This window comes from Salvelinus namaycush, chromosome 27 (genome assembly GCF_016432855.1).
Source record: "Salvelinus namaycush isolate Seneca chromosome 27, SaNama_1.0, whole genome shotgun sequence".
NCBI classification, from domain to species: Eukaryota; Metazoa; Chordata; class Actinopteri; order Salmoniformes; family Salmonidae; genus Salvelinus; species Salvelinus namaycush.
Genome location: NC_052333.1, coordinates 1,262,963 through 1,326,275, shown reverse-complemented (window position 1 = coordinate 1,326,275; position 63,313 = coordinate 1,262,963). Strand labels below are relative to the sequence as shown.

Sequence of the window (63,313 nt, the reverse complement as noted above, 5' to 3'; positions counted from 1 at the left end):
CACAAACACTAATAAACCACAACACTAATAAACCACAACAACACTAATAAACCACCACAACACTAATAAACCACATCACTAATAAACCACAACACTAATAAACCACAACACTAATAAACCACCACAACACTAATAAACCACAACACAATAAACCACCACAACACTAATAAACCACATCACACTAAACCCACAACAATAAAAACCAAACAACACTAATAAACCACCACAACACTAATAAACCACAACACGTAATAAACCACAACACTAATAAACCACAACAACACAATAAAACCACAACACTAATAAACCACACACATAATAAACCACCACAACACTATAAACCACCCACACTAATAAACACAACATAAAAACAAACAACACTAATAAACACAACACAAAACCACAAACACTAATAAAACCACACACAATAAACAAGCAACACTAAACCAACCACAACCTAAAAACAACAACACTAATAAACCACCACAATACTAATAACCACAAACACTAATAAACCACCACCACTAATAAACCACCACAACACTAATAAACCACCACAACAATAAAAACACCACAACACGAATAAACCACAAACACTAATAAACCACAAACACTAATAAACCACAAAACTAATAAACCACATCACATAATAAACCACAACACTAAAAACCACAACACTAAAACCACAACATAACTAACCCAAAACACAACACTAATAAACCACAACACTAATAAACACAACACTAATAAACCCACACCACTAATAAACACACCACAACACTAATAAACCACAACACTAATAAAACCACAACACTAATAAACACAACACTAATAAACCACAACACTAATAAACCACAAACACTAATAAACCACCACAAACACTAATAAACCAAAACAACACTAACAAACACAACAACACTAATAAACCACAACACTAATAAACCACACACTAATAAACCACACACTAATAAACCACACACTAATCAAACACACACTACAAACCACAACACTAATAAACCACACACTAATAAACACACAACACTAACAAACCACAACACTAAAACCCACCACACTAAAAACACAACACTAATAAACCACCACACTAATAAACCACACACACTAAAAACCACCACAAACATAATAAACCAACACCACTATAAACACCACAACAAATAAACCAAACACTAATAAACCACACCACTAATAAACAAAACACTAATAACCCCAACACTAATAAACAACCACCAACACTAATAAACCAAAACAACACTAACAAACCACAACACTAATAAACCACAACACTAATAAACCACAAAACTAATAAACCACATCACTAATAAACCACAACACTAATAAACCACACACTAACAAACCACAACACATAATAAACCACCACACTAATAAACCACAACACTAAAAACCACAACACTAATAAACCACACACTAATAAACCACAACACTACTAAACCAACCACATAATAACACCACACTAATAAACACCACACTAATAAACCACCACAACACTAATAACACACACTAATAAACACACACAAAACCAACTAATAAACCACCACAACACTAATAAACCACCACAACACTAATAAACCACACACTAATAAACCACACACACTAATAAACCACAACACTAATAAACCACACACACTAATAACCACCACACTATAAACCACCACACTAATAAACACACAACTAATAAACCACCACAACACTAATAAACAACATCATAATAAACCACAACCACTAATAAACCACCACAACACTATAAACCACAACACTAATAAACCACACAACACTAATAAACCACCACACACTAATAAACCACAACACTAATAAACCACAACACTATAAACCACAACACTAATAAACCACCACAACACTAATAAAACACAACACTAAAAAACCACAAACACAATAAACACCACAACACTAATAAACCACAACACTAATAAAACACACAACACTAATAAACCACAACACTAATAAACCACAACACTAATAAACCACAACACTAATAAACCCACCCACAACACTAATAAACCACAACATAATAAACCACAACACTAATAAACCACCACAACACTAATAAACACACACTAATAAACCACACCCAATAATAAACACCACAACACTAATAAACCAACCACACTAATAAACCACAACACTAATAACAACAACACTAATAAACCACACACTAATAAACCAAAACACTAATACACACACACTAATAACCAACAACACTAACAAACCACAACACTAATAAACCACAACACTAATAAACCACCACAATACTAATAAACCACAACACTAATAAACCACCACACTAATAAACCACCACAACACTAATAAACCACCACAACACTAATAAACCACCACAACACTAATAAACCACAACACTAATAAACCACAACACTAATAAACCACAAAACTAATAAACCACATCACTAATAAACCACAACACTAACAAACCACAACACTAATAAACCACAACACTAATAAACCAAAACAACACTAATAAACCACAACACTAATAAACCACAACACTAATAAACCACACCACTAATAAACCACCACAACACTAATAAACCACAACACTAATAAACCACAACACTAATAAACCACACACTAATAAACCACAACACTAATAACCACAACACTAATAAACCACCACAACACTAATAAACCAAAACAACACTAACAAACCACAACACTAATAAACCACAACACTAATAAACCACAACACTAATAAACCACATCACTAATAAACCACAACACTAATAAACCACATCACTAACAAACCACAACACTAATAAACCACCACACTAATAAACCACAACACTAACAAACCACAACACTAATAAACCACCACACTAATAAACCACAACACTAATAAACCACCACACTAATAAACCACCACACTAATAAACCACCACACTAATAAACCACCACACTAATAAACCACCACAACACTAATAAACCACAACACTAATAAACCACACCACTAATAAACCACAACACTAATAAACCACAACACTAATAAACCACCACAACACTAATAAACCAAAACAACACTAACAAACCACAACACTAATAAACCACAACACTAATAAACCACAAAACTAATAAACCACATCACTAATAAACCACAACACTAATAAACCACATCACTAACAAACCACAACACTAATAAACCACCACACTAATAAACCACAACACTAACAAACCACAACACTAATAAACCACCACACTAATAAAACACAACACTAATAAACCACCACACTAATAAACCACCACACTAATAAACCACCACACTAATAAACCACCACAACACTAATAAACCACATCACTAATAAACCACCACAACACTAATAAACCACCACCACAACACTAATAAACCACCACAACACTAATAAACCACATCACTAATAAACCACCACACTAATAAACCACAACACTAATAAACCACCACACTAATAAACCAACAACACTAATAAACCACCACACTAATAAACCACCACACTAATAAACCACCACAAACACTAATAAACCACACACACTAATAAACCACAAACACTAATAAACCACCACAACACTAATAAACCACAACACTAATAAACACACAACACAATAAAAAACCACCACAACACTAATAAACCACAACACTAATAAACCACAACACTAATAAACACAACACTAATAAAAACACACAACACTAACACTAAAAACCACAACACTAATAAACCACAACATAATAAACCACCACAACACTAAAACCACAACACTAATAAACCACAACACTAATAAACCACAACACTAATAAAACCACAACACTAATAACCACAACACTAATAAACCACAACACTAATAAACCACCACAACACTAAAAACCACAACACTAAATAAACACAACACATAATAAACACACACTAATAAACAAAACACTAATAAAACCACAAACCACAACACTAATAAAAAACCCCCCCACCAAACCACAACACTAATAAACCACCACAACACTAATAAACCACAACACTAATAAACCACCACAACACTAATAAACCACAACACTAATAAACCACATCACTAATAAACCAAAACAACACTAATAAACCACAACACTAATAAACCACAACACTAATAAACCACCACAACACTAATAAACCACAACACTAATAAACCACCACACTAATAAACCAAAACACTAATAAACCACAACACTAATAAACCACAACACTAATAAACCAAAACACTAATAAACCAAAACATCACTAACAAACCACAGCACTAATAAACCATAACACTAATAAACCACATCACTAATAAACCACAACACTAATAAACCACAACACTAATAAACCACCACAACACTAATAAACCACAACACTAATAAACCACAACACTAATAAACCACCACAACACTAATAAACCACAACACTAATAAACCACCACACTAATAAACCACAACACTAATAAACCACAACACTAATAAACCACAGCACTAATAAACCATAACACTAATAAACCACATCACTAATAAACCACATCACTAATAAACCACAACACTAATAAACCACAACACTAATAAACCACCACAAAACTAATAAACCACACCACTAATAAACCACACCACTAATAAACCACAAGACTAATAAACCACAACACTAATAAACCACCACCACACTAATAAACCACCACACTAATAAACCACCACACTAATAAACCACCACAACACTAATAAACCACAACACTAATAAACCACATCACTAATAAACCACCACACTAATAAACCACCACACTAATAAGCCACCACAACACTAATAAACCACCACCACACTAATAAACCACAACACTAATAAACCACAACACTAATAAACCACCACAACACTAATAAACCACAACACTAATAAACCACAACACTAATAAACCACAACACTAATAAACCACCACAACACTAATAAACCACCACACTAATAAACCACCACACTAATAAACCACCACAACACTAATAAACCACCACATCACTAATAAACCACCACCACACTAATAAACCACCACACCACTAATAAACCACCACAACACTAATAAACCACACCACTAATAAACCACCACAACACTAATAAACCACACCACTAATAAACCACCACAACACTAATAAACCACAACACTAATAAACCACCACACTAATAAACCAAAACAACACTAATAAACCACCACACTAATAAACCACAACACTAATAAACCACAACACTAATAAACCACCACACTAATAAACCAAAACAACACTAATAAACCACCACACTAATAAACCACAACACTAATAAACCACAACACTAATAAACCACCACACTAATAAACCAAAACAACACTAATAAACCACCACACTAATAAACCACCACAACACTAATAAACCACCACAACACTTGCAAACCTCAGTGAATTCTTCCCTCATCAGTGTTCTAGACTGCCTTCTTTGCACAAGGGATTAAAGATGTAAAATGTAAAGATTTTTTAAAATGTTTCCAAATATTGGAGGCTTGTATCCCTTTCCTGCAGTCAATGAGCCAAAAGTGTCCTCTTTGGCTTCATGGGTGGAATGTTATTAATATTTTTCACAATTTCATCATTAATTAAGATCAATAAAAAAAACGTAAATCCAAGGTTTCTATGTCAAACAGTTTTGTTATATTTCAGTCTTCTGTGATGTAACCCATAACGATGTGTGTGAGGTGTAGACTTTTGTTTCAAAGTCGATTTGTTGAAGACTTAGAAAGAATCACTCTGTGTGACCCTGATTTATCCCTCTGCAGTAAAAGGTTATTCAAGGCTGATTTATCTATGTTGGTAGAGACAGGAGGGAGCTCAAGAGTTAACCAACCCTGATATGCAGATTTGGCGGCTCGCATTGAACTACTTCAACAGAGAAGTGAGATATGTCGGAAGCTTGAGCAGAAGAGTTTTGTAAACAAAAAGAAATGAAGTGATCTACGGGAATTAAGAGAGGTCCAACCAACCTTCTGATAAAGGATGCAGTGATATTAAACCTGTCACGCGTGACAAAGCACAGCATGCTATGGTACACCGCATCCAAGGGCTTTAGAGTTGTGTCTGCTGCATTCTGATAAATGGTGTCAACAGAATCAAGAGCTGGCAGGAAGGTTGCCTGTACAACCTGCTTCCTGCTATTTAGGGAGAGGCGTGATCTATTTTTATAAAAGAAGTCTACTTCAAATCTCAGCTTCTGAACTAGCTCGTATTTTTTTTAAATGTCACATTTTTTGTCAATCTAAACGGCCAGATATTTACAGGCGGGAACCTGCTCGATGAAAGAACCATCCAATGCATAAATGTATAAACCATCTGAAATATTTCTATGAGAATTTAGAAACACAACTAATTAACTCTCAATTTTAAATCAACAAGGGCTTTCTGCAAGGCCATACAATCAAATTGCAGCTCTAACGCAGCCTGGTCAGCAGTAGGGGAAAAAGACTACATTAGAGGGTCATCTGCATACAGATGAATATTACAGGTTTTTGAAGACAGACCAATATTATTTATATAAATTAGTAAATAGTGAGGACAGGTCTCGAAATTGACCCCTGCGGGACATCTTTAGTAATCCATCAGAAAGCACACATGATGTACTGTCTAACAGATTATGTACACATTATGTACTGTCTAAAAGATTATGTACACATTATGTACTGTCTAACAGATTATGTACACATTATGTACTGTCTAACTTAACCACTTCCAAGAGTCCTAATTGAGGCCCATTTCAGACAACCTTTTGAATGAGTAAGGGGATGGTGGAAAGTAGCAAAGGCCTCGGATACGTCTGTAAATATGGAAGCACAGTGATTCCTATGATCTAAGCAATTAAACACATCGTTTTAAGAAAATTGTAGTAGCTGCAACAGTGCTGTGTCCTGGTCTGAAAACCAGACGGGTTCACATTAAGAATAGAATCTGAAGTTAAAAAGGGATTCTAATACTCGCAAGACAAGATAGTTTAGACATTGGGGGGTTGTTATCTTGGTCAGAAGGGGGTGGGGGGGCGGGGGGGTATTGTTAAATACAAAATGTGGGTCAAAGGTTCTGCAATGAGGGGGGCAGAAAGCTGCAGTAGAAAGGGATCAAGCGAATCAGCTCCTGTGGATTTTTTTTTTTAACATACATTATTTACAAGGCACTTACTGCATCATTGACATGAAATGGTTCACATGAAAAAAATTGTCAATGACTAGAAGTGCATCATTCCCTGTTATTTGTTCAAATGTTCAAATGTACTTTTTAAACTTTTTTTTATTTAACCTTTATTTAACTAGGCAAGTCAGTTAAAGAACAAATTCTTATTTACAATGACGGCCTAAACCAATTGTGGGCCAATTGTGCGCCGCCCTATGGGACTCCCGATCACGGCCGGTTGTGATACAGCCTGGAATCGAACCAGGCTGTATGTATAGATGCCTCTAGCCCCTCGGGAGCCCAGAGGTGAATAAAGGACTCCATCAAGTTGAACTTTAGGTCATTTCAGAAACCATTCGTTCAAATAATTGGCCAGCTGAGGCAAAATGGTTACCAAAAACACAACAAATGCTGGGGCAACGTGAGTTTTGTTTCAAAGATTTGACCAATTTCCAGAATTTAGACAAAACAGGTATCGTAACGGATATGGTGAATACTATGAAGCCGAGTATTTTCGAATACGATTTTTTTTTGTAAATTATCCAGCGTGGATGTATCTTTCACTGAAACAGTGTGAAGCACTGTGTCCTGTAAACAGGCGAGGTATCGTTTGAGCCTGCTGCAGCGATTGGATTAAAACAAGTTGAACTTCCTCTGCTCTCATTTCCCCAGACAGATACACACACAGCTTTGCTTCACTCACTCACAGTCACTCATCTCAGGCCAAGTCTCCCTTTCTCCAAACATTGTGTATGAATCAGACTCCGTACCTATTCCTTGTTGTTCAGTATAGTGATTTCCTGTCTACTTGGCTGATGCCATATGGTTGTTTAGTCTCTCTACTTGGCTGATGCCATATGGTTGTTTAGTCTCTCTACTTGGCTGATGCCATATGGTTGTTTAGTCTCTCTACTTGGCTGAGGCCAAATTGTCAATAAAAATCCAACGCTTTTTCAGAGCAGTCCTGATTTAATCCTAAAGTCCTGTGCAAATAGCCAAGAGAAGCGTTTGATTTTCACGACCGTGTGTTGGGATAGGGACAGAAAAAAAACTATCCGCTTGCTCGTAGCCAATAGTCTGTCTCTCAGGTGTTGGAAGTCCCGTCTCTACTCACCCCATTGACACAGCTTGGAGTCATGTGTACCAACATGCACAACCGTCATTTGGAGCTCCATGTTTTGGTCTAGAATGACCATAAACCTCCGAGTGATGTCACGCACTCTGGCACCAGGAAAGCAGACAGAATGTCTTTGCACCAAAACTTAGGATATAATGGGATGGGAAGTCGTGAGTTTCCAGGTCGCATCCTCCCTGGGATGGCTGAGCTCTGAGAGTTCTACGGCGGCACATCAAGCTCCCCCCAACAAATCATTGAAGGGGGTGCACGGAGTAGCGAAGAGCGCTGTTGACTTGAAGGAGGGTGCGTGCCTCGGAGAGAGGGGGTATTGCGCCGGGGGGGGGGGGGGGCAACTAGTGCCTCCATTGGCTCAGTGGTCTGATCTCGCAAGACGTCCGGAAGGTGGAGCGGTCCCCACTTGCCTGGCATCAGGGTCTCCTGGATCAGAGAGGACTCCTGGGACCAGACAGTTCACCTCCAGCAAAGCTGTTTATCAGGCGGAGCGGATCCTCCAAGGCAGGAAAGGACCACCCAGGTTTGCCTTTCCCTTGGGTCCTTTAGCCTAACTACCGTGGCCCAGTCTCTGTGGTGAAGTGGAGTTGAACAAGACACCTGCTCCAAGGGACAGATCGACTACGCCCAACTCTCCAACAAGCTGGGCGAGAGAGATGTTACGCGTCAAAATATGTTAAGCCTGGGCTGCAGCTAAATTGGTGAGCTTCTGCTCTCCTTCAGCTCATTGGATAGCCATCGGGAACGTCCTTCTGCAGCCGCCCGCCATTATCCATCATCCGGTCACACCAAAGGCACTTTTTACAGACATACCCCTGTTCCGTATACGCTCGGGTCTTCCACGCTGTCCCTCCGGTTAGTGAACATTTCACAGAAGTAGCATTGGACAGTCAATGGTTGGCCATTTGATATCCATTGGATAGCCGTCAGTAGCCATAATGCTAAATATAAAGAAGGCTGTACAGGCCGTCGGTTGATACACTCAAGTAAGTCAAATATAAAATAGCCTAAAAATGTGGATAAAAAAGCTCACAGATGAGTTTAAACTACTCGCTCCAATATTGGCTCGAAACACAGCATGCAATACATGTCCCAGAATGCAATGAGAGAGAGATGGGGGGAGAGAGAGAGAGACCGAGAGACCGAGAGAGAGAGACCATCCTGTAATATTGGAGAGATGTCAATAATTTCCCCTAAGAGATCATTTCCATATACCTGCATGAATAGTGATGTTTATAGTTTTTCTTGACCACCAAACTTTAAAATTTGAAACTGTCACATGGCCATATGACAGACAGACAGACAATGGCACCATATGGATAAAATGAAGAGTACTGGGACAGAGGCAGAGAACAATAAGAGAAGGAAAACAGACTGACTGAGTGACAGACTGACTGACTGACTGACTGACTGACTGACAGACTGACAGACTGACTGACTGACTGACTGACTGACTGACAGACTGACTGACTGACTGACTAACTGACTGACTGACTGACTGACAGACTGACTGACTGACAGACTGACTGACTGACTGACTGACTGACTGACTGACTGACTGACTGACTGACTGACAGATAGACAAACAGACTGACTGACTGACTGACTGACTGACTGACAGATAGACAAACAGACTGACTGACTGACTGACTGACTGACTGACTGACTGACTGACTAACTGACTAACTGACTGACTGACTGACTGACTGACTGACTGACTGACAGATAGAACTCACCAGTAGGGGTTTTGTGGTGAGACCCAGGTGGTCTTGGTCAAACTCCTCTTTCTCTACCCAGACTCCTTTGCCATCTCCATTTGACGAGGCAGTTACAGGGGCAGCCGTGGGGTCCTTTGGGTTAGACTGCCCCTTCATCACCTGAACAGGGTCCAGATTCATCCTGAAAACACACAATCACCCCGTCGTCCCAGTGGTACAATCTACCTGTATAGTATTGTCTATTCCACCTCTGTGATCTTCCCAAAATGGTACAATCCCTATGGTATTGTCCAGGCAAAAGGTCCTGTCCTGTCTTCTCCAGCCGTGGGCTCTAACGCTGTCCGCTACAGTGGTGTGTCTGACACAAGAGCAGCTGCACAAGTATCCCTGCAGTGTCCGATCTTCAGGTTCTCCTCTCTTCAGAAGTAATGCCGCATTGCATTGCACAACTCATAGTCGAGTACAGTCTATAACACACACACACACACACACACAACAAACCCCTTCCTTACACACAGTCACTGGTTGTCTCTCACACGCATGTTCTTTCGGATTATCTCTCTCATACACACAATCTCTCTCTGTTTCTCACACATTCACACACACAGACACTCTCACACACTGTCACAACCAGGCTGGCTCACACACACACACACATAGGTTGTCCAGTGTGGATCCAATCCAGTGTAGCGTTGAATAGTGTTTTTATTGGTGTTTTTCTATGTGGCTCAGCCTGCTCTCCCTCCACTGTTGCTATGTTGCTGTCCTCTGTTCCTCTGTCTCTCTTTCTCTGTCTCTCTCTCTCTGTCTCTCTGTCTCTCTCTCTCTGCCTCACTCACTCGCTTTTTCTCACACCTCCCAATCTGTCCCATTCAATCACTCTCTCTGCTCTCCCTCTCTCGCTCTCTCTCTCGCTGTCTCTTTCTCTCTCTCTCTCTCGCTCTCTCTCTCTGTCTGTCTCTCTCTTTTCTCTCTCTCTCTCTCTCTCTCTCTCTCTCTCTCTCTCTCTCTCTCTCTCTCTCTCTCGCTCTCTCTCTCTCTCCCTGTCGCTCTCTCTCTCTCTGTCTCGCTCTCTCACTCTCTCCCTTCTCTCTCTGCATCTATCAGGGCACTCCCCATATGAAAACACACTCACCGCCCTTCGGGCCAATGGGAGGCTTGATTCCTTATTCAGAAGCCCCTCCCTGTGTTCCCCCACAGGCTGCTCAGTCCTCCCAAAGGATCATGGGAGATTCTGACGCACATGTGAAACCCTGTCTGTCCCAAAATGTCTTTCTCTACTGTCTGTCTCTGCATCACTGCAGTGGTTTATCTCTGGCATGGTGCCACACTACCACCTAACCACCATGTCTCTCTTGCTTTATATTCCTTTACACTACACATTATTCCTTATTTAGCACACTATCCGTAGGGGGCTATAGTCAAAAGTACTGCACTATATTGGGAATAGGGTGCCATTTGGGATAAAGCCAGTGTGATATTGCAGCTGACATAGAGCTTCCTTGCCTCGATGTTGAACCTTGCGGATTTAAACAAACAGCCCACCGCTCACAAGCGATTTGAAATAGTATTTATAAACACTTGGAAGTTAGTAAGACTGGTTACACGGACGTAACTCTCCAATTCTATCACATTGTGTGGACGTAGAAATGTATCTATATCTTGAAAGAGTTCAATGTTTAATGAATGAGTCATGTTGTATCTCAAACCTGAACGTTGAACTAAAAATGATTTCTGTATCAAACACAACTTGTTAGTTCCTTGTATTTACTCTGGAACATCAGAAGCAAACATAGGATTGTCTGGTTGAGTCCATGAAACTGGGTGTGTATTTACAAGGTGTCTCAGAATAGCAGTGTTGATCGAGAATCAGAGGGTCCCCTTGTCCGTACAACTCATTTATTAGGATTTAAAAGGCTAAACTGATCCGATATCACCAACCCTACTCTAATAGTCTTTGTAAATATGGTCCCTGGTAATTGTTGTGAGAATAGGTTAACAGGGAAACAAAACAAATATAGAAATCTGTCAAAGGTTGGAAAGTGTGTCAAATATAATCTTTGAGGCGGTGTAAAGTACTTAAGTAAAAATACTTTAAAGTACTACTTAAGTCGTTTTTGGGGGATATCTGTGCTTTATGTTACTATTCAAACGTTTGTCAACTTTAATTTTTACTTCACTACATTCCAAAAGAAAATAATGTTATTTTTACTCTATACATTTTCCCTGACATCCAAATGGAACCTTACATTTTGACAATGAATTGGTCCAATTCACACACTTATCAAGAGAACATTCTTGGTCATCCCTACTGTCTCTCATCTGCCGGACTCACAACACAAATGCTTTGTTTGTAAATTATGTCTGAGTGTTGGAGTGTGCCCCTGGCTATCCGTCAATAAAAAAAAGAAAGAAATGGTGGCGTCTGGAATTTGAAATTATTCATACTTTTACTTTTACTGTTGATGCCGAAGTACATTTTTTGAAATTCCGTTTACTTTTGTATATTTAAAACCAAAATACTTCTAGACTTTTACTCAAGTAGTATTTTACTGGGTGACTTTCACTTTTCCTTGAGTCATTTTATACTAAGGTATTTTTACTTTTACTCAAGTATGATAATTGAGTACTTTTTCCACCAGTGAATCTTTGTATGGTTTGACTAAACATAATTCAATGTTATGGATGACAACAGGGGGAACACGTGTCATGCATCATCTTCGGAATTGTTTGACTAAACAGATTTCAGACAGTCATTGGGAAATCAAGAATGTGTGTAAAAGGCACACAGTATTCGGAAGTTCGGATGACTGTTGTGCCCAAAGTAAACTTCCTTTTACTCAGGTCCTGTAACGCTTGTTCTCCTCCTCTTCGTCCGAAGAGGAGGAGTAGGGATCAGACCAACATGCAGCGGGTTTAGAAAACATAATGAATTTATTAAACGACGAAGACGAACACGAAACAACACTTGGAATAATTACAAAATAACAAAACGAACGAAGACAGACCTGAACAAGAGAACTTACAAATAACACGAAGAACGCACGAACAGGTATAGACTACAAACAAAAATGCTACAGTCCCGTGTGGTACGAACAGACATACAGACACGGAAGACAACCACCCACAAACAAACAGTGTGAACACCCTACCTTTATATGGTTCCCAATCAGAGGAAAACGTCAAACACCTGTCTCTGATTGAGAACCATATAAGGCTAATTACCAACGACCTAAACATAGAAACACAAAACATAGAATGCCCACCCCAACTCTCGCCCTGACCAACTAAACACATACAAAAATAACAGACAACAGGTCAGGAACGTGACAGGTCCAGAAGCTAGGATATGCATATAGTTGGTAGCATTGGATAGAAAACACTCTGAAGTTTCTCAAACTGTTACAAAAATGTCTGTGAGTATAACAGAACTGATATGGCAGGTGAAAATCCGAGGAGAATCCATCCAGAATGTTTTTTTTTAGGTCACAGGCTCTTATTATGGAAACCTATTGTTTCTATGTATCTCCGTCACCCAAATTGCAATTCTTATGGCTTCCACTAGATGTCAACAGTCTTTATTGAAGGTTTCAGGCTTGTTTTTTGAAAAACAAACAAGTATTTTGAGTTTTTATTATGGGACCACCTGAAGCAAATCAGTCTTTTCATCATGCCCGGGAGAAGGCACGTGCTTACGAATTTTCCTTTCCTATTGAACATACTTCTTCCCGTATGAAATAGTATAGTTTATTTACATTTTAGAGTACGTGAGGATTAAATAGAAATGTTGTTTGACTTGTTTGGACGAAGTTTAGCGGTAGCTTTTTGGACTCCTTTGTCTGCATGTTGAACGAGTGGATTACTGAAATCGATGGCGCCAACTAAACAGACTTTTTGGGAAATAAAGAAGGATGTTATCGAACAAAACGACCATTCATTTTGTAGCTGGGACCCTTGGAATTGCAAACAGAGGAAGATCTTCAAAGGTAAGTGATTTATTTAATCGCTACTTGCAATTTTGTGAAGCCTGTGCTGGTTGAAAAATGTGTTGATGTGGGGCGCCTTCCTCAGACAATCGCATGGTATTCTTTCGCCGTAAAGCCTTTTTGACATCTGACAACTCAGATAGATTAACAAGAAGTTACGCTTTTAAATGATATAAGACACTTGTCTGTTCATGAATGTTTAAAATTACGATTGTTTATTTGAATTCCGCGCCCTCCAATTTCACAAGATGTTGTCGGCAGGTGTCCCGCTAGCGGAACACCTAGCCTTAAGAAGTTTTTTAAAGAATCAATAAAACTGGCTTTCTTTAGAAGAGCTGAGTATCTGGAGCATCAGCATTTGTGGGTTCGAATACAGGCTCAAAATGGCCAGAAACAAAGCACTTTCTTCTGAAACTCGTCAGTCTATTCTTGTTCTGAGAAATTAAGGCGAATACATACGAGAAATTGCCAAGAAACTGAAGATCTCGTACAACACTGTGTACTACTCCCTTCACAGAACAGAGAAAACTGGCCATATGACCATATTATGACAGGTTATGACAAGTTATGTCAACTGTTATGACATAAGAGGACGTGGTTATGACCGTGTCATAACGTGGTATGCGCTCGGTGTTAAGTAAAGTGTTACCAATTGTTTTTACCATGTAGCGGTGTAGCTAACTACTGGAACGACACACCACTGTTTTACCATGTAGCGGTGTAGCTAACTACTGGAACTACACACTACTGTTTTACCATGTAGCAGTGTAGCTAACTACTGGAACTACACACTACTGTTTTACCATGTAGCAGGGTAGCTAACTACTGGAACTACACACTACTGTTTTACCATGTAGCGGTGTAGCTAACTACTGTAACTACACACTACTGTTTTACCATGTAGCGGTGTAGCTAACTACTGGAACGATACACCACTGTTTTACCATGTAGCGGTGTAGCTAACTACTGGAACTACACACTACTGTTTTTCCATGTAGCGGTGTAGCTAACTACTGGGACTACACACTAATGTTTTACCATGTAGCGGTGTAGCTAACTACTGGAACTACACACTACTGTTTTACCATGTAGCTGTGTAGCTAAGTACTGGAACTACACACTACTGTTTTACCATGTAGCGGTGTAGCTAACTACTGGAACTACACAATACTGTTTACCATGTAGCGGTGTAGCTAACTACTGGAACTACACACTACTGTTTTACCATGTAGCGTTGTAGCTAACTACTGGAACTACACACTACTGTTTTACCATGTAGCGGTGTAGCTAACTACAGGAACTACACACTACTGTTTTAACATGTAACAGTGTAGCTAACTACAGGAACTACACACTACTGTTGTAACATGTAGCGGTGTAGCTAACTACTGGAACTACACACTACTGTTTTACCATGTAGCGGTGTAGCTAACTACTGGAACTACACACTACTGTTTTACCATGTAGCGGTGTAGTTAACTACTGGAACGATACACCACTGTTTTACCATGTAGCGGTGTAGCTAACTACTGGAACTACACACTACTGTTTTTCCATGTAGCCGTGTAGCTAACTACTGGAACTACACACTAATGTTTTACCATGTAGCGGTGTAGCTAACTACTGGAACTACACACTACTGTTTTACCATGTAGCGGTGTAGCTAACTATTGGAACTAAACACTACTGTTTTACCATGTAGCGGTGTAGCTAACTACTGGAACTACACACTAATGTTTTACCATGTAGCGGTGTAGCTAACTACAGGAACTAAACACTACTGTTTTACCATGTAGCGGTGTAGCTAACTACTGGAACTACACACCACTGTTTTACCATGTAGCGGTGTAGCTAACTACTGGAAATACACACTACTGTTTTACCATGTAGCGGTGTAGCTAACTACTGGAACTAAACACTACTGTTGTACCATGTAGCGGTGTAGCTAACTACTGGAACTACAAACTACTGTTTTACCATGTAGCAGTGTAGCTAACTACTGGAAATACACACTACTGTTTTACCATGTAGCGGTGTAGCTAACTACTGGAACTACACACTACTGTTTTACCATGTAGCGGTGTAGCTAACTACTGGAACTACACACTTTTTTTAAAATTATTTTTATTTCACCTTTATTTAACCAGGTAGGCTAGTTGAGAACAAGTTATCATTTGCAACTGCGACCTGGGTAAGATAAAGCAAAGCAGTTCGACACATGTGGTGTAACAGATGTAAATCGTACTCTCCTTGCGTTGTGTTTTGTCCAAGTAAATCACATCAGCCAGTGGTCCCAGTTGAGCATCATTTATTTATGTTGCTGTTGTTAAATGGGAAACAGCACGTTAGTTGTGCAGGGCTTAACGATATTGATGGCTGTCGATGGCAAAATCCCTTGCATCACATTTTCAGACTGGGCATTAACAAAATACCAAAAATACAATACAAAATATAACATGTGTAAATACCTGTTGTTAAATAGGAAACAGCACGTTAGTTATGCAGGGCTTGATGATATTGATGGCTGTCGATGGTAAAATCTGTATCATGAAAACAACTATGTTAGCAGTGAGTTTATGTGACCATTACATCGGTGTACGCTAGCTAACACACTTATATACAGCAATCATATGCCAGAGCACATCCCAGAAAGCTCCTCAAACCGTAACATTTTTTTTACATTTTAGTCATTTAGCAGACGCTCTTATCCAGAGCGACTTACAGTAGAGTGCATACATTTTATTACATTTTTTACATACTGAGACAAGGATATCCCTACCGGCCAATCCCTCCCTAACCCCTAACCCAGACGACGCTATGCCAATTGTGCGTCGCCCCACGGACCTCCCGGTGGCGGCCGGCTGCGACAGAGCCTGGGCGTGAACCCAGAGACTCTGGTGGCGCAGCTAGCACTGCGATGCAGTGCCCTAGACCACTGCACCACCCGGGAGTAACAGGTACCATATACCCACACATGTATAAACCAGTAACGTACCGAGAACTTGTACACATTGTAAAATAGAAAACAGTATTCAGAACGTGACCTACCCCTTGCATCACATTTTCATACTGGGAAGACCTGACGTTCGCGATCTCCCGCCGATCTGCAAGCGGGGCCAATCACAACACTCCTTATTGTCATCAGAGTTGAACCAACCAATAAGAATGCTTGGACATTAAATACACCTTTCTTTAGAGGCATTGGAAACATAACCAACCCTGTTACAGTGGATACATTGAAGGTGGATACATTGAAGGTGGCTACATTGTAGGTGGATACATTGAAGGTGGCTACATTGAAGGTGGATACATTAAAGGTGGCTACATTGAAGGTGGATACATTGAAGGTGGCTACATTGAAGGTGGATACATTGAAGGTGGCTACATTGAAGGTGGATACATTGAAGGTGGCTACATTGAAGGTGGATACATTGAAGGTGGCAACATTGAAGGTGGCTACATTGAAGGTGGAAACTGTATATCATTATATATCATATGTGATAGGGTAAAGTATTGATTAGAAGATAGTGAAAATTCAACCATCAATTAGTGGAAATTAATACCTGAGTATGTCATCGAGTGCAGGAATGATATGCCATATGTGAACATGTATTGTGGCCAACATGGTGAATTAGGGGCTGGGCCAGTAATGTTCAGCGTGGTGCCAATAAGCTTTGTCCTCTAAAGTTATTATACATTGTGGGGCCTATTCCTCCACTCCTCTCACACAACCTGTTCTCTTCCCCTCTCTTTCTGTCTCTCTCTCTCTCTCTCTTTGTTTCTCTCTCTCTTCCTGTCTCTCTCTCTCTCTTTGTTTCTCTCTCTTCCCCGATCTCTTTCACTTTCCTTCTCTTCCTCTCTCTCTCTTTCTACTCCATCCTACTGTTTTTCAGATGGGATTACGTGTCAGTCGACATTCACAACATGCAAGTCGGTTGCCTAGCAGCCTCCTCTACCTGGCTGTTGATTGGCTGAACTGTCTGTGACTCAGGGGGAAACAGGAAGTGTTGTTTTTGACAGTGGGCACACCAGGGACACATTGAGTATATATCTCTCTCTAGTGGTCACAAGAGGAACTGACTGACAACACAGTGACCTCTGCTACGGCAGCAAAGTTCTTTATTTCCCGAGGATGGATTAAGAAGTGGGCATCCCTTTAACGTTGAAGCATCCCCTTTAATGTTAAATGATGTCATTAAGTGAAGGATTTCATTTGAGGTTGAAATCCGTTAATTAAGATGCTCTATGTTTACTCTACTGTAACCATAATATATATGTATATATACTGTGCTCTACTGTATCCAGAGAATACATACTGTACTGTACTGTATCCATAATATATATATATATATATATACTGTACTCCTGTATCCAGGATATATAAACTGTACTCTACTGTATCCAGACATTATATACTGTACTCTCCTGTATTTTTTATAATTTTTATTTATTTAACCTTTATTTAACCAGGTAGGCAAGTTGAGAACAAGTTCTCATTTACAATTGCGACCTGGCCAAGATAAAGCAAAGCAGTTCGACACATACAACAACACAGAGTTACACATGGAGTAAAACAAACATACAGTCAATAATACAGTAGAAAAATAAGTCTATATACAATGTGAGTAAATGAGGTGAGATAAGGGAGGTAAAGGCAAAAAAAAGGCCATGGTGGCGAAGTAAATACAATATAGCAAGTAAAACACTGGAATGGTTGATTTGCAGTGGACGAATGTGCAAAGTAGAGATAGAAATAATGGGGTGCAACGGAGCAAAATAAATACATCAATAAATACAGTAGGGAAAGAGGTAGTTGTTTGGGCTAAATTATAGATGGGCTATGTACGGGTGCAGTAATCTGTGAGCTGCTCTGACAGCTGGTGCTTAAAGCTAGTGAGGGAGAGAAGTGTTTCCAGTTTCAGAGATTTTTGTAGTTCGTTCCAGTCATTGGCAGCAGAGAACTGGAAGGAGATGCAGCCAAAGGAAGAATTGGTTTTGGGGGTGACCAGAGAGATATACCTGCTGGAGCGCGTGCTACAGGTGGGTGCTGCCATGGTGACCAGCGAGCTGAGATAAGGCGGGGACTTTACCTAGCAGGGTCTTGTAGATGACCTGGAGCCAGTGGGTTTATCCAGGATATATAAACTGTACTCTACTGTATCCAGAACATATATGTATGTATATATATATATATATATATATATATATATACTGTACTCTACTGTATCCAGAACATATATGTATGTATATATATATATATATATACTGTAATCTACTGTATCCAGAATATATATGTATGTATATATATATATATATATATATATATATATATATATATATATATATACTGTACTCTACTGTATCCAGGATATATAAACTGTACTCTACTGTATCCAGAATATACATATACTGTACTCTACTGTATCCAGGATATATAAACTGTACTCTACTGTATCCAGAATATACATATACTGTACTCTACTGTATCCAGGATATATAAACTGTACTCTACTGTATCCAGAAAATATATGTATGTATATATATATATATATATATATATATATATATATATATATATATATATATATATATATATATATATACTGTACTCTACTGTATCCAGGATATATAAACTGTACTCTACTGTATCCAGAATATACATATACTGTACTCTACTGTATCCAGGATATATAAACTGTACTCTACTGTGTCCAGAATATACATATACTGTACTCTACTGTATCCAGGATATATAAACTGTACTCTACTGTATCCAGAATATACATATACTGTACTCTACTGTATCCAGGATATATAAACTGTACTCTACTGTATCCAGAATATATAAACTGTACTCTACTGTATCCAGAATATACATATACTGTATGTAGATGTGGTAATTCTGCTGAGATCCTGATCCTAGTTCAGCTGTTGTGTGAATGTTAATAGTTACTTGGCTTTGTTTTCTTAGAGATCACATAGACAGTGCATTCGGATAGTGTTCCAACCCCTTGACTTCTTCCACATTTTGTTACGTTTTGTTACGTTGCAACCTTATTTCTTATTCCAAAATGGATTCAATCGTTTTTATTCCCTCATCAATTTACACAGAATACCCTACAATGACAAAGCAAAAAACAGGTTTGAATTTTTTTTTTTTACAAATGTATTGAAAATTTTAAAAACAGAATTATCACATTTACGTAAGTAATCAGACCCTTTACTCAGTACTTTGTTGAAGCAGGTTTGGCAGCGATTACAGCCTCGAGTCTTCTTAGGTATGACGCTACAAGCTTGGCACATCTGTATTTGAGGAGTTTCTCCCATTCTTCTCTGCAGATCCTCTCAAGCTCTGTCAGGTTGGATGGGGAGCGTCGCTGCACAGCTATTTTCAGGTCTCTCCAGAGATGTTAGATGGGGATCAAGTTTGGGCTCTGGCTTGGAGCTTGTAGCGATGTGTGAGTATGTGTTTGTGTCCATAAGTCTACCCGCCAAGGTATGGTTACCATGAGAACGGCATGGAGGATGACATCACCATTACTGTGAGATCATCACCAGACAGTGACTCATATTCTTTGGGGTCGTGACTGTGTGTGTGTGTGTGTGTGTGTGTGTGTGTGTGTGTGTGTGTGTGTGTGTGTGTGCGTGCGTGCGTGCGTGCGTGCGTGCGTGCGTGCGTGCGTGCGTGCGTGCACACTAGTGTCCTTTCGATTCACTGCGATGCAACAAAAAAAAATCCACCAACCCCAAATCATTTCAACATCAACGTGTTTTTATTCTATGTAATAAAAATAATGACATTGTTCTTTGTTCTAATAAAAGCCATTCTGAAAATATAAACTGAGCCAAAAAAATCATAAACAAGACACACATTCACATAATGTCAACACCAGAATAATCTGACAACTGAGCACAAGTGGTTCCCCTGACACAGATTACAAGTCATTTAAATTCATAAATATAATTATATACAGATTCTTAGTAATATTAAGGGTTGGTTTCATTTGATCTTTTATGTTTCCGTTTCAGCATGTGTAATTAATTTCTGAATAGGTTGGTCCTCTATCTAATCAACATGCCATCGTGGTATATTTTAACGGTCCACCGTATTAAACCTGATTCAAACAAACATATCAATACCGTGTGTTGTATTGATTTCAAGTGAATAACCTATTCATAACATTGAAATAAGACTTATTTTCCAGGGACCAACTAAGCCAACTAACTATGTCAAAGGAAGCATAACAATTCCTAAACCCGCATTTAGATACCCCTTGGGGTAGCAATACAATTAATATAAAAAATACATGAAACCACAGTAACATTCAACAGATAGCTGCAATGAGAATACAGATAATAACCAGATCAAACCTCAGAAACATTCAACAGATAGCTGCAGACAAGAAGCAAAATGAACGGAGATATTATACCCTCTATGGGTCTGTCTATGGGTCTGTCTATGGGTCTCTCTATGAGTCTGTCTATGGGTCTGTCTATGGGTCTCTCTATGGGTCTGTCTATGGGTCTCTCTATGAGTCTGTCTATGGGTCTGTCTATGGGTCTCTCTATGAGTCTGTCTATGGGTCTGTCTATGGGTCTGTCTATGGGTCTCTCTATGAGTCTGTCTATGGGTCTGTCTATGGGTCTCTCTATGGGTCTCTCTATGGGTCTCTCTATGAGTCTGTCTATGGGTCTGTCTATGGGTCTCTCTATGGGTCTCTCTATGAGTCTGTCTATGGGTCTGTCTATGGGGCTCTCTATGAGTCTGTCTATGGGTCTGTCTATGGGGCTCTCTATGGGTCTCTCTATGAGTCTGTCTATGGGTCTGTCTATGAGTCTGTCTATGGGTCTGTCTATGGGTCTGTCTATGGGTCTCTCTATGAGTCTGTCTATGGGTCTGTCTATGGGTCTCTCTATGGGTCTCTCTATGGGTCTCTCTATGAGTCTGTCTATGGGTCTGTCTATGGGTCTCTCTATGGGTCTCTCTATGAGTCTGTCTATGGGTCTGTCTATGGGGCTCTCTATGAGTCTGTCTATGGGTCTGTCTATGGGGCTCTCTATGGGTCTCTCTATGAGTCTGTCTATGGGTCTGTCTATGAGTCTGTCTATGGGTCTGTCTATGGGTCTGTCTATGGGTCTGTCTATGGGTCTGTCTATGGGTCTGTCTATGGGGCTCTCTATGGGTCTCTCTATGAGTCTGTCTATGGGTCTGTCTATGAGTCTGTCTATGGGTCTGTCTATGGGTCTGTCTATGGGTCTGTCTATGAGTCTGTCTATGGGTCTGTCTATGGATCTGTCTATGGGTCTGTCTATGGGTCTGTCTATGGGTCTGTCTATGGGTCTGTCTATGGGTCTCTCTATGGATCTGTCTATGAGTCTCTCTATGAGTCTCTCTATGGGTCTGTCTATGGGTCTCTCTATGGGTCTGTCTATGAGTCTGTCTATGGGTCTGTCTATGGGTCTCTCTATGAGTCTGTCTATGGGTCTGTCTATGGGTCTCTCTATGGATCTGTCTATGAGTCTGTCTATGGGTCTGTCTATGGGTCTCTCTATGAGTCTGTCTATGGGTCTGTCTATGGGTCTCTCTATGGATCTGTCTATGAGTCTCTCTATGAGTCTCTCTATGGGTCTGTCTATGGGTCTCTCTATGGGTCTGTCTATGGGTCTCTCTATGGGTCTCTCTATGAGTCTCTCTATGGGTCTCTCTATGGGTCTATCTATGGGTCTCTCTATGGGTCTCTCTATGGGTCTGTCTATGGGTCTCTCTATGGGTCTGTCTATGGGTCTGTCTATGGGTCTATCTATGGGTCTATCTATGGGTCTCTCTATGGGTCTCTCTATGGGTCTCTCTATGGGTCTGTCTATGGGTCTCTCTATGGGTCTGTCTATGGGTCTCTCTATGGGTCTCTCTATGGGTCTCTCTATGGGTCTGTCTATGGGTCTCCCTATGGGTCTTTCTATGGGTTTCTCTATTGGTCTGTCTATGGGTCTCCCAATGGGTCTGTCTATGGGTCTGTCTATGGGTCTCTCTATGGGTCTCTCTATGGGTCTGTCTATGGGTCTATCTATGGGTCTCTGTATGGGTCTCTCTATGGGTCTGTCTATGGGTCTATTTATGGGTCTCTCTATGGGTCTCTCTATGGGTCTGTCTATGGGTCTGTCTATGGGTCTCTCTATGGGTCTGTCTATGGGTCTCTCTATGGGTCTCTCTATGGGTCTGTCTATGGGTCTCTCTATGGGTCTGTCTATGGGTCTGTCTATGGGTCTGTCTATGGGTCTATCTATGGGTCTCTCTATGGGTCTGTCTATAGGTCTGTCTATGGGTCTCTCTGTGGGTCTGTCTATGGGTCTCTCTATGGGTCTCTCTATGGGTCTGTCTATGGGTCTATCTATGGGTCTGTCTATGGGTCTATCTATGGGTCTATCTATGGGTCTCTCTATGGGTCTGTCTATAGGTCTGTCTATGGGTCTGTCTATGGGTCTGTCTATGGGTATGTTTATGGGTCTGTCTATGGGTCTGTCTATGGGTCTATCTATGGGTCTATCTATGGGTCTGTCTATGGGTCTCTCTATGGGTCTGTCTATGGGTCTCTCTATGGGTCTGTCTATGGGTCTCTCTATGGGTCTCTCTATGGGTCTGTCTATGGGTCTCTCTATGGGTCTCTATGGGTCTCCCTATGGGTCTCTCTATGGGTCTCTCTATGGGTCTCTCTATGGATCTCCCTATGGGTCTGTCTATGGGTCTCTATGGGTCTCTCTATGGGTCTCCCTATGGGTCTCTCTATGGGTCTCTCTATGGGTCTCTCTATGGGTCTCCCTATGGGTCTCTCTATGGGTCTCTCTATGGGTCTCTCTATGGGTCTCCCTATGGGTCTCTCTATGGGTCTCTATGGGTCTCTCTATGGGTCTCCCTATGGGTCTCTCTAGGGGTCTCTCTAGGGGTCTCCCTTGGGGCCCTGGTCAAAAGTTGTACACTGTAAAGGGGAAAGTGTTCCATTTGAGACATATGATTGTATGTGTAACTAATACTCAGTGCATTGGTGAGAGAGTCTACACAGGGAACGTAGAAATTCCATCTGGACTGCTGAGGCTTCTCTGTTACACACACACACACACACACACGCAGGCACGACGGAACACACACACACACAAAATGCAGGTGAATGCTCTCACAAAAGCCAAAAGCTCATAAATATAAATGTGCACACCCATACATTCACACGCACGCACACAAATACACACACACACACACACACACACACACACGCACACACGCACGCACGCACGCACGCACGCACGCACGCACGCACGCACGCACGCACGCACGCACGCACACACGCACACACATTCACACACAAACATTCACACACACACACACACATTTACAAACACACGCACATTCACACGCACACGCACCAACACACACACACACATTCATATACACACACACATTCACACATTCACACACACATTCACAAACACACACATTTACAAACACACATTAATGTAAACCCCCATTCTCTGGTTATACCCAAACCACTGTAGCTGTGATGTGATGTGAAATAAGCTGTAGGTTGATGTTACATTGTCATTTACATTATTACATACGTTTACATTCATACATACGCTTATTGTCAACAACATTTCATCTTAGTTTTACAATTAACAAAAAAAGGCCAGAGCTTGTCTCTCTTTGAGGGAGGGACCATTCTGATTGGTTTAAGGATGAGGGAGAAAAGCCATTGGAAGTTCCATCGCTTCGCCTCCTCTATCTACAGGACGCTAAGATTTCTGGTGTCTAGCCATTGGACTAGAAACATAGCGCCCGCCCACACACACACACACACACACACACACACACACACACACACACACACACACACACACACACACACACACACACACACACACACACACACACACACACACACACACACACACACACACACGCACATACACACAACTTGCTCTTTTCTCGATTGAGTTCAACAATCTCCCTCTCCTGAACCACCTGTCGCATCCCTCTGCCTGCCTGACATTTGTAGAGCAGGAGGAAGAGAGGGATGAAGAGGAGGAGAGGAAACGAGGAGAGGAAGATGGAAGGATGGCTTTTTGAGACTTTTTTTTAGAAGAAACAGGAGAAATATGGAGGCTTTGGCCTTTAGTGGCTCAATTAGCAGTCTGTAATTATCACTGAGCATCGTGAAACAAAGGCACCACGCTGGCTCTGTTATTAGATGTTTAAATGTTTCATCTTTTCCCCGGGACATTTGAAGTCTCATAGCTTCACAGTTCTTTGGTGGATGAGTATTGTAGCTGCCTGCTACAATTAAAATAAAACACAAAATAACATTAAGTGAAGTCAGTTGATTGATAAATGTTTGGACAGGACTGCTCTAAGATAATCGCCATCACTATCATCACCATTATTATAATCACCATCACTATCATCACCATTACTATCATCACTATCAGCACCATCACCATCACTATCATCACCATCACTATCATCACCATCACTATCATCACCATCACTATCATCACCATTATTATCATCACCATTATTATAATCACCATCATCACCATTATTATCATCACCATCACTACCATCACCATCACTATCATCACCATTACTAAAATCACCATCACTATCATCACCATCACTATCATCACCATCACTATCATCACCATCACTATCATCACTATCACCATCATCACCATTACTATCATCACCATCACTATCATCACCATCACTATCATCACCATCACTATCATCACTATCACCATCATCACCATTACTATCATCACCATTACTAAAATCACCATCACTATAATCACCATCACTATTAACACCATCACTATCACCACCATTACTATCATCACCATTAGTTTCATCACCATCACTATCATCACTATCACTATCACCACCAATATGTCAGACTGTCTAAGAGGGCTTTAGTATCTACATAGCGGGGGATTGAAAAGCCTAATGTATTCTGTACAATATCCGTCTTTTAGTGGACATCTTTAGTAAATGACTGGAAACTGTCGTTTTGCATGATCTGACCACGAACACGTGCACACACACACACACACACACACACACACACACACACACACACACACACACACACACACACACACACACACACACACACACACACACACACACACACACACACACACACACACACACACACACACACACACACACACACGCACACGCAAACACACACACACACAGACGAGCGTTCAAACACTCTTACATAGACAAGCATGCACGGACCCAAGCAAGTGCACACATTGTGGTTTGACCAGATCAGCTGCGTCTGACCCTGCTCTATTGTCTCCCTGACAGCTTGAGAATAAAGGTACATCCTCCTGTTATTCAATATACACCCCCCCCCTCTCTCTCCCTCTCCCTTTCTCTGTCTCTCTCTCTCTTTCCATCTCCCTTTCCCTCTCCTCTCTCTCTGTCTCTCTCTGGTTCTCTCTTACTCTCTCTACCCCTCTCTTTCCCCCTCCTCTCTCTCTCTCTCTCTCTCTCTCTCACTCTCTATATATACCCCTCTCTTTCCATCTCCCTTTCCCTCTCCTCTCTCTCTCTCTCTCTCTCTCTGGTTCTCTCTTACTCTCTCTACCCCTCTCTTTCCCCCTCCCCTCTCTCTCTCTCTCTCTCTCTACCCCTCTCTCTCTCTCTTTCTCTCTCTACCCTTCTCTTTCCCTCCCCCCCTCTCTCTCTCCCTCTCTCCCTCTCTCTCTACCCCTCTCTTTCCCTCCCTCTCTCTCTCTCAATCTATTAACGTCACACTGTCTGGTCCCACAACCTTTTCTTCTTCTTTATTTTCAGCAAATGTATCTCCTTAAATGTTTATCCACCCTGCTCTCCTCCATCTCTACCCCCCCTCAACTGTTACCTCCCTCACCCCCTCCCTACTTCTGCAGATTTCCTATGTCCATCCTGTCTCTCATCCTTGTATCCCCTCCCTCCCTCCATCCTTCTCTATATCACTTGGCAACAGTAGTATAATGAGAGGTAAAACATGCCATCTCACTCTCCCTTTCTCTCTCCCTCCTCCCTCCCTCCACTCCTCTCTATATCCCTCCCTCCACCCTCCCTCCCTCCATCCTTCTCTATATCACTTGGCAACAGTAGTACAATGAGAGGTCAAACATGCCATCTCCCTCTCCCTTTCTCTCTCCCTCCTCCCTCCCTCCACTCCTCTCTATATCCCTCCCTCCACCCTCCCTCCCTCCATCCTTCTCTATATCACTTCACAACAGTAGTACACTGAGAGGTCAAACATGCCATCTCCCTCTCCCTTTCTCTCTCTCTTTCTCTCTCCCTCCTCCCTCCCTCCCCTCCTCTCTATATCCCTCCCTCCACCCTCCCTCCCTCCATCCTTCTCTATATCACTTGGCAACAGTAGTACAATGAGAGGTCAAACATGCCATCTCCCTCTCCCTTTCTCCCTCCCTCCTCCCTCCCTCCCTCCATCCCTCCGCTCTTCCCAATATCCCTCCCTCCCTCCGCTCTTCCCAATATCCCTCTCTCCCTCCCTCCGCTCTTCTATCCCATCCTCCTCTATTTCTGCATGTCACACTGCAGCAGTAGGACGATGGAGGGATCGCTCTTGGCTGCCTCTTTGAACTCCTCCAGTGTGATCTCATCGTTGTGATCTTTATCCATCTTGGAGAAGATCTTATCCACACGCTGCTGGGGAGTCAGCCCGTCCTCGTTCATACGCATCATTATCACAGTGCCAACCATCTTGTAGATCGCCTAGGAAACAGAGAGAGAGAGAGAGGAGGTGGTCAGTAAAGACTGGATTGGGGGCATTCGCTGGAGACAAACACAGTGATTTACCGGACAGATACACACAATTACCACACGTGGATGCACACACACAAGCACACACGTGCAGACAAGCACACGCAAACACACACAGAAACACACACACATAAACACACAGACCTCTATAATCTCTAGCATCTCCATGCGTGTGATCTTGCCGTCTCCGTCTAAGTCATACATGTTAAAGGCCCAGTTGAGTTTCTGCTCAAAGCTCCCCCTAGAGGTGATGAAGAGAACTGTCAAACATAAACATGCAGGGGTGTGTGTGTGTGTGTGTGTGTGTGTGTGTGTGTGTGTGTGTGTGTGTGTGTGTGTGTGTGTGTGTGTGTGTGTGTGTGTGTGTGTGTGTGTGTGTGTGTGTGTGTGTGTGCACCGTCACACCTTGACATCACCTGTGTTATGAAGCGTACCTCGAGGTGATTGACAGAGCACAGATAAACTCCCGGAAGTCGATGGTCCCGTCACCGTTCTTATCGAAGGTCCGGAAGGCGTGCTGGGCGAACTTAGACGCGTCGCCGTACGGAAAGAACTGGATGAGAAAAACAGATTAAAAAAATGTAACTTAGGTCACCGGAGGGCTATTCAATATATTGATCAGTTCAGTTCTCAGATCAGGTTTCTGAGGACATGGAATGTCTGTGTCCCAAGTGGCACCCTATGGGCAATGGTCAGAGGTAGGACACTACGTAGGTAATAGAATGCCACTTGGGACGCAACCCATGAATGGATGATGTCGCACATTGTAAATCCCTCTACTCCCAGCGAGTTTCTGGCTTTAGGAATCCCATGTACCACTGTTCTCAGTCCTTCCTCCCTCCCCCTCCCCCCTATGTAATGCTACTTCCTCCCTCCCTCCCGCCGACGAATCTCTCTCTCTCTCTCTCTCTCTCTCTCTCTCTCTCTCTCTCTCTCTCTCTCTCTGTCTCTGTCTCTGTCTCTGTCTCTGTCTCTCTCTCTCTCTGTCTCTCTCTCTCTCTCTCTCTCTCTCTCTCTCTCTCTCTCTCTCTCTCTCTCTCATTACATTTTAATTCAGTAGACTTAATTGACATGGCAAGTTAAATTACATACATTGTCAAAGTATGCATATAACAAAAAATGGTGGCACCAACAGCCATAAGGCATCTCTCATCCTGGACCAGAGTGAGAACAGCCTGTCCTCTCTGGGAAGCCAGGTTTGTCTGTGACGACCGGTCTCTATAGCCAGACTGTGCTCACTGAGTCTGTATCTCGTCAGTGTTTTCCTCAGTTGTCTATCAGTCACAGTGGTCAAGAGTGTGCAAAGCTGTCATCAAGGCAAAGGGTAGCTATTTGAAGAATCTCAAATATAAAATATATTTAGATTTTTTTTTAACACTTTTTTGGTTACTACATGATTCCATATGTGTTATTTCTTAGTTTTGATGTCTTCACTATTATTCTACAATGTAGAAAATAGTACAAAGAAAGAAAAACCCTTGAATGAGTAGGTGTCCAATATTAGACTGGTACTATATATATATATATACACTGCTCAAAAAAATAAAGGGAACACTTAAACTACACAATGTAACTCCAAGTCAATCACACTTCTGTGAAATCAAACTGTCCACTTAAGAAGCAACACTGATTGACAATAAATTTCACATGCTGTTGTGCAAATGGAATAGACAAAAGGTGGAAATTATAGGCAATTAGCAAGACACCCCCAATAAAGGAGTGGTTCTGCAGGTGGTGACCACAGACCACTTCTCAGTTCCTATGCTTCCTGGCTGATGTTTTGGTCACTTTTGAATGCTGGCGGTGCTTTCACTCTAGTGGTAGCATGAGACGGAGTCTACAACCCACACAAGTGGCTCAGGTAGTGCAGCTCATCCAGGATGGCACATCAATGCGAGCTGTGGCAAGAAGGTTTGCTGTGTCTGTCAGCGTAGTGTCCAGAGCATGGAGGCGCTACCAGGAGACAGGCCAGTACATCAGGAGACGTGGAGGAGGCCGTAGGAGGGCAACAACCCAGCAGCAGGACCGCTACCTCCACCTTTGTGCAAGGAGGAGCAGGTGGAGCACTGCCAGAGCCCTGCAAAATGACCTCCAGCAGGCCACAAATGTGCATGTGTCTGCTCAAACGGTCAGAAACAGACTCCATGAGGGTGGTATGAGGGCCCGACGTCCACAGGTGGGGGTTGTGCTTACAGCCCAACACCGTGCAGGACGTTTGGCATTTGCCAGAGAACACCAAGATTGGCAAATTCGCCACTGGCGCCCTGTGCTCTTCACAGATGAAAGCAGGTTCACACTGAGCACATGAGCACGTGACAGACGTGACAGAGTCTGGAGATGCCGTGGAGAACGTTCTGCTGCCTGCAACATCCTCCAGCATGACCGGTTTGGCGGTGGGTCAGTCATGGTGTGGGGTGGCATTTCTTTGGGGGGCCGCACAGCCCTCCATGTGCTCGCCAGAGGTGGCCTGACTGCCATTAGGTACCGAGATGAGATCCTCAGACCCCTTGTGAGACCATATGCTGGTGCGGTTGGCCCTGGGTTCCTCCTAATGCAAGACAATGCTAGACCTCATGTGGCTGGAGTGTGTCAGCAGTTCCTGCAAGAGGAAGGCATTGATGCTATGGACTGGCCCGCCCGTTCCCCAGACCTGAATCCAATTGAGCACATCTGGGACATCATGTCTCGCTCCATCCACCAACGCCACATTGCACCACAGACTGTCCAGGAGTTGGCGGATGCTTTAGTCCAGGTCTGGGAGGAGATCCCTCAGGAGACCATCCGCCACCTCATCAGGAGCATGCCCAGGTGTTGTAGGGAGGTCATACAGGCACGTGGAGGCCACACACACTACTGAGACTCATTTTGACTTGATTTAAGGACATTACATCAAAGTTGGATCAGCCTGTAGTGTGGTTTTCCCCTTTAATTTTGAGTGTGACTCCAAATCCAGACCTCCATGAGTCGATAAATTTTATTTACATTGATCATTTTTGTGTGATTTTGTTGTCAGCACATTCAACTATGTAAAGAAAAAAGTATTAAAAAAGAATATTTCATTCATTCAGATCTAGGATGTGTTATTTTAGTGTTCCCTTTATTTTTTTGAGCAGTGTATATACATACATATACATACACATATAAATACATAAATATACACATACATACATAAATACATACATACATACTGTAGATATATATTTTTAAATACATTTCCTTGATTACCCTCCAACACTACCACCCCTCCACCACTTGGAGCAAACCAGTGAACAACAATGCATAGCCCTGTATTTCCAGCTTATACATACTTTATACATTTAATGGACACAGTTTATTATTACAATCATTTTATTTAGCTTGTTTTTACTCCTGTTCTTCCTCTACCCTCAACCTCCGACCCTCCAACCTCTGACCATATATTTTCTGATGTCCCTCCGGTTTGATTTATATTTGCCATATCTTTCAAACTGTGCTCTTTCAAAAAAGTTCTGAAACTATATAAGTTTCACGGACACAGTATGTTTTACATTAGTTATCTTGTTGTTATTAGTTGTTATTAGTCCCAACCTTCGGCTCCATTCAACCCCTCCCATCTATCTCTTAACACCATCCATATTGGATTTCTATTTGCCATATATTTTTCAACTGTGCTGTGATGTTTCACATTAAGTACTGAACCTTTCTATTCTCATAGCTTCTACAGATTGTAAATATAATTCTTATTTTTTTTGCTAAAAGTATTAGTATATTATTGATCGATTGACTATGACTTTTCAAATCACCCAGTATTGCTATCTGCAGGGTTAGCTCCAGGTAAATATTGCAATTCTTCAGCCATTCCTGGACCTGTGACCAAAAACAAGCTACATATGGACAAAACCAAAACAAATTATCTAATGATTCTGTCTCTTCGCAGCAAAATCTGCAGAGCTGGGATGGTTGTATCCCCCATATAAATAGCACTCTATTGGTTGCAAGAATTCTGTATGATAATTTAGTTTTGAATCTGCCGTCGTTTTACGTATTAGTATTAGTGCCATAGAATCAGTACACTGAAAATGTCCTCACAACTATTTTGCAATCTATATGCCAAGGCTGTCAATTTTTTGGTCCTTAAATGAAACTGGTATAGTTTTTTATTTATCACAATCTTCTTTAATCAAATTAATGGGCCGACAGACAAGTTCTTTACTTTTTCCCATTCCACTTTCCTCTCCCATTTTTGCGGTGACGCTGCAAATAGTTGGTTGTACTTTTGGGTAGAGCAGACATTTCCATATGTCTGTGTTAGCTGCATGTGTGACATAACTCCACCAGTCCTATTTATGATATAATTTACAAATATGATACCTTTTTTATATAGAAAAATAAGGGTTTTCAGTTCCAAATAAAATGGAATATTTTTTTCTCATATACATTTTTTAAATATTTTTCTTAAATGTTTCTCTAGGTCTAGGCAAGACCATAAGGAAATATGTCAACTGTGATATGGCTACTGAGTGGCGCAGCGGTCTAAGGCACTGCATCTCCATGCAAGAGGTGTCACTACAGTCCCTGGTTCAAATCCAGGCTGTATCACATCCAGCCGTGATTAGTAGTCCCATAGGGCGGCGCACAATTGGCCAAGCGTCGCCAGGGTAGGCCGTCATTGTAAATAACAATTTGTTCTTAACTGAATTGCCTAGTTTAAAAAAAGGTTAAATTAAAAAAGAAAGTTTAAAAAAAAGAGTTCATCAAGGTGATTTATCTAAAAATAGAAAGGAAAGATCTTATCTATTATTGCTAACTTTCTATAAAAATGTATTGGAGTGAGATCTTGTATGTCATTAATGGATATGTATACAGTGTATATCTGTAACGGTCGTCTTTCGTTGAGAGAGTGGACCAAGACGCAGCGGGTGCTGAATACATAATGATTTATTTAAAGACGAAGACGAACACGAAAAACACTTGGAAAATTACAAAACAACAAAACGACGTAGACAGACCTGAACATGTGAACTTACATAAACACGAGGAACGCACGAACAGGAACAGACTAACCAAACAAATGAACAAACGAAACAGTCCCGTGTGGTGCGACATACACAGACACGGAAGACAATCACCCACAAACAAACAGTGAGAACAGCCTACCTTAAATATGGTTCTCAATCAGAGGAAACGTCAAACACCTGCCTCTAATTGAGAACCATATCAGGCAACACATTAAACCCAACATAGAAACACAACATATAGAATGCCCACCCAGCTCACGTCCTGACCAACAAAACAAAGGATTAACACAATAACTAGGGTCAGAACGTGACAATATCCACATCACCATCATACTTATTTTCCACCATAATTTGCAAATAAATTCATTAAAAATCCTACAATGTGATTTTCTGGATTTTTTTTCTCATTTTGTCTGTCATAGTTGAAGTGTACCTCTGCTGAAAATTACAGGGCTCTCTCATCTTTTTAAGTGGGAGAACTTGCACAATTGGTGGCTGACTAAATACTTTTTTGCCCCACTGTAACTCTAATTGATCGGCTCTGAAAAACTAACTGACATTTACTCCTGAGGTGCTGACCGGTTGCACCTTTGACAACCCCTGTGATTATTATTATTGGACCCTGCTGGTCAACCAATGAACGTTTGAACATCTTGGCTATGTACTGTTATAATCTCCACCTGGCACAACCAGAAGAGGACTGGTCACCCCTCAGAGCCTGGTTCCTCTCTAGGTTTCTTCCTAGGTTCTTGCCTTTCTAGGGAGTTTTTCCGAGCCACCGTGCTTCTACATCTGCATTGCTTGGGGTTTTAGGCTGGGTTTCTGTACAGCACTTTGTGACATCGGCTGATGTAAAAAGGAATTTATAAATACATTTGATTCATATAGAGCAATTGGTTCTATTACTGATTGTAACATTTTGAGCCAGATTCTAACTGGAATTTCGATTTGAATGTTCCTTTTAAAGGAAAGCTCTTCTTGCTTTGTCTCTCAGCTCATTCACAGCCATGTAAAAGCTACCTGTGTTGCTGACATTTAGTCCTTGATACGTGTTTTTTAATAGAACTGTGTACAAATATAATTTATATTTGTCTTCCTGATTCCCGAACCTCTTTTGGAATGTTATCATATGAGTTTTTTTTTTTAGGTTAACTGTCAGAGCCCAGGTCTGACAGAACCTGTGCAGATAATCTAGATGCTTCTGTAACCCCTCCTTAGTGGGAGACAGCAGCACCAGGTCATCTGCTTACAGCAGACACTCGATTTCAGTGTTGTTTAGGGTGAGACCAGGTGCTGCAGTTTCTTCTGATGTTTTTGGTAATTCATTAATGTAGATGTTAAATAGTGTTGGACATATTGAGCTGCCCTGTTTCCCTCCACGTCCCTGAGAGAAGTCTGTTCGCTTATTGCCAATTTGAACCGCAGATTTGATTTTAGTGTACATTGATTTAATAACATCATATGTTTTCCCTCCAATAGCACTTTCTATTAGTTTATTTTAAAAAAGACCTTCAGCTGTGTTGCAAGGCTGCTGTCCTGCTCTGTCTGCACCTTGGTTAGGAGCTCCTCTAAGGTGTGGATGTCTGGTTGCTGTTTGCTCACGATCTCCCTCAGCAGGACAACCTTCCCCTCCAGTTTGATGAACTCATCCCTCATGGCAGCCATGGTGGTGAGGAGGGCCTGAGCCTGCTCTGCACTGAGGGGGGTCGCTCTCTTGCTGGGGCGTGACCTCCGCTATGGTGGGAAGAGAGGTGCTGGATGTACCCTTTTGGACTCAGCGCTGAGGGGGTGTGGGGACATGATGCCTGTGGGCTACTGATGCTGCTGCTGCTCTATGCTGCTGCACTGTTGTCATAGCAACCGGTTTTGTTTGTCTGCTGCAGTTGCTAGCTAGGTCTAATTTCGCTCAAAAACCAGCAAAGGTAGTGACAAATCTTCACACAAAAAAAGAGAATATATTTTTATCGTTAGAGTCCGTGTTACTTTTGGTTTACTCACTCAGTTTGGATGTTTGATGTAGTTGTACTACTTCCTCTTGCTAGGTTTGTTCTAGCTCAATGTTTCTGGCTAGCTTGTTAGCCTGCTGGCTAGGTTCTTGTTGTGTAGCTAGCAAGAATTAAAACTTCTTAATTTGAGGCGCAAAGTTACTTTTTTTTCTATTGTGATTGAATAGATTTGCTGTTCATCATTTCTTGACTTGAATTATTTTTAGATTTGAGTGTTAATCCCCCCAAAAAATTACATGATCAGGAGCTCACGTTGAGCAGCATGTCTGTCTCTCTCTCTCTCTCTCTCTCTCTCTCTCTCTCTCTCTCTCTCTCTCTCTCTCTCTCTCTCTCTCTCTCTCTCTCTCTCTCTCTCCAATTCAATTTGCTTTATTGGCATGACGTAACAATGTACATATTCAATAAGGGTTTCAATTTGGGGACATGACACTCTCTAATTGTTTTATATTTTTGGCATTTTGTCAGGAAATGCAGCTCCGTCTCAGGTTCTGCTGTTGTGCAGTGGTTGCACAGCCTTTCCTCTACAGGGAGCCAGGTTTTACTGTGTCTACCCTTCTCAATGGCAAGGCTGTGCTCACTGATCCTGTTTTTCTGCTCACTGAACCAGGTTTTTCTAAGGTTTTGATCAGTTACCATGGTCAAATAGTTAGCTACGGAGTACTGTCGATTTAGGGCCAGATAGCACTGCATTTTGCTTTGTGCTTGTGCTTCCCAATAAGCAATGTCGTTTTGTTTTGACTGTGTTGTAATTGGTTTATTCTGATTGATTGGATGTTCTGGTCCTGAGGCTTCAGTGTGTTAGTAGAACAGGTTTCTGAACTCAGCCTCAGGACCAGCTGGATGGATTTTAGTTTTCCTCTGGACATGTAGGAGAATCCCTCTCCCTCTCCTTCTCCCCTTCTCTCCCTCTCTCCCTACTTGACAAAGAGTTGTTGGAACGCCTTTAGGTTGAGTACACCTGCGAGTCAGTCGTTGAGTCTCCCTCCCTCCTCTCTCACCTTGATATATAGTTGTTGGAACTCCTCTAGATTCTGCATACCAGTGGGGCAGTCTTGAATCTTCCTATCTCTCAAATCAATTCAATTCAAGGGGATTTATCAGCATGGGAAACATATGTTAACATTGCCAAAGCAAGTGAAGTAGATAATGTACAAAAGTGAAAAAAACAATAAAAATGAACAGTATGTATTACACTCACAGAAGTTCCAAAATAATAAAGACATTACAAATGTCATATTATATGTATATATACGGTGTTGTAATGATGTACAAATAGTTAAAGTACAAAAGGGAAAATAAATAAGCATAAATATGGGTTGTATTACAATGGTGTTTCTTCTTCACTGGTTGACCTTTTCTTGTGGCAACTGGTTGCAAATCTTGCTGCTGTGATGGCACACTGTGGTCTTTCACCCAGTAGATATGGGAGTTTATCAAACCTGATGAGGACAGAGGGCGCTGTTGTCACTTTGGGGGAAAAACGTGCCCAATTTAAACGGCCTCGTACTCAATTCTTGCTCGTACAATATGCATATTATTATTACTATTGGATAGAAAACACTCTCTAGTTTCTAAAACCGTTTGAATTATATCTGTGAGTGAAACAGAACTCATTTGGCACAAACTTCCTGACCAGGAAGTGGAAAATCTGAAATCGATGCTCTCTTCTGGGTCCTGCCTATAAATAGGCATGATAGCTATTAGTATACATGCACGTCATACACCTTCCCCAGGATGTCAAGATGCAGTGAGAGAAGAAATGGAGTGATTATCTTGGTCTGAGATGGAATACGTCCTCTTGGAATGACGTGTCACCCATTTTATGTTTTCAGGAAGGCGCGAAGTTGGTCCTGGATTTGCCATCTGAATAGTTGTCGTTATAGGCGATTACTATCTCCGGCTTTGATTTTATTTGATACATGTGACCATATCATCGTAAAGTATGTTTTTTCAATATAGTTTTATTAGATTTTTGAAATTTATTCGGGACGTTAGGCGTGTTGCGTTGTGTGCCTTTGTTCAGAAAGGAGAGCTTCGAGCCACTTGGCCAGTGTGCTTGCTAATTCAAGAGGGAAAAACGATGTTCTAAATCCAAACAACGACTGTTCTGGACAAAGGACCCCTTGTCCAACATTCTGATGGAAGATCACCAAAAGTAGGACCCATTTTGTGATGCTATTTCATATATCTGTCGAACTGTATAGTAGTAGTTTTGCGCCCAGATTTTGGGCACTCTCTCGCTATAACGTAAGGTGGATGTCGTAATGAAGATATTTTTAGAATTCTAACACTGCGATTGCATTAAGAACTAGTGTATCTATCATTTCCTATACAACATGTATTTTTTTGTAATGTTTATGAATAGCTATTTGGTCAGAATAGGTGAGAGTCTAATAGAAATATCCGCACATTCTGGGAAAAAGAAGCTACGTTAGCATAATGGATAACCACTGATTTCAGCTCTAAATATGCACATTTTCGAACAAAACATAAGTGTATGTATAACCTGATGTTATAGGACTGTCATCTGAGGAAGGTTTATGAAGGTTAGTGAAAATTAATATCTTTTGCTGGTTTATTTGCTAACGCTAACGTGCCTATTGCTATCGCTAACGTGCCTTGATGAATGAATGCGGAAGTGTGGTAGGCTATTGTAGTAAGCTAATATAATGCTATATTGTGTTTTCGCTGTAAAACACTTAAAAAATCTGAAATATTGGCTGGATTCACAAGATGCTTGTCTTTCATTTGCTGTACACGATGCATTTTTCAGAAATGTTTTATGATGAGTATTTAGGTATTCCACGTTGGTCTCTATAATTACTCTGGCTGCTTCGGTGCGATTTTTGACGGTAGCTGTGATGGTAGCTGCAATGTAAAACTGATTTATACCTCAAATATGCACATTTTTCGAACAAAACATAGATTTATTGTGTAACATGTTATAAGACTGTCATCTGATTAAGTTGTTTCTTGGTTAGTTTGGTTGGTTCTTGGTTAGTTAGGTTGGCTTTGTGCATGCTACCTGTGCTGTGAAAAATGTCTGTCCTTCTTTGTATTTGGTGGTGAGCTAACATAAATATACGTGCTGTTTTCGCTGTAAAACATTTAAAAAATCGGACATGTTGACTGGATTCACAAGATGTGTATCTTTCATTTGCTGTATTGGACTTGTTAATGTGTGAAAGTTAAATACTTCTAAAAAATATTTTTTGAATTTCGCGCTCTGCCTTTTCAGTGGAATGTGGGAGGAGTTCCGCTAGCGGAACGCCTGGGCCAGAGAGGTTATCAAAATTGGGTTTGTTTTCTAATTCTTTGTGGGTCTGTGTAATCTGAGGGAAATATGTGTGTCTAATATGGTCATACATTTGGCAGGAGATTAGGAAGTGCAGCTCAGTTTCCACCTAATTTTGTGGGCAGTGTGCACATAGGCAGACCTGGCTCTCAAGAGAAGACAGGCTATGGTGGCCTTTCTCAATAGCAAGGCTATGCTCAATGAGTCTGTACATAGTCAAAGCTTTCCTTGGGTCAGTCACAGTGGTCAGGTATTCTGCCACTGTGTATTCTCTGTTTAGGGCCAAATAGCATTCTAGTTTGCTCTTTTCTTTGTAAATTCTTTCCATTTGTCAAGTAATTATCTTTTTGTTTTCTCATGATTTGGTTGGGTCTAATTGTGTTGCTGTCCTGGGGCTCTGTGGGGTCTGTGTGTGTTTGTGAACAGAACCCCAGCTTGCTTAGGGGACTCTTCTCCGGATTCATCTCTCTGTAGGTGATGGCTTTGTTAGGGAAGGTTTGGGAATTGGTGGTTGTAGAATTTAAAGGCTCTTTTCTGGATTTCGATAATTAGCGGGTATCAGTCTAATTCTGCTCTGCATGCATTATTTGCTGTTTTACGTTGTCCACAGAGGATATTTTTTGCAGAATTCTGCATGAGGAGTCTCAATTTGGTGTTTGTCCCATTTTGTGAATTCTTATCGTTTTTTTGTGTGCTCTCGGGCAATAGTGTCTAGATGGAATTTGTATTTGTGGTCCTGGCGACTGGACCTTTTTTGGTCCACTTCAGATTCTAGTAGGGTGAGGCCGGGGTGGTCTCTCTCTCGCCCTCCCAACATATAGTTGTTGGAACTAGATTCTGTATACCAGTGGGCCAGTCTTTGAATCTTCCTCCCTCCCTTCCTCCCTTCCTCCCTCCCTCCCTCCCTCCCTCCCTCCCTCCCTCCCTCCCTCCCTCCCTCCTCTCTCACCTTGACATATAGTTGTTGGAACTCCTCTAGATTCAGTATACCAGAGGGACAGTCTTTGAGGAAGCCTTTGTACCACTGCTTGAGCTCAGCCTCGTTGAACTCAGTACTCTTGGTGAGGTCATCCAGAACCTCTGGCGCCAGCTTACTGTTTCCTTTCCCCATCACAACGTCTCCTCCCTGGAGAAAGAAACAAGAAACACAAGGAATCAAGCAATGATTCCTGAACAATAAACTGATAATTGTTGGGAATGCACACAATCAGTTGATTGATCAATACATCAATCAATAAATTAAGCCAAGCATTCAACCATCTCTGGAATACACACAAGCAATCAAGATACAATCAAATTACAAATCAATTATTTAATTAAATAGGAAATGCACACAATCATATAATCAGATTAAGTCAAAGGAATATAATGAATATTGGGAGGCAGGCATGTACCCAAAAAGGGCTGTTCCTGTGTAGAGCACCTCCCCCCAGATAGGGCTCGTACTGTGTAGAGCAGATGCCCCCAGATAGGGCTCGTACTGTGTAGAGCACCTCCCCCCAGATAGGGCTCGTACTGTGTAGAGCAGATGCCCCCAGATAGGGCTCGTACTGTGTAGAGCAGATGCCCCCAGATAGGGCTCGTACTGTGTGGAGCACCTCCCCCGAGATAGGGCTCGTACTGTGTAGAGCAGATGCCCCCAGATAGGGCTCGTACTGTGTAGAGCACATGCCCCCAGATAGGGCTCGTACTGTGTAGAGCACATGCCCCCAGATAGGGCTCGTACTGTGTAGAGCACCTGCCCCCAGATAGGGCTCGTACTGTGTAGAGCACCTGCCCCCAGATAGGGCTCGTACTGTGTAGAGCACCTGCCCCCAGATAGGGCTCGTACTGTGTAGAGCACCTGCCCCCAGATAGGGCTCGTACTGTGTAGAGCAGATGCCCCCAGATAGGGCTCGTACTGTGTAGAGCACCTGCCCCCAGATAGGGCTCGTACTGTGTAGAGCAATGCCCCCAGATAGGGCTCGTACAGTGTAGAGCACCTGCCCCCAGATAGGGCTCGTACTGTGTAGAGCACCTCCCCCCAGATAGGGCTCGTACTGTGTAGAGCACCTCCCCCCAGATAGGGCTCGTACTGTGTAGAGCAGATGCCCCCAGATAGGGCTCATACTGTGTAGAGCACCTCCCCCCAGATAGGGCTCATACTGTGCAGAGCAGATGCCCCCAGATAGGGCTCGTACTGTGCAGAGCAGATGCCCCCAGATAGGGCTCGTACTGTGCAGAGCAGATGCCCCCAGATAGGGCTCGTACTGTGTAGAGCACCTCCCCCCAGATAGGGCTCGTACTGTGCAGAGCAGATGCCCCCAGATAGGGCTCGTACTGTGTAGAGCACTTGCCCCCAGATAGGGCTCGTACTGTGTAGAGCAGATGCCCCCAGATAGGGCGTGTACTGTGTAGAGCAGATGCCCCCAGATAGGGCTCGTACTGTGTAGAGCACCTGCCCCCAGATAGGGCTCGTACTGTGTAGAGCACCTGCCCCCAGTCTCCAACCGTGGCGTGACCTCTGCAAAAATCAAAGCAGTGAGTCTCTCCTGCAGGTTCATACTCTACAAAATCCGTAGAGTATGACCCTGCCTCACACAGGAAGCCGCGCAGATCCGAATCCAGGCAGTTTTCATCTACTGCAACTTGCTGTTGGCTTGGCTCCCCGCTTGTGCAATCACACCACTGAATCTTATCCAGAACGCTGCTAACATATATTTTGATTTCTTAAACACTTTTTTGGTTACTACATGTATCCATATGTGTTATTTCATAGTGTTGATGTCTTATTATTCTTAAATAGTAAAAATAAAGAAAAACTCTTGAATTAGTAGTGTGTCCAAACCTTTGACTGGTTTTGTATAGATATATGTATATATAGAGGATAGAAAGGGGAGAGAGGGAGATAAGGAAAGAGAAAGTAGTCTGACAGAGAGAGAAAGAGATAGAGATACTATCATGACCTGTCATTCTCTCTCCATTTAACTTGCTTCTCACATAGTATCTCTCTCTTTCTGCTTCTCGCTATCTCTGCCTGGTTTTATACCTTCCCAAGTCTTCTCAAGTCACCAAGTTCCTCAGGACACTCCACTGGCTTCCAGTCGAAGGTCGCATTCACTATAAGACCATGGTGCTTGCCAACTCAGCAGCAAGATAACCTGCCCCTCCCTTCCTTCAGGCTCAAACCCTAAACCCTAAACCCTAAACCCCAACCCGATTACTCCGTTCTGCCATCTCTGGTCTCTTGGCCCTCCCCGCCCTATGGGAAGCCCAGTTGCTGATAGCTACTTAATTGATGAAAAGAGTGGTAGACAGCCAAGACAACGCAGGAGTGGCTTCGGGACAAGTCTCTGAATGTCCTTGTGTGGCCCAGCATGAGCCCAGACTTGAACCCGATCGAACATCTCTGGAGAGGCCAGGAACCCCCAACTGAAGCTAGCCAGCTAACTAGCTACTAGATAGTAGTCAGCTAGCCACTGCTAGCGGTCATCAGCTAACCTTTAGCTCGGACAACTCTTGCCAGTCTGCACACCGCGACTCAAACCAGAGCAAATCGGACTTATTTTTCTCCATATCTCCGGATTCCTAACGCAAGCTCTGAACCTTTTCACCTGTATCATCGCAACTAGCTAGCTGCTATCCGAGTGGCCAGTCCTGGCTAACGTCTCTGTCCCGAAGCAAGAACCAATTAGCCTGGAGCTAGCCTTTGCTAGGCCCATCTCCTGGCTAGCCGAAGAGGTCCATCAGCCACTCCTTGGGCTACAATACCTATTTTGCCAATTGGCCTGGACCCCCGCCGACCCATCAAAACTGGACTACCGACGTAATTCACTCGAGAGGGTTTCTCAACTGGCTTCTGCGTTGTAACGTCCCCTGAATGCCCATCTGCTAGCCTGCTAGCAACGTCCCGCTAGCTGCCTAGAGCATATCGGCCTGTTAGCTTAAGAGACCCATCAGACAAATTCTTTAGCCACTATACCTATTTTGCCAATTGGCCTGGACCCTTTTACCACATGGAGCACTGCTGATCCACGACGACTGGCCTGCCGACGTAACAGCACGAGGGGGCTACAACTGACTTCTTCCGTTGCGACGTCCCTCTAAGGCCCTTCTGTTAGCTTGCTAGCCCCGGCTCGCTAGCTGCCTGAATTGCCGTGTCTCTGGCCCGCCAAGCCACTCACTGGACCCCTATGATCACCCGGCTACGCATGCCTCTCCCTAATGTCAATATACCTTGTCCATCACTGTTTTGGTTAGTAATTATTGCCTTATTTCACTGTAGAGCCTCTGCTCAAAACGCCTTAGTTAACCCTTTAGTTCCTCCTCCCACACATGCGGTGACCTCACCAAGTTGAAATGATGTTTCTAGAGACAATATCTCTCTCATCATCACTCAATGCATAGGTTTACCTCAACTGTATTCACATCCTACCATACCTTTGTCAGTACATTATGCCTTGAATCTATTCTACAGTGCCCAGAAACCTGCTCCTTTTACTCTCTGTTCCGAATGCACTAGACGGCCAGTTCGTATAGCATTTAGCCGTACCCTTATCCTACTTCTCCTCTGTTCCTCTGGTGATGTAGAGGTTAATCCAGGCCCTGCAGTGCCTAGCTCCACTCCCATTCCCCAGGCGCTCTCATTTGTTGACTTCTGTAACCGTAAATGCCTTGGTTTCTTGCATGTTAACAGTAGAAGCATCCTCCCTAAGTTTGTTTTATTCACTGCCTTAACAACCCGGATGGCTTAGCCGTGTTTGAATCCTGTCTTAGGAAGACCACCAAAAAAACTGATATTTCCATCCATAACTATAACATTTTCCGAAAAGATAGAACTGCCAAAGGAGGCGGAGCTGCAATATAATGCAGAGATCTCAATCTCACACAAATTATCAATGAACCCACCAGGTACAACTCCAAATCCGTAAACACAGGCACCCTCATAGATATCGTCGTAACCAACCTGCTCTCCAAATACACCTCTGCTGTCTTCAACCAAGATCTCAGCGATCACTGCCTCATTGCCTGCGTCTGTAATGGTTCTGCGGTCAAACGACCACCCCTCATTACTATCAAACGCTCCCTAAAACACTTCTGCGAGCAAGCCTTTCTAGTCGATCTGGCCCGGGTATCCTGGAAGGATATTGACCTCATTCCGTCAGTAGATGATGCCTGGTTATTCTTTAAAAGTGCTTTCCTCACCATCTTAAATAAGCATGCCCCATTCAATAAATTTAGAACCAGGAACAGATATAGCCTTTGGTTCACTCCAGACCTGACTGCCTTGACCAGCACAAAAACATCCTGTGGCGTACTGCATTAGCATCGAACAGCCCCCGTGATATGCAACTTTTCAGGGAAGCTAGAAACCAATATACACAGGCAGTTAGGAAAGCAAAGGCTAGCCTTTTCAGACATTTTCATCCTGTACTGGAAACTCCAAAAAGTTCTGGGGCACTGTAAAGTCAATGGAGAATAAGAGCACCTCCTCCCAACTGCCCACTGCACTGAAGCTAGGAAACACTGCCACCACCGATAAATCAACGATAATTACGAATTTCAATAAGCATTTTTCTACGGCTGGCCATGCTTTCCACCTGGCTACCCCTACCCCGGTCAACAGCCTTGCGCCCCCCACAGCAACTTGCCAAGCCTCACCAGCCTGTTCAACCTCTCTTTCGTATCGTCGGAGATTCCCAAAGATTGGAAAGCTACTGTGGTCATCCCCATCTTCATCTACCCTGCCTTTCTAAGTTCTTTGAAAGCCAAGTCAACAAACAGATCACCGACCATTTCGAATCCCACCGTACCTTCTCCGCTATGCAATCTGGTTTCTGAGCTGGTCATGGGTGCAACCTCAGCCACGCTTAAGGTCCTAAATGATATCATAACCGCCATCGATAAGAGACAATACTGTGCAGCCGTCTTCATCGACCTGGCCAAGGCTTTCAACTCCGTCAATCACCACATTCTTATCGGCAGGCTCAACGGGTCTCTCAAATGACTGCCTCGCCTGTTTCACCAACTACTTCTCAGACAGAGTTCAGTGTGTCAAATCGGAGGGCATGTTGTCCGGACCTCTGGCAGTCTCTATGGTTGTGCCACAGGGTTCAATCCTCGGGCCGATTCTTTTCCCTGAATACATCAATGATGTTGCTGCTGCTGCTGGTGATTCTCTTATCCACCTCTACGCAGACGACACCTTTCTGTATACCTCTGGCCCTTCTTGGACACTGTGTTAACTAACCTCCAGACGAGCTTCAAGCCATACAACTCTCCTTCCGTGGCCTCCAACTGATCTTAAATGCAAGTAAAACTAAATGCATACTCTTCAACCGATCGTTGCCCGCACCTGCCCGCCCCATCCAGCATCACTACTCTGAACGGTTCTGACTTAGAACATGTGGACAACTACAAATACCTACGTGTCTGGTTAGACCGTAAACTCTCCTTCCAGGCTCACATTAAGCATCTCCAATCAAAAATTATATCTAGAATCGGCTTCCTATTTTGCAACCAAGGATTCTTCACTAATGCTGCCAAACATACCCTCGTAAAACTGACTATCCTACCGATCCTTGACTTCAGCGATGTCATTTACAAAATAGCCTCCAACACTCTACACAGTAAATTGGATGCAGTCTATCACAGTGCCATCCGTTTTGTCACCAAAGCCCCATATACTACCCACAACTGCGACCTGTATGCTCTCGTTGGCTGGCCCTCGCTTCATATTCGTCGCCAACCCACTGGCTCCAGGTCCTCTATAAGTCTTTGCTAGTTAAAGCCCCGCCTTATCTCAGCTCACTGGTCACCATAGCAGCACCCACCCGTAGCACGCGCTCCAGCAGGTATATTTCACTGGTCACCCCCAAAGCCAATTCCTCCTTTGGCCGCCTTTCCTTCCAGTTTTCTGCTGCCAATGACTGGAACAAACTGCAAAAATCACTGAAGCTGGAGACTCATATCTCCCTCGCTAGCTTTAAGCACCAACTGTCAGAGCAGCTCACAGATCACTACACCTGTACATAGCCCATCTGTAAATAGAACATCCAACTACCTCATCCCCATACTGTTATTTATTTTATTTGCTTATTTTATTTGCTCCTTTGCTCTGCAGTATCTCTACTTGCAAACCCATCTTCTGCCCATTTATCACTCCAGTGTTTAATTGCTACATTGTAATTATTTCGCCACTACGGCCTATTCATTGCCTTACCTCCCTTATCCTACCTCATTTGCACACACTGTATATAGACTTTTTGTATTGTATTATTGACTGTATGTTTATTTATGTGTAACTCTGTGTTGTTGTTTGTGTCGCACTGCTTTGCTTTATCTTGGCCAGGTCGCAGTTGTAAATGAGAACTTGTTCTCAACTAGTCTACCTGGTTAAATAAAGGTGAAATAAAAAAATACAGAAAATAGTCCTATTTGGTAAAAGACCAAGTCCATATTACGGCAAGAACAGCTCAAATAAGCAAATAGAAACGACAGTCCATCATTACTTTAAGACATGAAGGTCAATTTCAAGAACTTTGAAAAGTTTCTTCAAGTGCAGTCGCAAAAACCATCAAGCACTATGATGAAACTGGCTCTCATGGGGACCGCCACAGGAAAGGAAGACCCAGAGTTACCTCTGCTGCAGAGGATACGTTCATTAGAGTTAACTGCACCTCAGAAATTGCAGCCCAAATAAATGCTTCACAGAGTTCAAGTAACAGACACATCTCAACATCAACTGTTCAGAGGAGACTGCGTGAATCAGGCCTTCATGATCGAATTGCTGCAAAGAAAACCACTACTAAAGGACACCAATAAGAAGAAGAGACTTGGGCCAAGAAAGACAAGCAATAGACATTAGACCGGTGGAAATCTGTCCTTTGTCTCTGATGAGAGACAGAGTGAGGCTAACAGTGAGGTAGACAAGTTGAAAAATGGAGCGAGGAACTCATCCAGTCAGTCATAGAGTACTGTGTGTGTGTGTGTGTGTGTGTGTGTGTGTGTGTGTGTGTGTGTGTGTGTGTGTGTGTGTGTGTGTGTGTGTGTGTGTGTGTGTGTGTGTGTGTGTGTGTGTGTGTGTGTGTGTGTGTGCGCGTGTGCGTCTGCATGTGTGTGTGTGTGTGTGTATGAGGATAGCCTATCAGCCTATCAGAATGGGAAAAGTATAGTGGGAACAGGAAGCAAACAGATCAATCAATATACTGTACAGTACCAGTCCAATACACAGACAGATAGCGACGGCAGCAGGTTGCTTAGTAGTTAGAGCATTAGGCCAGTAACCCAAAGGTCGCTGGTTCAAATCCCTGAGCTGACAAGGAGAAAAATATGTTGATGTACCATTGAGCAAGGCACATCAATATTTGGGGCAGCAGGTAACCTAGTGGTTAGAGTGTTGAGCCAGTACCTGAAAGGTTGCTGGATTGGATCCCTGAGCTGACAAGGTAAACACCTGTCGTTCTGCCACTGAACAAGGCACTGTTCCCCGGTAGGCTGTCCTTTTAAACAATAATTTATTCTTAACTGACTTGCCCAGTTAAGTAAAGAGAAAATAAAAGGCACTGATTTGTTCCAGGGGCTCTGTATTGATATGGCTGAACCTGTAAAATCTACACATTTCCCACCTATCTGGTGTATGGGACAATAAACACATTTCCCACCTATCTGGTGTATGGAACAATAAACACATTTCCCACCTATCTGGTGTATGGGACAATAAACCACATTTTGTTTTGAGAGAGAGACAGACAAAAGAAACGCTCAAAGTGTCTATGACGTCACGTTAGATACAAATGATCTGATTAGCACATACACAGCCACACACACACACACAATCACAGCCACACACACACACACACACACACACACACACACACACACACACACACACACACACACACACACACACACAGCCACACACACACACCACACCACACCACACACTGAGCAGTGCCCTCTCTTATCCGCCATTTGATAGAGCGGCTGATCATCCAATTTGAGGCGCTAAAGTGTGGCCGCATTACAAGGGCTCTCCAATTCAATGTCAATTCAATTTCAATTTAAGGGCTTTATTGGCATGGGAATATGCCAATAAATATGTTTACATTGCCAAAGCAAGTGAAAGAGATAATTAACAAAAGTGAATAAAAAATTAGGGATAGGTTCTAGTTTCCTGAATTTCCGCCTGACTGACGTGCCCAAAGTAAACTGCCTGTTACTCAGGCCCAGAAGCCAGGATATGCATATAATTAGTAGCATTGGATAGAAAACACTTTGAAGCTTCTAAAAGTGTTAAAATAATGTCTGAGACTATAACGGAATTGATATGGCAGGCCGAAATCAGATTTGTTTTTATAATGGAACGCTTTTGATCTATGTAATTCCGTCTCCCAGATTGCAATTCCTATGGCTTCCACTAGATGTCAACATTCTATATTATAGTTTATTTACATTTTAGAGTACCTGAGAATTAAATAGAAAAGTTGTTTGACTTGTTTGGACAAAGTTTAGCGTCAGCTTTTTGGACTCCTTTGTCTGCATGTTGAATGAGTGGATTACTGAAATCAATGGCGCCAACTAAACAGACTTTTTGGGAAATAAAGAAGGATTTTATCTAACAAAACAACCATTCATTTTGTAGCTGGGACCCTTGGGATTGCAAACAGAGGAAGATCTTCAAAATTTGTTGATTTATTTAATCGCTATTTGTGATTTTATGAAGCCTGTGCTGTTTGAAAAATATGTTGATGTGGGGCGCCGTCCTCAGACAATCGCATGGTAAATCGGACAACGCAGTTAGATTAACAATAATGTAAGCTTTTTTTTTTTTTCAGTTAGATTTGGGTATGTCTGTTATTAATAGATTGAACTGTCGCAAGAGATCATGAATAATTCGTTTTCGCCTAAAATGACATACCCAAATCTAACTGCCTATAGCTCAGGCCCTGAAGCAAGGATTTGCATATTCTTGGTACCATTTGAAAGGAAACACTTTGAAGTTTGTGGAAATGTGAAAGGAATGTATGAGAATATAACACAATAGATCTGGTAGAAGAAAAACCAAACATTCTTTTGTATTTTCACCGATCCTGAAGAAGTTTAAATAAGATGCATCCATATCCATTACCCAGAAACCCTAGACCCACTCTAATTTCCATACCGCACCAACAGATCCACCGATGACGCAATCTCTATTGCACTCCACACTGCCCTTTCCCACCTGGACAAAAGGAACCCCTATGTGAGAATGCTGTTCATTGACTACAGCTCAGCGTTCATCACCATAGTGTCCACGAGGCTCATCACTAAACTAAGGACCCTGGGACTAAACACCTCCCTCTGCAACTGGATCCTGGACTTCCTGACAGGGCGCCCCCAGGTGGTAAGGGTAGGTAACAACACATCCGCCACGCTGATACTCTACAAGGGAGCCCCTCATGGGTGCGTGCTCAGTCCCCTCCTGTACTCCCTGTTTACTCATGACTGAACGGCCAGGCACGACTCCAACTCCATCATTAAGTTTGCTGATGACACAACAGTGGTAGGTCTGATCAATGACAACAATGAGACAGCCTATAGGGAGGAGGTCAGAGACCTGACCTTGTGGTGCAAGGACAACAACCTCTCCCTCAATGTGATCAAGACAAAGGAGCTGATTGTGGACTACAGGAAAAGGAGGACTGAGCACGCCCCCATTCTCATTGACGGAGCTGTAGTGGAGCAGTTTCCACCTCATTTTGTGTGCAGTGTACACATAGCCTGTCTTCTCTTGAGAGCCAGGTCTGCCTACGACGGCCTTTCTCAATAGCAAGGCTATGCTCACTGAGTCTGTACATAGTCAGGTCAAATAACATTCTAGTTTGCTCAGTTTTTTTCAAATTATTTCCAATGTATTTATCTTGTTGTTTTCTCATGATTTGGTTGGGTCTAAATGTGTTGCTGTCCTGGGGCTCTGTGGGGTCTGTTTGTGTTTGTTATGGAAGGTTTGGGAATCACTTCCGTTTAGGTGGTTGTAGAATTTAACGGTATCCTCGTCTACAGGACAGTTTGAAGAGGTGAGATCAGACTCGCTCGGGGAAGGGGAAGTAGTCACTAAGAGAAAGCTTCTCCTGCCGTGCTTTCGATAAGATTCTGTGGAAGTCCTGTTGGGACGCTGCCCTCCAACACAACTGTTCCCTTCCTGTACAGGTGGTGTCTCTGTCTCAGGGTCCTCGTTATCCACTACTCAGATGTTCCACCCTCCGCCAATTACCCTCTCTCTTAAAGGAAGGGGTAGTGTGCCATGCCCAGGGATGGTCTGCAGTCAGATAGTGTGTCTCAGGATTGTCCATCAGGAACTTCTCTTTCCATGCCTCTTCATGTACTGTGGTGACCTCTGCACAGAGGGAAGCCACGGAGCTGAAAGGCCAAAGAGGCCTCTGCGTTTGGGTGGGGGAGGAACTCTGCTGCTGTTGTTGGGCTCAGGGGCTTCACACCTCAGTGGTAATTAATGTTGCAGCCGGGTCTGTTCTGTCCTAGCAAGCTTGGTAGCCTTTCAAACGTAACATTCAGTCCTTATAAAGTGAAATATCTACAGATTATTGTAGTATTATTTGCATTCTAGGCTTTCAAAGTAGCTTCAGACTGAACACTACTTAATCAGTTTCAGGTTGGATGATATTTTGGGGGGGATTCTGTTGTGCTTCTTTTGCTTGTTACTGGTTTGTCAGAACGTTTGCTGGATAGTCCTTGGCAATAAGACTTGGCAACAATCTTTCTCTCAGAGAGACCTGTGGTTGTGTGTGTTCCTCCTGCTGTGTCCGTCTCTGACCTGTTCTGACACACCTGTGTCTTACAGCTTTACTGTTTCTACTGTGGCTATTGCTCTCTCTCTCTCTCTCTCTCTCTCTCTCTCCCTCTCTCTCTCTCTCTCTCTCTCTCTCTCTCTCTCTCTCTCTCTCTCGTTAGAACAGCCCCCCCCCCCCCCACTTCCCCAGGCTGATGTATCACTATAGAAACAGAGTTCACCACAGCGGCAGTTCCAACACTCTAATTTAACATCGCACTGCACGTAGAGCCTGGGGACATACAATGTGCACAGATAGAGCAGGTTGGGTGTGTGTTTTGTATTCATTAGGGATCCCCATTAGCCAATCATATAACATTATTACCATACAACAATATTACAATGTACGTGTGCTAGAATGTCTCTACACAGTCTGCGTTGTTCCATAAAGTGTACATACGTTTTTTTTAAAACAGATTTTACTGCTAGCATGAGTTACTTGCTGTGGAATGTAGTCATGGCTCTGTGTCGTACTGTGAGTTTCCCAATGTTTGTTCTTGACTTGGGGACTGTGAAGAGACCTCTGGTGGCATGTCTTGTGGGGTATGCCTGGGTATCTGAGCTGTGTGCTCGTCGTTTAAACAGACCCCTGGTGGCAAGTCTTTTGGGGTATGCCTGGGCTGCCTAAACATGCACCGAGCTGCCTAAACAGATAGCTCGGTGCATTCAGCATGTCAATACCTCTCACAAAGACCAGTAGTTGACACAGTCGATCTCTCCACTACATTGAGCCAGGAGAGAGCACACGTACTCTATACACATGTACATTGTAATATTGTTGTATGGTGGTATTACATGTTCTGTATTGTGTATATATATAGTGGTGTAATAATGTTATATGATTGGCTAATGGATGTAACTGATGTTAGCTTTCTGTGTAGATTTAAGGGCCAGCCGTGCTGCTCTGTTCTGGGCCAAGTTAAATTTGCCTATGTCCCTCTTTGTGGCACTTGACCATAAGACTGGACAGTATTCCATATGACTGGACAGTAGTCCATATGACAGGACAGTAGTCCATATTACTGGACAGTAGTCCATATGACTGGACAGTAGTCCATATGACAGGACAGTAGTCCATATGACTGGACAGCAGTCCATATGACTGGACAGTAGTCCATATGACAGGACAGTATTCCATATGACTGGACAGTAGTCCATATGACTGGACAGCAGTCCATATGACTGGACAGTAGTCCATATGACAGGACAGTAGTCCATATGACTGGACAGCAGTCCATATGACTGGACAGTAGTCCATATGACAGGACAGTAGTCCATATGACTGGACAGTATTCCATATGACTGGACAGTATTCCATTTGACTGGACAGTATTCCATATGACTGGACAGTAGTCCATATGACAGGACAGTAGTCCATATGACTGGACAGTATTCCATTTGACTGGACAGTAGTCCATATGACTGGACAGTAGTCCATATGACTGGACAGTATTCCATATGACTGGACATTATTCCATATGACTGGACAGTAGTCTATATGACTGGACAGTAGTCCATATGACTGGACAGTAGTCCATAAGACTGGACAGTAGTCCATAAGACTGGACAGTAGTCCATATGACTGGACAGTAGTCCAAATTACTGGACAGTAGTCCATATGACTGGACAGTAGTCCATAAGACTGGACATTAGTCCATATGACTGGACAGTAGTCCATATTACTGGACAGTAGTCCATAAGACTGGACAGTATTCCATATACTGTTCTCCACTCATTACCTGTATTAACTGCACCTGTTTGAACTCGTTACCTGTATAAAGACACCTGTCCACACACTCAATCAAACAGGCTCCAACCTCTCCACAATGGCCAAGACCAGAGAGCTGTGTAAGGACATCAGGGATAAAATTGTAGACCTGCACAAGGCTGGGATGGGCTACAGGACAATAGGCAAGCAGCTTGGTGAGAAGGCAACAACTGTTGGCGCAATTATTAGAAAATGGAAGAAGTTCAAGATGACGGTCAATCACCTCGGTCTGGGGCTCCATGCAAGATCTCACCTCGTGGGGCATCAATGATCATGAGGAAGGTGAGGGATCAGCCCAGAACTACACGGCAGGACCTGGTCAATGACCTGAAGAGAGCTGGGACCACAGTCTCAAAGGAAACCATTAGTAACACACTACGCCGTCATGGATTAAAATCCTGCAGCGCACGCAAGGTCCCCCTGCTCAAGCCAGCACATGTCCAGGCCCGTCTGAAGTTTGCCAATGACCATCTGGATGATCCAGAGGAGGAATGGGAGAAGGTCATGTGGTCTGATGAGACAAAAATATAGCTTTTTGGTCTAAACTCCACTCGCCGTGTTTGGAGGAAGAAGAAGGATGAGTACAACCCCAAGAACACCATCCCAACCGTGAAGCATGGAGGTGGAAACATTATTCTTTGGGGATGCTTTTCTGCAAAGGGGACAGGACGACTGCACCGTATTGAGGGGAGGATGGATGGGCCATTTATCGCGAGATCTTGGCCAACAACCTCCTTCCCTCAGTAAGAGCATTGAAGATGGGTCATTGCTGGGTCTTCCAGTCTTCACTCCCAACTGTAACCCACTACTGAGTACCCACTCCCAACTGTAACCCACTACTGAGTACCCACTCCCAAACCACAGCCCTGAGACACTGGGGCTGTGATAGGCTACTGACCTTTTTTTTTTGCTTAGCCAATGACAGCCTGCGTTATAAATACAGTGTTCTAATTAATAAATGGGAGGAGATATAGCAACTCCCACCAGCCTCCTCTTGTTGATGTAGATTTGTGTACCTGTCTACAATAGTGCATTACATATAGACTGAATGAAATGTGCCAACACACACAAAGCCAATTTGTCTGATGTAAATGTGCCCATGATAAATGCGGTCTGTCAGATGAGAGCGTTCAATAACATCAACAGACACATTGTCACTGTCTGATCGATAGCAGTTGACCTATCGATCCCGTAAGTCTACCGTACAGTGATGTCACCAGACTACTGGATTTATGATTGGTTCAGTTGTTTCAGTCTGCCTGCTGATCTGCCTCAAAGTAGACAGAGAGATACAGCAGGCTACTTGGTAGACAGAGAGATACAGCAGGCTACTTGGTAGACAGAGAGATACAGCAGGCTACTTGGTAGACAGAGAGAGAAAAAGATACATTAGACTACTTGGTATATAGAGAGATACAAGATCCTACTTTGTAGTTTGAGAGATACAGAGCAGACTTGGTATTTAGAGAGATACAATAGCCTATTTGATCGTTTGGGGTCCCTGGTTGAAAAAAACATTATTGCACCTGCCAAGAGGTGTGTATAATTTATGACACAGTTCTTATTGTGCGAAATTCCGTTTCTATAGCGATACATCCTCTCTCTCTCTCTCTCTCTCTCTCTCTCTCTCTCTCTCTCTCTCTCTCTCACTCTCTCACTCTCTCACTCTCACTCTCTCACTCTCTCACTCTCACTCTATTTCACTGTGTATATGTGTGCATGGCCACGCCCTCACCAACACTAAACCTCCACTAGTGAGTTATTTAATCCCGTATCATTTTGGGTCATTACTTGAAAAATAATGCCCCAAAATTTTCACACCAAAGTACGTTTTAATCTCTAGGAGACAGAACGCGTCTCCTTCCTGAGCGGTTTGACGGCTGCGTGGTCCTTCAGGACCAGGATTAACTCTGAAACACTGCTCTGCCCCTGAACAAGGCAGTTAACCCGCAGTTCCTAGGTCGCCATTGAAAATAAGATTTTGTTCTTAACTGACTCACCTAGTTAAAATAAAGGTAACATTTTTAAAAAAGCTAAACGAACCAACTAATAAATTTGCGAATCTAGCAGAAATTAAACCCACAACCATGTTGCTACCAGCACTGTTCAACCAACTGAGAAAGTCAACCACTATAATTGAAATGCTCTTTTCTACCAAGTAGCCTGCTGTATCTCTCTGTCTACCAAGTAGACTGCTGTATCTCTCTATATCTCTGTCTATCAAGTAGCCTGCTGTATCTCTCTATCTCTCTGTCTATCAAGTAGCCTGCTGTATCTCTCTATTTACCAAGTATGATTCGGTATCTCTATATCTACCAAGCAGGATACTGTATCTCTATATCTACCAAGCAGGTATTGTGAATCTCTATCTCTCTATTCCCTTTATAGTGAACTAGTGAAGACCAAGACACATAGGGCTCCGGTCAAAAGTAATGCACAATCTCGTATCAGAATTAGACTTTCATGCATGTTTCCAAACTGGTCATTAACTCTAAAATCTTAAGGTTAAGCATGAATTCTGAATGGTTAAGGTAAGAGTTAAGATTTTAGAATAAGATTAAAACAAAAACCTCAAAAACACCTTTCTATCGCTGGATATCAACCCGCGACCCTTTAGCACCGGAGGGATGGATATCAACCCGCGACCCTTTAGCACCGGAGGGATGGATATCAACCTGCGACCCTTTAGCACCAGAGGGATGGATATCAACCTGCGACCCTTTAGCACCAGAGGGATGGATATCAACCTTTAACCTGCGACCCTTTAGCACCAGAGGGATGGATATCAACCTTTAACCTGCGACCCTTTAGCACCGGAGGGATGGATATCAACCTGCGACCCTTTAGCACCGGAGGGATGGATATCAACCTGCGACCCTTTAGCACCGGAGGGATGGATATCAACCTGCGACCCTTTAGCACCGGAGGGATGGATATCAACCTGCGACCCTTTAGCACCGGAGGGATGGATATCAACCTGCGACCCTTTAGCACCGGAGGGATGGATATCAACCTGCGACCCTTTAGCACCGGAGGGATGGATATCAACCTGCGACCCTTTAGCACCGGAGGGATGGATATCAACCTGCGACCCTTTAGCACCGGAGGGATGGATATCAACCTGCGACCCTTTAGCACCGGAGGGATGGATATCAACCTGCGACCCTTTAGCACCAGAGGGATGGATATCAACCTGCGACCCTTTAGCACCAGAGGGATGGATATCAACCTGCGACCCTTTAGCACCAGAGGGATGGATATCAACCTGCGACCCTTTAGCACCGGAGGGATGGATATCAACCTGCGACCCTTTAGCACCGGAGGGATGGATATCAACCTGCGACCCTTTAGCACCAGAGGGATGGATATCAACCTGCGACCCTTTAGCACCGGAGGGATGGATATCAACCTGCGACCCTTTAGCACCGGAGGGATGGATATCAACCTTTAACCTGCGACCCTTTAGCACCAGAGGGATGGATATCAACCTGCGACCCTTTAGCACCAGAGGGATGGATATCAACCTGCGACCCTTTAGCACCAGAGGGATGGATATCAACCTGCGACCCTTTAGCACCGGAGGGATGGATATCAACCTGCGACCCTTTAGCACCGGAGGGATGGATATCAACCTGCGACCCTTTAGCACCAGAGGGATGGATATCAACCTGCGACCCTTTAGCACCAGAGGGATGGATATCAACCTTTAACCTGCGACCCTTTAGCACCAGAGGGATGGATATCAACCTGCGACCCTTTAGCACCAGAGGGATGGATATCAACCTGCGACCCTTTAGCACCAGAGGGATGGATATCAACCTGCGACCCTTTAGCACCGGAGGGATGGATATCAACCTGCGACCCTTTAGCACCAGAGGGATGGATATCAACCTTTAACCTGCGACCCTTTAGCACCAGAGGGATGGATATCAACCTGCGACCCTTTAGCACCGGAGGGATGGATATCAACCTTTAACCTGCGACCCTTTAGCACTAGAGGGATGGATATCAACCTGCGACCCTTTAGCACCGGAGGTAGATGTTCATGCCTATTCACCGTCCGCGTCCATAAAGCCCTAGCAAAGCTGAATCCGACTTGAAGGTAACAGGGCTCACTGTTGCCCAAAGCGGCAGGATTCCACATAATCTCCCGACGTCCTAAGACATGGATGGATGCTGACTTGTGTCACGGGGTGACCTGGTTAACTACATAGGGAACTGGGTGCCATTACGGCACAGAGAGATATTGCAATTTTTCTAAAGGTCTTTAAAGCATGAAGGACATCCAAGCGCTGACGTCTCATTAAAATCATACCATGGTGCTTACTTATTTTCAACAGGATTTTAGCGGTCTATTTCCTTATGTCCTTATTCTAATCTCAGCATTAAAAAAAGGAAACGTCCTCTCACTGTCAGCTGCGTTTTATTTTCAGCAAACTTAACATGTGTAAATATTTGTATGAACATAACAAGATTCAACAACTGAGACATAAACTGAACAAGTTCCACAGACATGTGACTAACTGAAATGGAATAATGTGTCCCTGATCAAAGGGGGGGGGTCAAAATCAAAAGTAACAGTCAGTATCTGGTGTGGCCACCAGCTGCATTAAGTACTGCAGTGCATCTTCTCCTCATGGACTGCACCAGATTTGACAGTTCTTGCTGTGAGATGTTACCCCACTCTTCCACCAAGGCACCTGCAAGTTCCCAGACATTTCTGGGGGTTAATGGCCCTAGCCCTCACCCTCTGATCCAACAGGTCCCAGACGTGCTGAATGGGATTGAGATCCAGGCTCTTCGCTGGCCATGGAAGAATACTGACATTCCTGTCTTGCAGGAAATCATGCACAGAACGAGCAGTAAAACCGACCATCACCCCTGGTGAGACAAAACCGCCACTCGTCAGTGAAGAGCACTTTTTGCCAGTCCTGTCTGGTCCAGCGATGGTGGGTTTGTGACCATAGGCAACGTTGTTGCTGGTGATGTCTGGTGAGGACCTGCCTTACAACAGGCCTACAAGCCCTCAGTTCAGCCTCTCTCAGCCCATTGTGGACAGTCTGAGCACTGATGGAGGGATTGTGTGTTCCTCTGTGTAACTCAGGCAGTTGTTGTTGCCATCCTGTACCTGTCCCGCAGGTGTGATGTTCGGATGTACCGATCCTGTGCAGGTGTTGTTACACGTGGTCTGCCACTGCGAGGACGATCAGCTGTCCGCCCTGTCTTCCTGTAGTGCTGTCTTAGGCGTCTCACAGTACGACCATTGCAATTTATTGCCCTGGCCACATATGCAGTCCTCATGCATCCTTGCAGCATGCCTAAAGCACGTTCACGCAGATTTATTTTGGTGTTTTTCAGAGTCAGTAGAAAAGCCTCTTTAGTGTGCTATGTTTTCATAACTGTGACCTTAATTTCCTATCGTCTGTAAGCTGTTAGTGTCTTAACAACCGTTCCACAGGTGCATGTTCATTAATTGTTTATGGTTCATTGAACAAGCATGGGAAACAGTGTTTAAACACTTTATGAATTATCTTTGAAAGACAGGGTCCTGAAAAAGGGGCGTTTCTTTTGTTGCTGAGTTTATGTCCTCACTCTGACACTTGTTGACTTCTGGGAAAAAACTAACATGATGAGACAACATGCTTGCTCATATTCGTTTCAGTGATCATTTACGGCGAGCTAACAGATTGTGATCATGGCAAAGCATCAGATGCACCTGTTACTGCATTCCAGAGAGAGAGAGAGAGAGAGAGAGAGAGAGAGAGAGAGAGAGAGAGAGAGAGAGAGAGAGAGAGAGAGAGAGAGAGAGAGAGAGAGAGAGAGAGAGAGAGAGAGAGAGAGAGAGAGAGAGAGAGAGAGAGAGAGAAAGAGAGAGAGAGCGCATCAACAGTAACCTTGGGAAACCTCTGCATTATCATTAACAGGAGACTAGTTCATTTCCTCAGTGAAAACAATGTACTGAGCAAATGTCAAATTGGCTTTTAACCAAATTACCGTACGACAGACCACGTATTCACCCTGCACAGCCTAATTGACAAACAAACAAACCAAAACAAAGGCAAAGGCAAAGTCTTCTCATGCTTTGTTGATTAAAAATAAACGTTTGACTCAATTTGACATGAGGGTCTGCTATACAAATTGATGGAAAGTGATGTTGTGGGAAAGACATGATAAAATCCATGTACACAAACAACAAATGTGCGGTTAAAATTTGCAAAAAACACAGATTCTTTCCACAGTGTAACGCTCATCGTTAGGTGGAAGAGAGGAGGACCAAATCGCAGCGTGGTACGTTTCCATATTTATTGGAACACTTATTAAACACGAACAAAACAATAAACAGAATGAAACCAACGACGCTACAGACCTGAACATGTGAACATAGTGAAAACAAAGAACGCAATGAACAGGAACAATCACCCACAAACAAACAGTGAACACAGCCTACCTAAATATGGTTCCCAATCAGAGACATCCTAAAACACCTGCCTCTGATTGAGAACCATATCAGGCCAATCAGACACACCTAAACCAATGAGACACAAAACATAGAATATACCCACCCAGCTCACGTCCTGACCAACTAAACAAAGACTAAACAAAGGAAATAAGGTCAGGAACGTGACACACAGGGCCATGGGGTGAGATCGGGACGCAGCTTAAGCCCTATCCTCTATCCTCAACATAGATATCAACGAATTGGCGAGGGCACTAAAACAGTCTGCAGCACACGGCCTCACCCTACTAGAATCTCAAGGCAAATGTTTACTGTTTTTGCTGATTATTTGGTGCTTCTGTCCCCAACCAAGGAGGGCCTATAGCAGTACCTAGATACAGTGCCTTGCAGAAGTATTCACCCCCTTTGGTGTTTTTCCTATTTTGTTGCATTACAACCTGTAATTTAAATGGATTTTAATTTGGATTTCATGTAATGGACATACACAAAATAGTCCAAATTGGTGAAGTGAAAAAAATACAAATAAATTGTTTAAAAAGATTCAACAAATTTCAAAATGGAAAAGTGGTGGGTGTATTCACCCCATTCTGGTGAGTCTGCAACACCACTAAGCACCACCAAGAAAGAGTCACTATGAAGAACAAGGAGCTCTTCAAACAGGTCAGTGACAAACTTGTGGAGAAGTACAGATCAGGGTTGGGTTATAAAAAAATATCTGAAACTTTGAACATCCCACGGAGCACCATTAAATCCATTATTAAAAAAATGGAAAGAATATGGCACCACAACAAACCTGCTAAGAGAGGGCCGCCCACCAAAACTCACAGACCAGGCAAAGAGGGCATTAATCGGAGAGGCAACAAAGAGACCAAAGATAACCCTGAAGGAGCTGCAAAGCTCCACAGCGGAGATTGGAGTATCTGTCCATAGGACCACTTTAAGCCGTACACTCCACAGAGCTGGGCTTTATGGAAGAGTGGCCAGAAAAAAATAAGAAAACACATTTGGTGCAAAAGGTGTCTCTACAATTTATTGACTTTGGTGGGTGAATAGTTATGCACATTAAAGTTTTCTATTTTCTTGTCTTATTTCTTGTTTGTTTAACATGAAAAAAAAATAAAAAATACAAAAAGGTCCAGTTGCCAGGATCACAAATACAGATTCCATCTAGACATCGTTGCACTAGAGCCCACAATAAAATGATACATACCTCGGCCTAAACATCAGCTCCACAGGTAACTTCCATAAAGCTGTAAAATATCTGAGAGACAACGCAAGAAGGTCCAACTATGCCATCAAAAGGAAGATACTTGCAAAAAATACTTGCATCAGTTATTGAATTTAGTTGAATTTAGTTGAATTCAGTTATTGAATTCCCTTTATGGTTTTGAGGTCTGGGGTCCGCTCACCAACCAAGAATTCACAAAATGGGTCAAAAACCAAATTGAGATTCTGCATGCAGAATTCTGCAAAAATATCCTCAGTGTACAAAGTAACACACCAAATAATGCATGCAGAGCAGAAATAACAAAGCCATCACCTACAGAGAGACGAACCTGGAGAAGAGCCCCTTGTTGACAAACACAAACAGACCCCACAGAGCCCCAGGACAGCAACACAATTAGATCCAACCAAATCATGAGAAAACAAAAAGATAATTACTTGACACATTTGAATTAACAAAAGAACTGAGCAAACTTATCGGTGTCCCTTCCACGGGACTGTTGAGATAACGTAGGCTAATGCGATTAGCATGAGGTTGTAGGTAACAAGAACATTTTCCCAGGACATTGACATATCTGATATTGGCAAAAAGATTAAATTATTGTTAAAACTTATTAGTGATAGGGGGCAGTATTCGGAACTTTGGATGACTGAGGTGTCCAAAGTAAACTGCCTGTTACTCAGACCCAGAAGGTAGGATATGCATATGCATGGTAGTATTATATAGAAAACACTCTAAATTTTCTAAAACTGTTAAAATTATGTCTGTGAGTATAACGGAACTGATTTGGCAGGCAAAAACCCAAGGACCATTTTTTTTTTTTTTTCTGTTGACCTGCCAGCCAATTTCAAGCTTAAGCTATTGAAACCAAAGACTTCCGCCTCCCAAATTGCAGTTCCTATGGCTTCCACTGGATGTCAACAGTCTTTATACATGGTTTCAGGCTTGTATTCTGAAAAACCAACGAGGAATAGTTGTTTATCCTAAGGAAGTCCTATGGCAAAACTTGTCTCACTGCGTAGGTGACCGAGGGAGTGCACTGCGTTCTTTTCCTTTCCTATTAAAATAGTTCGCTCCGTATGAAATATTATCGTTTATTTAGATATTAATGAATTAGAAACGTTGTTTGATTTGTTTGGATAAACTTGAAACTTTTGGAACTCCTATGTCTGCATTCTGAATGGGTGTATTACTGAACTCAATAACGCCTACTAAACGGACTATTTGGGATATAAAAAAGGAATTTATCGAACAAAACGACCATTCGTTGTGTTCCAGGGACTCTTGTGATTGCGATCAGGGGAAGATCTTCAAAGGTAAGTGACTTATTTTATTTATATTGTGATTTTGTGACGCCTGTGGTTGTTTGGATAATATGCTGTTGTGGGGCGCTAACCTCAGATAATCAAATGCTGTGCTTTCGCCGTAAAGCCTTTTTGAAATCTGACGATGCGGTTAGATTACCAAGATTCTAAGCTAAAGAATCATGTATGACACTTGTATTATCATGAAGGTTTAATATTACGTTTTCTGTATTTTGAATTTTGGTGCTCTGCAATTTCACCGGATGTTGTCAAGGTGGGTCGCTAGCGGGACCCCTGCGCCAGAAAGGTTCATCTAACTGAACTGTCCAATTTACAGTAGCTACTACAGTGAAAGAATACCATGCTATTGTTTGAGGAGAGTGCACAATTTTCAACATGAAAAGTTATTTATTTTCAGTCTTGATACATCATTTTGAACAGAAATACAATGGTTCATTGGATCAGTCTAAAACTTTGCACATACACTGATGCCATTCAGTGGCCAAAATCTAAAATCTAAATTACACCTGGGCTGGAATAATACATTATGGCCTTTCTCTTGCATTTCAAAGATGACGGTACAAAAATAATACAAAAGAACGGTTGCTTTTATATTTGTATTATCTTTTACCAGATCTAATGTGTTATATTCTCCTACATTCCTTTCACATTTCCAAAAACTTCAAAGTGTTTCCTTTCAAATGGTACCAAAAGTATGCACATCCTTGCTTCAGGGCCTGAGTTACAGGCAGTTAGATTTGGATATGTCATTTTAGGCAACATTTTTTAAAAAGGGGCAGATCTTTAAGAGGTATTTGGCCTCTTAAACAGAGAGTATACAGTGGCAGAATACCTGACCATTGTGACTGAACTACAATTAAGGAAAGCTTTGACTATGTACAGACTCAGTGAGCATAGCCTTGCTATTGAGAGAGTCCGCCGTAGGCAGACCTGGCTCTCTAGAGAAGACAGGCTATGTGCTCACTGCCCACAAAATGAGGTGGAAACTGAGCAGCACTTCCTAACCTCCTGACAAATGTAAAACCATATTAGAGAGACATATTTCCCTCAGATTAGACAGACAGTTTCTCAGGCCCTGAAGCCAGGATATGCATATAATTGGCACCATTGGAAAGAAAACACTTTGAAGTTTGTAGAAATGTTACAATAATGTAGGAGACATAGTAGATATGGTAGGAGAAAATCCAAAGAAAAACCAACCGGAAATCTTTTTTTTGAGAGAGACTATCCTCTTACAATGGGAAGTATAAGGGCATTCTGAAAATTAGCTCCCAGGATGCAATTCATATTGCTTCCACACGGTGTCAGTATTCTATATTCAAGGTTTCAGGCGTGTAACTTCAAGAACGAATAAGAAATATCCGTTTTAGTACAGGGACACAGTCTTGGAAATTCGTGTTTACACGCTCCATGAAGAAAGGACGCACCTGCTAAAATCGATTTCCTATTGAACATAGTTCTTTCCGTAAGAAACATTATAGTTTGATTACATTTTAGGGTATCTGAGGAGTAAATACTTGTTGAAACAATGTTTAGGGGTAGATCTTTGGATTCCTTTCTCTGCATGTTGAACGAGTGGATTACTCAAATCGATGGCACCAACTAAACTGACTTATTGGGATATAAAGAAGGATTTTATCTAACAAAACGACACTACATGTTATAGCTGGGACCCTTTGGATGACAAATCAGGGGAAGATTTTCAAAAAGTAAGTGAATATTTAATCGCTATTTGTGAATTTATGAAACCTTTGCCGGTGGAAAAATATTTTGATGTGGGGCGCCGTCCTCAAACAATCGCATGGCATGCTTTCGCTGTAATAGCTACTGTAAATCAGACAGTGCAGTTAGACTAACAAGAATTTAAGCTTTCAACTGATATAAGACACTAAATGTTTAATATACATCATTTTTATAATTATTTATTTGAATTGCGCTTCCAGTTTCACCGGAAGTTGTCCCGCTAGCGGGACGCCTAGCCCTAATATATTGAGTGAAATACCATGTGCCATCACAGCAGCAAGATTTGTGACCTGTTGCCTCAAGAAAAGGGCAACCAGTGAAGAACAAACCATTGTAAATACAATCCATATTTAGGTTTATTAATTTTCCCTTTTGTACTATAACTATTTGCACATAACATGACCTTTGAAATGTCTTTATTATTTTGGAACTTAATGTGAGTGTAATGTTTACCGTTAATTTTGATTGTTTATTTCACTTTTGTTTATTACCTACTTCACTTGCTTTGGCAATGTTAACATACTGTATGTTTCCCATGCGGAGGGAGAGAGGGAGAGAGGGAGAGAGGGAGAGAGGGAGAGAATTATCCAGGAATTATTGTTATTTTGTTTATATTAAATAATATTGTTGGTCAAACATATTGATAACTTATTTGTTTTTACTAAGAATTGTTTGTTTGTCCAAATTTAGAAAATATAAAAACAGTCTTGGAAACAAGATGGTGCATCTGAAGAGATTTCATCCTGCAACATTTCTAATAAATAAATACTGTTCATTTTTGTAAAATTTGGAATACGTTGCTTTGGCAACAGTGACAACCACCC

The 63,313-nt window shown here is 42.5% G+C and overlaps 1 protein-coding gene across 2 annotated transcripts; it reads right to left on the bottom strand.

The window, feature by feature from the left end:
• Window positions 1-27,621: 27,621 nt before the first annotated feature.
• Window positions 27,622-39,276, bottom strand: hpcal4 (hippocalcin like 4). 2 transcript variants are annotated; one of them, XM_038966781.1, is made up of 4 exons: window positions 39,115-39,276; window positions 28,302-28,420; window positions 28,012-28,108; window positions 27,622-27,819 (listed from the first exon to the last, which is right to left on the bottom strand). In XM_038966781.1, the coding sequence occupies exons 1-4, from the start codon at window positions 39,274-39,276 to the stop codon at window positions 27,622-27,624; spliced, it is 576 nt and encodes a 191-aa protein (XP_038822709.1). The 2 variants fall into 2 exon arrangements, with proteins under 2 accessions (XP_038822709.1, XP_038822710.1); XM_038966782.1 differs by lacking the exons at window positions 28,012-28,108; window positions 28,302-28,420.
• Window positions 39,277-63,313: the final 24,037 nt, after the last annotated feature.

Bases quoted from the DNA above. Each gene is read 5' to 3' on its own strand.
- hpcal4 (XM_038966781.1), bottom strand. From the start codon at position 39,276: ATGGGGAAAGGAAACAGTAAGCTGGCGCCAGAGGTTCTGGATGACCTC. The intron at 28,109-28,301 runs GTACGCTTCATA...CATCACCTCTAG, and splicing joins GCTCTGTCAATCACCTCGAG to GGGGAGCTTTGAGCAGAAAC. The intron at 27,820-28,011 runs GTCTGTGTGTTT...TCTGTTTCCTAG, and splicing joins AGATGCTAGAGATTATAGAG to GCGATCTACAAGATGGTTGG.